Here is a 72,089-nt window from a genome sequence, read left to right as displayed (position 1 = left end):
AGGTGTGCGGTCAGGAGGTTGAAACCACTCATCATCTATTCTTCACATGTGGTTATAGAAATGAAGTGTGGAAGAAGGTTCTGGGTATATCAACTGTCAACCTAAGACTGATGCAAAGGAGGAGTTTGAAATATCTATGAAGAAAGCTAGAAGTAAAAAAAGTAAGGATAAGCTGTTTCTGATGCTCTACACTGAGAGTCTGTATTCAGTTTGGATTTAAAGGAATAGTATGGTCTTTAAGCATTCAATAATGAAACCTAACAATTTTGATAAGGATATCATTTTAAGAGTGTTTTGTAGGTGTAGTAATCAAGAAAGGGCTAAGCTGATTATATGATCTGTTTGTAAGGTTCAGGTCCTGGATGTGGGATGTTGATGTTCTGTATCAGGCAGCCTGTTGCCTTGGTTGTGGTGTCTGTATTTGTTTTTTTGGTTTATTAATAAATACTTTGAATTGCCAAAAAAAGAGTTTAAATGAATCGATCCCTAAAATCACGTTTTGTAATTTAGGAATGATTGAGATTTATTTAATCAACTTGCACATGATTTAAGCATAATATTTAATTGTATTTATATTTTAAAGATTCTAATTGATTGATATAAGCATGATTTGATATTCGACTTTTTGCCCGAAAATAGCTGATTTCGTGGGGGATTTGGAAGCAATCCCACATGGCTTTTATTTTTCTTGCAATCCTACATGGCATCTCATTAAGCTCTACAATTTAGGCTAGAAATCTTATGTGGCACATTCTCATTAGCCAAGAATTTTATATATTATAATAGATAATAAATAGATTCTATGATGGAACATAAAAAACTATAACATTGATTTAGGCTAGAAATCATGGAACACAAAAAACTATTAAATTGATTCAGCTTAAATTAGGCAATGATTTTTTTAGAGTAACCAATTTTGGTAATTGAATTGGATCAATTAAATATGAAATGCTTGATTGAAGTAATTAATTGCTATCTGTATTATTAACATAAACGATTTTTTGTAATTGATTTGCTTCCTTACATGTTAAATGCTTGATTGAAGCAATTGATTGATTTCTATATTATTAAAATAATCAATTTTTATAAATTGATTTGATTCCTGGAATGTTAAATGCCTGATTGAAGTAATTGATTGATTTCCATATATGACCAGTGCAGAATTGTACACGTAGACACCCTATGTGATAAATTTGATTTGGTTGTGTTTTACATTTGCTTGGTGAATATGAGCTTGTCACGTAGGATTTATGATTTTGCTTTAGATAATAATATAGATTTTACTCATGGATAATAATAATTTCCTAATATGTATGGAGAAAATTTGCCTAAAATCGTAAGAAATCATGATTTGCACAGTAATTAATTTAAGGGTTTTATAAATGAGCATTTGTTTTTTGTGATTAACTAGAGATTGCTCCTCGACAGAGCTTTGTGCACATGACACTTTAGCAAACCTTAAGAGAAAAGGACACGTGGCAATATCTACTTGCTATGAGACGTGGCAAAAAGCATGGTTGATCGATACATAAGCTAATTTTCTAGTTTTATTAGTATATATTGATATAAATTATGTATTTATAAAATATTGAAAAAAATTAATACTATTAAGACTGAATCAAATACGACCAACATCAATTGGTTAATAGCCTATAAAAACAGGCTTTAAAATTTAATAAGGCCCCATTTTTATTTATCTGACGGAAAAGCAAAGAACGGTTCTTAATTAATCTTTCCCACTGCCCCCCACTTTTTTTAATGAACCTGAAGCACAATTATGGAATTATTAACTGCATAGTTGATTTCTTTTCCCCAATTTTCTTTTAAGGAGAGAATTTTCGAGGATTACAGATCTGATTGTCAATATCTGCATTTAAAAATTTCACACAAATTTGACAACTTGCAGAAAGTAGTCATAAATTGATCGATGAATCGTGGAAGACAATATCAAAAGATTTTTGGAGGCAACTTATCGAGGAAAACTAGTTTTTTTTTACCCGGGCGATGTCCCGGGTCAGTTACAATAAATAAATATGTTATTATTTTTAAATTTCATAACTTTTTTTTTTTTGCTTATTTTCTTATTTTTTGTCCATTAATAAATTGAAAAATTCACGTCACGACGTGATGATTAAAAAAAATTAAAAGGTTTGAGTTTGAAAACAATACTTTAAAACGAATCGTGGTAAGAGAATATGACATCAATATTCTTTTGTAAGTTATCTAATAAGAGTGTTAGAGATATATATACATGTTTAAGTATTTTTAGTTAATTATAATTATTACAAGACTTCATCATATTTTATTTGAAACATTAGCCAACAAAGCCATAATGTATTGATGGTTAAACTATTACTTTTCATTTCAAAGGTCACGTGTTCGATACCTTGCACTTACACATATTTTTTAAGTAAGGAGTACACATTAACATAAAATATTTGTATTAGAAATTTGAGGAGAGTGGCACGTGGCACATAGACTTTCTTTCGCATGCGTTTTAATATATTTATATAGATGATAATTGAGCACTTGAATGGTCAAAAGTGTGTCTTGGAGACTGTTGCAGAAAGCAAATTAAAGCCTATTAAGAGATAGAGGGAGCACTTGAAAAGAAATGACATACAAAATCAAAACTAATTTGTTTCACCTTAAGAGAAAAAACTAACTTGTTTACGAACCAATAATTCCACAACATTAGTGTACAAATTTGCCAATGCTTTGTTTCTTTTTTAAAGTCAACATATCCAAAAATTAAAAAAAATACTCATCAATTTAGATAATGAAAAATTTCTCGAATCTCATCATCGTTATTGTAGCTTAGGCATCTTCTTCTCATTATTAGAGAGTTGTAAATTGTAATGAATACAAAAATCCGTACAAAAACAAGGATGATTTAACTAGAATAATACAAACTTTGGCCGCTTTTTCCGCAATAATACAAACTTTCGATTATTACTGAATATATCAAACTTTTTTAAAATTTTCATTGTGTCTTTACCAGTTCTTAACTTGTTGTAGGAGGTCAGTAGCTGATATGCTATTTACTAGAACACATGCTATTATTTCATTGGTTGTTTTTTACTTTATTTTTTATAATTTTTAAAAACAAAAAATACTTTTTCTTTTTTGTTTTTTGCCATGAAAAAAATACTTCTTCTCATTATTGACTAGAACACATGTTATTATTCCAACACCTCTAGTCGAAAACAAGGCAGAACACAACATATCGACAAGCAGAAACGTTGAATTGAAGCGGACATGGAGAGAGTAATGGCGAAAGTGAGTCGCATGGTTGGTCAAGGAGGGAGACCGAATAGGATTTGAGGTGGAGATGCGTCGGCAATGAAGAGAGAAAATGGAAGGGTAGAACTCTAGAAGCAAGTGAGAGAGTTGACTACATTGTTAAGGTGAGAGCATAGAGAGAAAGCGTAGTATAGATGGGGGAGGAGGAGAAGCAGCGGAGGTGGCATGCAAGGGGGTGGAGAGGCTGGAGGGGTGAGGGAGCATGGGAGAGGGAGCAAGGGGTGGGTCTATGGATAGGGTGGCACTGGTCAGGTGGTGGGTGCGTGGAGGACTGAGGGTGCGGGAGGACGATTAAAGAAAATGTTATTTCTTATTTTTTTTACATGTTTTATAAGTTTTAGGCCATATGACCTAATATAGGAATTTTGATATACAGTGATATGTATTCAATAATAATCGAAAGTTTGTGTTATTAAGGGTGAAACAGCCAAAGTTTGTTTATTCTAATTGAATAATCCTAAAAACAAAAGATATGAAATGCAAAACCACTAGAAAAGAAGATCTTCTAGTCGTCATATTCTAATTTTGAAGTCTACTAACGAGTACTCAACTAGCACCTTATTTTCCTGCAAAAGATTCATGCAATTCAAAGGACTACAAAACTATAAAGAAGCTATAAAACTAGTAGGAATTTAAAAAAGGACCTTTCCCAAAAGAATCATTATTTGATACTGAATTTAGAATCTAAACAAGTATATTGAAAGGAGTGCGAAAGAAAGTCTATGTGCCAAGTGGCACTCTCCTCAAATTTCTAATACAAGCAACAACTAATTTGTTTTGGGAACATGATTCATTTTGGGAACGGCTTCACGATATTGAAGAATCTAGTTCCTTAGCTTTCGGCATCACAATGCGAAGAGTTTAAAAAACCACCTTCAAAAGAAGAAATTAAGATTGTTGTTTTTCAAATGAACGGACTAAAAAGCTCAAGGAATGGAATCTCACCTACATTTTCCTTATTCCGGAAGTTGAGAGACCAGAAGAAGCAAGTCAATTTAGACCTATAAGTCTCTGCAACATTATCTATAAGATAATCTCAAAGCTCATCATGAATAGGTTAAAGGAGTTTTTGAGGAAGGTGGTTCCGCCTTACCAGAATGCATTTGTGCTTGGAAACTATTATGTGATAATTGCTAATAGCTCACAAAATGGTGACTATAATTAGATAAAGGACCAAAGGAAACCAACATTTAGTTTCCTAAAAAAATGGACGTTGTTTCTGTCTAGAAATTAAGGGTTCTGATTCCTTTGCTTAGGGAGTACCGGGTCAGATTCGAATGTCCTGAGTCCAAAGTCCGTACGCCGGAATCCTGCAAAAGTAACGGTTAGACTGCCCCGGGGGTTGTTCCGGGATCGCCTCTCCGACGCTCAAGTCAGTGATCAAGCTTAGAGAGATAAAGTCTAGAGAGAGATGCTCTGGTTTGTTAGGTAAGAATTCAATACCTTCTCATTGATGAGGGGGTTGAGTATTTATAGTGTTGGGGATTTCCCAACTGTAGGTTAGCCAGGGGGCATTGACAGCTGGAATGCACCATCACAGGTGGGGCCCACTGGAAGCTCTAAGGCAATTATTGGGCTGGATTATCCTTGGTAAGCTTACCCCAGGAAATAAGCCCAAACAATTAGCCCCACGCCAGGAATGGGAAATATCGAGGCCTTGCTGAAATATTTCCAGTTCGTGGCGGAACCTAGACAGTTTGGAACCCAGGTTGCCCTGCTTCTTAGGCAGGAAAGGAGGGCACGTGCCGACCCGATCCCCTCAAGGAGGAGGGGTGGCTAGAGTGCCGACCCGGTCTCCTCAAGGAGAGGGGTGGCCTCAGTGCCGACCCGGTTTCCCTTAGGAGAGGGGTGGCTTGAGTGCCGACCCGGTCTCCTCGAGGAGAGGGGTGGCTTGAGTGCCGACCCGGTCTCCTCGAGGAGAAGGGTGGCTTGAGTGCCGACCCAATCTCCTAAAGGAGAGGGATGGCCTCAGTGCCGACCCGGTCTCCCTTAGGAGGGGGGTGGCTTGAGTGCCGACCCGGTCTCCTCAAGGAGAGGGGTGGCTTGGGTGCCGACCCGGTCTCTCTTAGGAGAGGGGTGGCTTGAGTGCCGACCCGGTCTCCTCGAGGAAAAGGGTGGCTTGAGTGCCGACCCGGTCTTCCTTAGGAGAAGTGAGTTTAGGGAACGGCTCGGCCTAGGGACCAATGAGCCCCATGGTTGTCCGAGCCGGTGTCCTCGTTCGTTTAGTCAGTCAAGGAGGGCCTACCTAGACCGAGCCGGTTGGACGCGGCTCGGATGAGGGGCCAATGAGCCCCATGCTTGTCCGAGCCGGTGCCTGCTCTCGCTAAGTCAATCTGGGACTTAGGAGACTTACTCAACCAAGGAGGAGTGCCTCCAAGGGCTGAGCTAGGTGGACGCGGCTCGGATGAGGGGCCAATGAGCCCCATGCTTGTCCGAGGCGGTGCCTGCTCTCGCTAAGTCAATCTGGGACTTAGGAGACTTACTCAACCATGGAGGAGTGCCTCCAAGGGCTGAGCTAGGTGGACGCGGCTCGGATGAGGGGCCAATGAGCCCCATGCTTGTCCGAGGCGGTGCCTGCTCTCGCTAAGTCAATCTGGGACTTAGGAGACTTACTCAACCAAGGAGGAGTGCCTCCAAGGGCTGAGCTAGGTGGACGCGGCTCGGATGAGGGGCCAATGAGCCCCATGCTTGTCCGAGCGGTGCCTGCTCTCGCTAAGTCAATCTGGGACTTAGGAGACTTACTCAACCAAGGAGGAGTGCCTCCAAGGGCTGAGCTAGGTGGACGCGGCTCGGATGAGGGGCCAATGAGCCCCATGCTTGTCCGGCGGTGCCTGCTCTCGCTAAGTCAATCTGGGACTTAGGAGACTTACTCAACCAAGGAGGAGTGCCTCCAAGGGCTGAGCTAGGTGGACGCGGCTCGGATGAGGGGCCAATGAGCCCCATGCTTGTCCGAGGCGGTGCCAAAGGTTTTGGACCACTGGCTGAGGTGACCGAGTGGGTAACCTTGAGCTGATGAACTGGCAATATTGAGCTGGTGAACTTAATAGTTTCTTGGGAACCCAAATGCCACGTGGCAACGGTGGATTATTGGGGTGCTTGAAAACATGGTGGCGATTCAACTTCTGGTTATTCATGACTTTTGTGACGATTGATATTCCGAGGGGTTGTGCCTTTTGAACAGTTTTGGGCAGTTGGGAGGCCCATTAAGGTGTTATAGACACAAGGCCCGGTCCAAGATGTGACGTGGCGCGCGGAGGTCGAGGATTCTGCCTATAAGTAGGAGAGAGGGGAGAGATTTTTGTCACTTTTACAATTCTCTCTCTCTCTCTCTAAATTTGAGTTTTCTGCTCTCTCTCTCTCTACTTTAGAGCGTTTTCTCTCTCTAAGTCCGAGCCCCATCTTCTTCGTCCGACCAGGTACGCACTTGTTTTGTTTTTTCGCTAAGTTTTCTTCTCTTTCTTTTAATAAAATCGGCCGACCCCTTCTGTTGATAAATAATGGGGAGCTCGTCCGAGTCAGTGCACCCCCTCCCTCACCTCCTTATAATTTGGCCGAGGAAGTGAGGGGTATGGGAATGGTTTTGGTGTCAACTTTAATAAGTTGCCCGGACCCCTCGGCTGTGCCTGAGGCGCTTTCCCTCCCAAGTACTCCTTCGCAAGTCGAGGAGGAGGAGGCCGAGGGTGCCATCCCCCTACCCTGGGAGGTGTCCCTGGCCTTTCCTTCTTCGAGGAGTTACTTAGACAAATATTTGTCTGGTGGTGTAGTTAGGGTAGCTATGCCGGGAGAAGAAGGCGAAGCTTCAACATCAGGTCGGCTCGCATATCCGGAGATCGACCCAAGAGGCGGTCCGGGAGCAAAGTTTCCCCTTCCTTCTCTAATAAAGGCCTTGAAGGAGGATGCTCGAGGCCAAGCAGCAAAGTTTCAAATAAAGGACCCCTACATATTAGTCCGACCCGATGCTAGCCATACCATTCTGAGTCCACCCCCTGGGTGCACCGCCTTTTATTACAAGGCCATGGAGATGGGCTTAAGATTCCCGCTGACCCAGTTTGAGAAGGACATATTGAATGCCTACAACCTATGCTTGGGTCAGCTGTCTCCTAATTCGTGGGGCGGAATCTTGGCAGCAAGTAATATGTTATCATTGGCGTCAGGCCGACCTCACACTCTGGCGCCATTTGTACAAGCTCTTGAGATGCCAGCCGGGGATCACGGACCTGGGTGGTGGTGTTTCCAAGCTCGCGAGGCTACCGAACCGTTCTTGACTTACCCACTTCTCAAAAGGGGTTTCGCCGGTGCTTTGCCTTCGTCTACTATGGGGGAGAATGGGCATCCCGACCGTGCCTCCATCTGACGACCCAAATCATTGCCTCAACTTCAAAGTGCCCGAGCTGTCAGAAGATGAAGCAGTGGCCGCTATTTACTTTCAGTTGGAGGCTAAGATAGTAGATGGCGGTGAAGTTTTTGTGGCGGGGAACTGGCTCCCGAGCTGCAAACTCTTTAAAGATGAGCACTTCCTAGCCGCGTTCGGTCTGAGCCCGGCTTTTCCCAAGGGTAATCCGGCAAAAGGGGGTCCGGTTGACTTGTTTTCGCTTTTACTTGTTATATTTTGCTAACTGTGTTTTTGTTCTTTTTGCAGAAGCTTCCTTAGCTTACATAAAGGAAACTGACCAAGAGATGGCCGAACGACTGACCTCCGCTGCACTGAAGGCGGCTCGGATTAGGGCCGAGATGAAGGCCAACAAGATTAACAAGCCTTCCAAGCCAAAAGTGAGAACCCTTTCTTCCGACCCGGTTTGGCTTTAGGTTTTTCAATTTCTCACCATCTTTTAATGTGTTTTGCAGGATCCTTCCAACCCTAAACCGAGGAAGCGCAAAGAGCGCACTGAAGAGAGGGTGGAGATGACGGAAAAGGCTTTGGCGAAGGCCCGAGCCGAGCAGGAGGCTTCTGCAAAGAAGGCTAGAAAGGAGCCTTCCGTCGAGGTGAATAGTCCTCGACCCGAATCTGAAGGCGGGGGGACCCATGTCTCAGTCCATCCCTCAGATTTCGAGCCTGTTCGGAGTCCGGGGTACGTACCGGAGGCCTCTCACCCTTCTCCGGTCGAGCGCTCTTTGTCCGAGGCGCCGGTCCCGTTCACCCAAATGTCCAAGACGGACAAGAAGAAGAGGATCTCCGACGCACTGGAGATCCTATGTACTCAAACTGACCGAGACCACATCAATGAGGTCAACCAGAGGAATGAGTCGAGTGAGCTCTTCCGCTCTTGGATGGACGTAAGTGAATTTTCCTACGCCCTTTTACTTGCCTTTTATTAGCCAACTCCTAACTGTTTATTGTTTCTGCAGTTTTCCATCCGAATGACTAAAGTGGCGGAAGACCGGCTCGCCCTGGTACAGGAGGTCTCGGACCTGAAGGAGGCGGCTCGGAAGCACTTCGACGAGGTCTACCAGGCCAAGGAAGCTAAGCGCCTGGCCGAGCTCCGCTTGGAGGAGGCCAACAAAAAGATCGAGAAGGGCGAGGCGACCTGGAAGCAAGAGAGGGAGGATTGGCAGGTCGAAAGGACCAACCTTACTCTTGCCAAGGAAACGCTGAGTCCGCCAAAGCTACGGCCGAGACCAAGCAGGCTCAGGCCGAGAAGGACTTGGAGGAGGTCCGGCTCAAACTCTCTTCGGCCGAGGCTCAACTGAAAGAAGCCCAAGCGGCCGTTTCTCGCTCTCAGGCTGGTTCAAGCTGGCAGAAGTCGGATGACTGTACCGATTTTGCGCCGACGTGGGCCAGTCTTCCCATAAGATGGGCGAGGACGAGGCGCTTGCTAGGCTTAAGGTGCCTTTGCTGATTCCTGTCCCGAGGCCGACTGGAATTCAGTCTGGTCTCGCTACCAGGAGTGGCCGATGCCGAGCAGCTGAGATCAAGGCCAGATGGCTGAAGAGATGAGCTCGGACAGCGATCTGCTCTGACTCTGATGATGAGAGGAAGATGCTGGTAGCACCGAGCCACCTCCACCAGAGCAACCTGCCACCGGTCCTTCTACTTAGCTTCCTTAGGATTTTTATTTTCTTAGCTTTGGCCTTGTCGGCCCTTTTAGCTTTTCTGCTTTCCGACCCCCTGCTTTTGTAAACTTTTGGTTGTATTTTACAACTTTTAATCAATTGGAATACAACTACTATTTTGCAACTCGTCATTTGTCGCATTTTTTCGTTATTTGCAATATTACAACATTCAATAGACAATAAACTGGTTAAGTTTTGCTTGCCTTTTTGTTCAAAATAATTAGACTGGTTAAGTCTCTTTCATTTCTGGGGTAAAAACCGACTTGTACATGGACTGGTTAAGTCCGAGTTACAATTTGATTTGCTTGCTAAACCGACCAGTAGTGCTGGCCTTACATCATGCCCCTAGTGCAAGTAACGAAAAAAAGTTATACATAGAATCTTTTGAGATTGTCTAGGTTCCAAGGCCGAGCCAGGGGACCCCTTCGGGAGATTCGAGTCGGAATGTCCCTGGCTTGATGATTTCTGTAACCTTGTAAGGGCCGTCCCAATTTGCCCCCAACTTCCCTTTGAGATGGGAAAGTCCAGTGGCTTCGACCTTTCGGACGACCCAGTCGCCTAGACTGATTGGCCGAGGCTTTACGCGGCGGTTAAAATGCCTTGTGATCCTTTGCTTGTACCGGATGGCTTGTAGCAAAGGCATTGCCTCGGGTTTCTGGCAATAGGTCTAAGTTGATGGCTTTTCTTCTTCATTTGGTCGAACTCATAGAATGTCATCCGAGGGGAAGGAATTCCCACCTCGACCGGAAGGACAGCCTCGCTTCCATAGACCAAGCCGAAAGGGGAGTGCCCCGTGGCTCTTTTACCGTTGTTCGAGCCGACCAGAGTACTCCAGGTAGGTCGTCACCCATGCCCCTTTAGCGGCATCAAGGGACTTCTTGATACCCTTCAGGACAATTTTATTAGCCGACTCGGCTTGCCCATTGGTCTGAGGGCGGGAGACCGCTGAAAACCTTGTTTGAATGCCGAACCGGGCACAATATTCTCGAGTCGGCCCACTGTTGAACTGCCGGCCATTGTCTGATTCCAAGGCTCTTGGAATTCCGAACCGGGTAATGATGTTCCTCCATATGAACAACTGAACCTGCTTGTCAGTAATTGACGCCAGTGGCTCGGCTTCGGTCCACTTGGTGAAATAATCAATTGCCACAATTAGGAACTTCCTTTGCCCAGAAGCCGGGGGAAAAGGTCCGAGCAGGTCCATGCCCCACTTGTCGAAAGGCAGGACTGCTTGAATGGTGGTGAGGGGAGTGGCCGGCGCCCTCGGTATGTCCGAGTGAATCTGGCAGGAGGGACACCGTCGGACTAAGTCCGAGGCATCAGCCTTTAAGGTAGGCCAATAGTACCCTGCTCTTAGCGCCTTTCCGGCTATAGTCCGACCCCCTTGATGGCTTCCCAGGCTCCTTGGTGTATTTCTCGGAGGACATAGTTTCCTTCCTCGGGAGTTATACATTTGAGGAGGGGATGAGTGAAAGACTTTTTATAGAGCTGCCTTTCATGCCAAAGGAACCAACCAGACTTATGCTTAATCCGGTCGGCTTCTTTAGGATCACTGGGTAAGGTCCCGTCTCGCAAGTACTCCACAATTTCACCCATCCAGTTTGAGGATCGATTGAGTACGAGCTGCTCTTTAGCATTTATGCTAGGTTCCTTCAACACTTCCCAAGTAATGGTTCTGGGGGCCGACCCCTCAGCAGAACTAGCCATCCGAGCCAGTGCATCAGCCTGCTGATTTTCCGAGCGAGGAATGTGGGTGATCCGGAATCCGGACAACCTTGCAATGACAGCTCGGGCTTTGGCCAAGTACATCCTCATGTTGTCCTCTTGGCCTCATAGTCTCCGGAAATCTGACCCACTATGAGTTGTGAGTCGGACTTGGCTATGATTGAGGTTGCCCAGCTAGGATGCATAGCTGTTTCCGAGGATGAGAGCCTCATACTCGGCTTCATTGTTAGATCCGAGAAATTCGAACTTAACAGCATATTCAATTTTTTCTCCGACCGGAGGTTTGATGACCAATCCGGCTCCACAACCACTCTTTGTGGATGACCCATCAACAAGCAATTCCCACTCCTCTTGCGATCCGACCGGGGGTCGAGTTGCGCATTCAGTGATGAAGTCAGCGAGTGCTTGGGCCTTGATGGCTCTTCGGGGCTCGAACTCGAGCCCAAAATCTGCTAACTGGTCTGCCCAATCACTCATCCGACTCGAATGATTTCTATTTTCAATAAGCTTCCGGAGCGGTTGTCCGGTTAGGACTTTGATGGGGTGTGCTTGAAAATAGGGCTTGAGCTTCCGGCTTGCCATTACCAAGGCAAAGACCATTTTCTCAACATCGCTGTACTCGCCTCGGCCCCCCTATAGGCGTGGCTGATGAAGTACACGGATGTTGCTTTCCTTCTCGCTCGGCTATCAGGACGGCGCTAAGAGCGTAGTCCGAGACAGCCAAGTAGATAAACAGGGGTTCCCCCGGCAAGGGGGAGATCAGTTTGGGCAAAGATGCCAAGTGATTCTTGAGGTCAGCGAAGGCTTGCTCGGCTTCGTCATCCCATGCGAACTCTTTTCGCTTCAGGGCCTTGAAGAACAACAAGCTTTTATCGGCCGACCGGGAGAGGAACCGACCGAGTGCCGCTAAGCAGCCGGTTAGGCGCTGTACTTCCCGAACATTCCGAGGCGATTTCATTTCTAAGACCGCTTTGATTTTGTCCGGGTTGGCCTCTATACCTCTCTCATCTACTAGAAATCCGAGGCACTTTCCCCCTTTAACTCCGAAGACGCATTTTTTAGGGTTGAGCATCATTCGGTATTTCCTTAGGGTGCTCAGCGTTTCTTTCAGATCTGCAGGGTGATCCGACTGGGCCTTGCTTTTGACTATCATATCGTCAACATATACCTCAATGTTCCGACCCAATTGGTCGCTGAAGATTTTGTTGACGGTTCGCTGATATGTCGCCCCGGCATTTTTGAGGCCGAATGGCATCATTTTGTAGCAGTAGACACCCTGAGGAGTGATGAACGAGTATGAACCCTATCCTTCTCGGCCATGGGAATTTGATGGTAGCCGGCATTTGCATCCATGAAGCTGAGAAGGGCGTGCCCGGCCGTTGAATCGACCAGCCTATCGATTTTTGGCAAAGGGTGATTGTCTTTTGGGCAGGCTTTGTTTAAGTCGGTGAAGTCGACACACATTCGCCATGCCCCACTCGGCTTTTTGACCAAAACCACATTGGCAGCCATTCCGAGTATTGACATCTTCTATGAAACCCGCCTCGAGCAGCTTCTTGACTTCTGCTGCTGCCGCGGCATTTCTTTCGGGACCTTGGTGCCTGAGCTTCTGCTTGATAGGTCTGAACCCCTCTTTGATGTTAAGCTCATGGCACATGATTTTCGGGTCGAGCCCCGGCATTTCTGTGGCTTCATAGGCAAAGACATCTTGGTACTCCGTGAGCACTTGGATGATATCTTGCCTTGTTTGCGGGTCCATGGCCTTGCCTACCCTGACAGTCCGACCGGGGTCCTGGCCGATCGCGACTTCTTCGTCCTCTTCGGCTGGTTGAGGACGTTCATATTTTGGGGTTTTCAGTTATATACACCCCGAGGCTCGTTGAGGGCTGACCCCCTTCATACTTTCTTTTTTTCGAGTCCTTTTGGACGTCGTTGTCCGAGTCCTTTTGGACGTCGGTATTTTTTAGGCTATTCACATAGCACTCTCTTGCGGCCTGTTGGTCGCCTTGAATTTTTCCTACCTTCCCGTCATCAGTCTCAAACTGCAAGAGGAGTTGGTAGGTGGAGATGGCGGCCTTGGCCTTGTTTAGCATGGGCCTCCCCATTATTATGTTGTAAGGCAAGAGGATGTCTACCACCAAGAAGTCGATCGGTAGGCTTCTCCCCTTACCCTTTTCACCCATCCGGGTGGGTAACTTTATTGATCCGACCGGGTGGACAGAGTTGCCCCCGAAGCCTATGAGCGGCTGAGCCATGGGGTAACATCCCGTTCGGTGTACTTCAGCTTTTTGAGGCAGTCAAGGGTGATTATGTCAGCGGATGAGCCGCTATCCACCAATACCCTCTTCACCTTTGTATTCGCTATCTTGAGCTCGATGACAAGGGGGTCGTCGTGCGGAACGCGCAACGTCCGACTAGGTTCCCCAAATGTCATGACGGGGCAGCTTGCTCGAGGGAGCTGAACATCAAGCACCTGATGTTTAAGGTTCTGGAGGTGAGCCTTGCGAGCTCGGCCGGTTAGGCCTCCCGACGCAAATCCTCCAGCGATGACACCAATGAAGCCTTCGGTGTCCCCACTGTTCGACTGACCCACCTTTTGCTTTCCCTTTTCCTCGTTCGAGCGCTTGAGGTAGTGGTCGAGCTTGCCCTGGTCGGCTAGACCGTTCAAGGATTTCTTGAGCTCCCGACAGTCATTGGTGGTGTGACCACATTCCTTGTGGTAGTCACACCACAAATTTTTGTCTCTCCGAGACGATGACGTCCGGATGGGCGTTGGCCTGGGAAGCCAATTTTTGTCCCGGATGCCAAAGTAGATTTCCTTCCGGTTTTTACTGAATCGGGGGTCGTTGCCATTATCAGTGAGCCGATCCCCTCGGCCCCCTGTTCTTTGATGCTTAGGCTGACCCGCGTGATTCCCTTCATCCTTCCTTTTCTTGCCAACCTCGTCCGAGTAACGGCAGATATCCGTTGCTTGGATGAATCTCTGAGCCCGAGCCATGGCTTCCGAGTAAGTTTTGACTTCATTCTCGGCTAATGACCATCTGAGCCGACCCGGTTGGAGGCCGGACATGAGGGCAGCGAAGGCTACAGCGTCCTGTAGGTCGGTTATTTTAAGAGACTCTTCGTTGAACCTCTTGATGTAGTCCGACAAGGATTCATTCTTGTCTTGCTTCACCCCCATGAGGTGAAGGCTGGTTTTTCTTTGCCTCTTTCCCGCTACGAACTGATGGATGAAGAGGTTTCCAATATGGCGAAGTCAGTGATGACCCCCGCCGGCAGTTCTTGGAACCAATTCAGAGCCAACCTCTAAGGTTGTAGGGAAGAAGCGGCACCAAGTGGCCTCGCAGCTTGTCTGCACGCTCATTTGAGCCTTGTAACTAGCCATATGATCATCTGGGTCGGTTAGGCCCGCAAATGGCTCGATCAGGGGGGTTTTAATTTTACCCGGAGGCTGAGTTCCTAGGATTTCCTGACTGAAGGGGATCAGGAACTTGAGCCCTCCTCCAGCTAGCTTAGGGGGCTGAGAATGAGCCGAGTCCCCTTGGCCCTCTCGGTCTTTGCCTTCTTCCTGAGGAACTCCCGAGCGTCATAGCCTTGGCTGAGGCGCTTCTTGTTGTTAAGGAATTCTCGGGCATCTTGGGGTTTCCGACCCGCACCCCCCCTTGGGGATTTAGATACATGGGTCTCCGCATGCTGACGGGCCGACCCTTGTCGCGCTGACTTTTCTCTTTCCCGGTGGCTAGGGTCTCTCGCATCGGACCGTGGCCGGCTAGGCTGCGGGTCCCGATTAGAACGAGAGTTGTCCCTCTGAGAGCGGACGACCGTGCGCTCCCTGGGCTCATGCTGATTGAGCGGGACAACTTGTTGTGGCTGCCTCTGCTGAAGCATGGCCATCATGTCCATCATGCTCTTTTGGAATGTCTCCTGGAGCTGAGCCGTGATAAGGGCCAGGTCAGACGCGAAGAGCGGCTGAGGCTCCACATGCTGGATATGCTGGGATACTGACCGAGGGTCCAAAGTTTGGACGGTAGGTGACCTCCGAGCCGGTGAGGGAGTTCGCTCGGCCTCTCGGTTATGCGCAGGCGAATGGCCTCGCTCCGGTCGAGGGATTGGGGGATCCCGATTATGCGCGGGCGAGTGGCCTCTCTCTGGCCGAGAGACCTGCTCGGAGGCCGGCTTGCCGCGAGTATTTTTGGTTGGTGCCATGGTCAATTGGCGTTCTGAGCTGAGTAGCTGAATGAACAAATCTGAGTGAGTGGTGGCGAAGTAACTTTTTGTACTATCCCCACAGACGGCGCCAAACTGTTTCTGTCTAGAAATTAAGGGTTCTGATTCCTTTGCTTAGGGAGTACCGGGTCAGATTCGAATGTCCTGAGTCCAAAGTCCGTACGCCGGAATCCTGCAAAAGTAACGGTTAGACTGCCCCGGGGGTTGTTCCGGGATCGCCTCTCCGACGCTCAAGTCAGTGATCAAGCTTAGAGAGATAAAGTCTAGAGAGAGATGCTCTGGTTTGTTAGGTAAGAATTCAATACCTTCTCATTGATGAGGGGGTTGAGTATTTATAGTGTTGGGGATTTCCCAACTGTAGGTTAGCCAGGGGGCATTGACAGCTGGAATGCACCATCACAGGTGGGGCCCACTGGAAGCTCTAAGGCAATTATTGGGCTGGATTATCCTTGGTAAGCTTACCCCAGGAAATAAGCCCAAACAGACATGTTCTAGGTCTATGATAAGGTTAACTAGGACTTTCTTGCCTGACTTCTTGATAAAATGAGTTTTCCTCCAAGATGCAGAGAGTGGATTCTACAGTGCGTTACAACGGTCACGTCTGCAGTAATTGTCAATGGCGAACCATCGGAAAAATTCAATCCCACCTACGGTTTGAGGCAAGGGGACTCTCGCTCTTCCTATCTTTTCATCCTTGTTATGGAAATTCTTTCGCGTATGATCAACAGATCCAACAAACAGGAGATTTCCAAGGTATTCCTGTATCACAGACAGGTCCGTCTATTTCTCATCTGCTTTTTTTGTAGATGATTCTCTATTCTTTTTCAAAGCCACTCCTAAGTTCTGCAGCGTAATAAAAGATCTATTAGCTAAGTTCAGCAAATTCTCAAGAGAATTGATGAACATCAACAAATCACTTATTACTTTTAGTCCAAACATTACGAACACACTTAAGAGCACCTGCACAACATCATGGGTACCTCTTCAGTAGATTCTATTAGGGAAATATTTAAGTTACAATGTTGAAGTAGATGGGAGGAGCTCTAACAAATTTAATCCCATTACCGAGAACGTTCAATGAAAAGTAAGTAGTTGGCAAAATTTGGTTCTTTCGCATGCGGGAAGACTTCTCTTGATTAATAGTGTCCTGGTGGTCTGTACAACATACTTTAGGTGCGCTCCTCATTCCAAAAATGACCACGGATAAACTTACCTCGTGTTTTCCTAGGTTTCTTTAGGGATGGTCTAAAGAGTCAATACCTATTTTTTTTGGAGAAGAAAAGAGATTATTGAACTCTCAAAAGGAGGAGGCTTGGGAGTGAGAAAAATCCATCTTTTTAACAAAGTTCTACTCTCGAAATAAGTTGTGAGAATTCATAAGAATAAAGATTTGTTTGTTATTAGAGTTCTCTACTCAAAGTACAAAATCTCACCAGTAGACTTAGTAATGCAAAACAAAAAGTTGGGAAAAGTTTGTTAGGGATTTCGAGGCCTTTAAAGGCCAGTTCAGGATTGTCGCTCAGGCTTTCGAAGGAAAATTAGAAATAGCTCTCTAACTAAAATCTTTTTAAGATAAATAGGTGGCAGGCGAACCTTTATCATTTAAGCAAGGAGTGCTTTCTATACATCACCCCCTCGAGAAGGTTCAAGATCTAATGGAAAATGATGAAAAATGTTGGAACTCTCCCATCATATGGAAATTTTTTAAGGAGTCAACTTCTTGAACTCTTGCGACTCATATTTGTTTGGAGGAGGATAACGATAATTATGTTTGGAGTATTTCTAGAATGGGAGAGGTTAGGATAAAAGAAGTCTATGCTTTCCTCCAGAAGCAAAACGGAAAATTGCAAAATTCAGTTGAAGAAATGAGATTTTGGCATAAATTTCCGGCCTTCGAGATTGGCCCAAAGTGGAAATTCTTCATTGAAGGCTTCTAAATCAAGCTTTAGCCCTTAATCTTAATCTAAGAAAAAGAAACATTGTGGTGTCGTTTAATTGTAATCTGTGTAACCTAAGTGGAGAGTCTGAGCATCATTTCTTTAGAGACTACCAAGTTTCAGCAAGAGTTTGGAGTAGTCCCAATCTGGGAATTAGAGTCCAGCACTGATAGTCATACTCCTTTTAATGAAAGGGTGTCAAATTATCTAGAGTTTTTCTAGGACGAAGATGGAAGCAAGTCTGTGATAGGTAAGGAGTTCATTGCCACTCTATGATCAATTTGGCTCCATAGAAATAACGTAGTGTTCCAAAGAGTTGATCCTAATACACTAGGGATCTTAAGTGCCAAGCAAAAATATATGGAGGAAGAAGATGGGATCAAACAAGATATTTCAACATCAGAACATATAACATTCGAAGACTTTCATTTTAATAAACTATCCATTAAAGGTGGCATATGTTCGGGAACAGTTTGGGAAGTGATGGTCGACGGTGCTTGGAAAAGGAATAAGAAATACAAGCAAACATCAGGTATAGGATGGCTGGATGGTCGTAAAATTTTTGAAGGTTGCAACATTGTCTTTGCTACGTCCACGCTACAAGCCGAAGCCCATGATGTTTTAACTTTTAAGAGGTATTACAAAAGTAAGTGATTTGGGGTTCAACTCTTTCAAGATCGCTACGAATTCGACAAAACTTTTTCAATCTCTTATGAGAGCTGAGGCCCAACTCCATTTGTCATTTCCAGCATAGTCTAGAACATCAAATCATAGTGTAAGGAGTTCTAATTTTTGAGATAAATAAGATAGTTAGGAATGATGTGAATCAAGTCCATCACTTAGCCATTAAGGCAAGGAAGGGTGAGTTGGTCCCCAATTAGGTTTTCTTTCTTTTCCCTTTTGTCTATGTGTTCTTGTTGCCAAAAAAGCCAAAAAAAGTCCAATAGCAACAACAACAATAATAATAACAATAACAATAGTAGTAATATTTTTTATAAATACACACCAAAGTTCTAATCATCTGATGCATAGTTGTGTATGCAACATAGTATGGCATGCCGATGCCATTTATTAATAGTAATGAAGTAAGGCAAGAAATTAATTGCCCGAGTATTGCATGCATATCAAATGCAATCAAGCACTGCAAAGACAAGCATCGACATCTTTTGCAGTGCCAAGCAGGAAGTCGATGTACATATTTGGTTCGGGAACATTTTCATTCATTTTCTCATAATCAAACCTCCACTTCACAATACAACCCTCTTCCTTTGGAACTACTTGGAACTTTGACTTAAAAGTCTTGTAGTAGTTTTTCAGAATCAATCCATCGTGATAGCTGTACTTGAAATATCTCTTTTCTTCATTGGACTCCTCAATTCTTGTCTTCACAAATGCGTGTTCACCGATATCTTCTACAATGGCGCATTCATAAATAATTTCAGGATCAATTCATTCCTTCAAATATACTTCTTTCATTCTTTTATAATGACAACATATCCTTTTCACATATTTTAAAGCAAACTCTGACCATTAGTATTGTAAGTATGTATAAGTAAAAATAATAAAAAACTATCTTTTGTATGGCAGTGGCTTGCCATACGGTTAATAATCATGCGGCCGCATGCAAAAGAGAAAAACTACGTATAAACAAGACATAAAAGCCCCTATTATATTGACCAGTAACTCCTAAACTAAGTCAACCTAATAGATGACATAAGTAACCCCAACAATTATCAAACCCATAATATAGTAGTAGGTAACCCCAAGAGTTATAAGTAATTTGTAATATATTAATCAGTAAGTTGGAAATACAATAATTAACCTTATATGTGGCCTTAACTATAGGTGTGGCAAGATACAAATAAGACTTTTAGTAATCCAAAAATCTGGTTTAAGCTTACATCCATATTACTATACTACTTGGTGGTAAAGGAAATAATCCTTGAAATCATTAGATTGTGAATCCTACATGGTACAATGAAGTCTCTCTCAACCAATCAAATAAAATATCTATTAAAAGTTCCTTTTACATTTTTATTGATTCCGCATCTCCCCTATATTTTTCTGCAAGTTATTAGAGGATCGTATTGGCATATGACGTGACAAATATATGAAAAATATTTCAATATATGGAAAGAGTTATCTAGCATATACACATACACACAAAAACACACAAAAACAACACACGCACATACAAGGGGACCCAAAATTTCAAATATGAAGGGGCCTCAAATTGCAAAAAAAAAAAAAAAAAAAAAATTCATATCTTATACTATTAATATAATATGCACCTCTATTGCCATTTAACAAATACAACACTTATGACTTTCACCTCCCAATACACAATTTTATTTCATCAATATTAATCACCTATAACTAAAAGGATTTTTTAACAAAAATAATACAAACTTTTTCCCATTCTCTCGCAATAATACAAATTTTTAATTATTTTTTAATAATACAAACTTTTGATCAAAATTCCTCCAGTAGCGCAATACCAGTTATTAACTTGTTGTAGGAGGTAACAAGTTGAAGTGGTTCAGGTGGGTGGGGGGTTGGGGGAGGAGGGAGAAAGAAGAAAAATCATTTGTAATTTTTGTTGACCTGTTTTACAGGTTACAAGTCAACTTGACCTACTGAAGGAATTTTGATGTAAAGTTTGTGTTATTAAAAAACAATCAAAAGTTTGTATTATTGCGAGAGAACGGACAAAAGTTTGTATTATTATAGTTAAAAAATCCTAACTAAAACTACAAGAAGCTAATTAATGTATATGTAGGGTTACACATTGAGACCAAATCAGACAATATTTTATATTATAACATGTATTTGAATATAAAAGTTAAAAGATCCAATCAAACTTAATTCCTCCTTTATTATTTTTATTTGAAGCCTATAGGTTCAACACACATTTTATGGAAGACATTAGAGAATATAAATGGGCTATTAATAAGATAATTCAAATCTTAATAATCCAACTATCTAATAATACATCTGTTTTTTTAGTAGACTTGTTTCCTCTAGGCACACTTGTCAATATACCATTTTGAACCTTTATATTTTAAATTATCAAGAGGCAAAAATTATACAAGTTGATCTTTGGAAAATATATATTGAGATGAATCTAACAAGATCCCACATGGATATATTTTCCTTAAGTACAAATCACAAAAGATAGTCAAAATTACAAATGAAAATAGTGTCAAAAGTCAAAATAGGTCATCTAAAAAAGGGAGGAAGTAGTTGTTTAAGTTATTTTATGGAAAAATTATTTTAAATAAGTCAAGCTTTGCGCGGTCTTCCCATTTTAAGTCTACCTTTTATCCTTGATTGAGTTATTCTTGTATGTATATTTTCTTCTATTGAGTTTTAACCTGTTTGTGACTTGTTTAGTACGTTACTTATGATACATGTTACAATTTTCCTTCTTCTAAAACAGGCGAGGGTGGGGTGGGATATTGTAACACGTATCATAAGTAACCTACTAAACAAGTCACAAACAGCTTAAAACTCAGTAGAAGAAAACATACATACAAGCCTGACTCAATCACGGAAAATCAAAAGGTAGACTTAAAATGAGAAGACCGCGCAAAGCTTAACTTATTTAAAAAAAAATTTCCAATTTTTATTTAATTATGTTATCCAGCTTCTCTAGTATATTCCTAAAACCACTTCCTCATAGAAGATGACACAAAAATTTAAAAATGGAATGATTAGAGTATAAAATCAAATTGTCCCAATTATTTGAAAATCAAGGGAGTCGCTGTTAAAATTGGGTTTTGAAAATATGTAATTGACGATTGCAATGGAATTGGACATGAAATTGAAAGTGATGGAAACTGTATCAGTGCGTTTTGGGTATAATATATTACACCATAACTTATTGGGTAATATGTACAATAACATAAGCTTCAACAAAGATGACATGGACTATACAAATAATGAAATGAATCTCATGTCATTAATTGGGTTTTTTTTTTTTAAAAAAAAGGCGTCGGCGAGTGAGAGATCAGAGAGAGTGAGAGATAAAGAGGAGTGCACCGGCAAGTGTGAGAGGAAAAGGAGGCATAGATTCGCCGGAGAAAGACGGTGGCAGCCGGGGTGGGAGTGAATCGGATTCGCCATTCGCAAGAGAGAGAGAGTGAGAAAGAGATTGGGTGTAATTTTGGCTAGGACCTAATGCTAGAAAAAATAACTGGGCCGTCGAGGATCTGCGTCAGATGGGCCTCGGGGTCCGACCCAAATCCTCGTATCCAAATGATCTGCGTCGAATGTTCTTGGGGCTTGATGCGCATGACAATATCCTAATGCTTTATCACCTGCATTGCACGGGTCATGACACCGACGGACATGACCTTATCCAAAACCAAACATGCAACTGCGTCGGATTAGGGGTCGGGTCCGATGCACATGACCCTTATGCCAAAATCCAAATGTTTTTTTCATCTACGTCGATGGTGTCCAACACACATATTGCATCCAAGCATCTGCGTCTAATGGTCGTTGGGTTCCAACGCACATCATCGAATCCAAAAACCCAACTGCTTTATACATGTGCATGGGCTTTCTATAAATATGTGATGCAAAAATCCTCTTCCCAATCATTTGCTTAGGGTATTTTCATCGGACTTTGATTACAATCCGATGCTAATCCTCTGTTGCTGACCATTTGTGTCATTTCTTCAAGCATCCGACGTTAATAAGCAGACGCAAATTGTTAATTCTGTACTGTGATTGGCTGGAAGGGTTTCTTATATCTGTTATATATATATATATGTATATGTATATGTATATATATATATATATGTATATGTATATATATATATATGTATATGTATATATATATATATGTATATGTATATATATATATATGTATATGTATATATATATATATATATATATATATATATATATATATATATATAAATAAAATTTAAAAATAAAAAAAAAAAATATATTACTTTTGGTGGATCCATGGATAGGGTATGTATATTTGAGAAGAGGACCCTTATCCTATAGTATCAAGACTCATACCCAACCTTACGAATAGGGTCCAAAAAACTAATACCATACCCTTAAATTAGGATAGGTATGGGAGGGTACTGGACCCATTACACCCAGGTTTCTATGTAAAATTGTCCTTTTTTTTTAAAGAGTTCTAATTTATTGTGTTTTATGCGGACTCCAATGTATTAAGTTAGCCATTAATATCTTTTATTTTATAATATATAAATTATAAAAATATACATTATCACGAATCCAACAACACATATACACACACGCGCGCAACACACATACACAATCATTTCAATCTTTAGAAGGCTCGAGAGACCTCGGGCGTAATATACGCTACCCCAGACTATCATGGTACCCTCGACTTTAGCCACATCTTCACCCGTCGATGGAAAACCTTTGCCGGAACGTCAACCGCAAACGAAGGATGGCCAGGCCCCGGTTCCCAGGGTTAGAGTATTCCCTATTATGAGCCTACTCAGATCAGAACTATCTACCCAGAACCCATATATTAGACCAAAACTATAACTTATTACTTGAAAAAATATAACTAATAAAAATTAAATTAATAATAATTTAATAGTTATAACTATTAACCTCGAAACTAATACTAAAAACCAAAAAACCTTAACTTTTCACCCAAAACCATATATTTCAACAGTTCTATAACAAATTATCTGAAAATCGTAACTATTAACCCAATAATTATAATTGTTCACCCCAATATCATAACTAATTAAGTAAAGCATTACATAATTAACAACTCAAAACTGTAACTATAAAATTAAAGATCACAACTATTAGTTCACGAACCAAAACTATTGACCTAAAAGCCAACACTAGCAATAATCTTAAATTCCTTAATCAATTTGAAGACTTAGTAGGAGATGCATCACAAACTTAATTCCAGAGTTTAGTTTCATAGGAACAGAGATTTCTAGGTTAAAGGTGTTGTATCGTCTCATTCAAGTGACGTTTGATATTCGCTCAACTTAACAGATTTTCGTGCTGGGCTTGATTATAAACCAGTGTTTAGGTCTGAGCTATGCTCCTAGTAATTATAATATTCATTTATTAATATTTTACTTTATAAATGTAACACCAAGCATTCTTTGTTTGATGGGTAAGACTTGAGATCATGGGATCAAATCTTATAAGATTCATTTTCTATTTTTTTATTGTATGCGTGCTTACATAAAATAAACAGTCTAAGGGATAGTGCCATGTGGCGTAGTTCTTAATTTAAGAACACCTTTTAATAAATTAGTATGGATGTATTGGGATCTTTCTAACAGCTAATTAATTGTTCACAAAGTCTTATACAAGAATTTGTCATATATATATATATATATATATATATATATATATAATGTTGAGTTTCTATTTGAACAATCATTATATGAGAACATGAGAACACGCACTTTGTTATAATCCTTTTTAACAGAGCCGTCTCATAAAATTAGGGGCCTTATGCTAAATTAAATTATAAAAATTAATTTTTTTTTGGTGAATAGGAAGAGATGGGAGAGTTATTAATGACCTTTTTTTGGAGATTAGGAGGAGAAGAAACACCAAATAGAATTTTTTTAAAATTTGCAACCAACATTACACTCTATAAAATTGGAAAGGAATAGTCTGTAGTTAGAGTTAGGTTTTTTTCTCCTTTAGGAAGACAACTAATAGAATTATGCCCCTTATATATATTTGGGGGCCCTGTGCAGTTGTTCACCCTACACATGGCCTTAGCCGCATATGCTTTTTAACCAATATATAATTCAGCTTGGCTAAATTATAACTATTTTTCCTTGCCAGCCAATTTTCCAAAAGAATTTTATTTTCAAGGAAAAGGATTGTGATGTAATATTAAAAACGATTATATTTTCACTAAAATAGATTATAATATCACTGTTCTCACGTTTTCATATTAGAAATATTTTCATGTGAATTATATATATTATTATATGATACAAAATTAGAATAGAATAGATTAGATCAAAATAGAGAAAAAATACATCAAATAAAGTGGAGTAGATATTGCCATAATAACCAATAATCAAGGACCTTTAAGACTTAAGTAAATGATGTAATACTTACTGCAATGATAAGTCCAAGTACAAACAGCACCAACCTTACCCCATTGCCCCTCATTCAGCTCAACTTTGGGAAATTTATCAGGGCACAGGGTGGATAGAAGGTGTAGTTTGTGAGACCAAACATCAAAGAACTTGTCTGCGTTAGACTTCAGATCTGCTTGACCTTTTACCCGTTGAAGCTGAGCCATTTTTCCTTTCTATTAGATTTAAATTTAGCTAGTGAGTTTTTTTTTTTTTTTTTTGTTTTTTCTGATCACTCACTTAGCAAGAAAGTGCATTATATAGAACTACTGGGGAATTCCATTCTTTAGAATAGCATTCCATGGTATCTATCCATCATGATGGACCATTCCTTTAATTTGGAATTCCGGCGCCATTACGTATACTGAAGTTTTATTCTGTATTAATTCCCACTTGTTTTTGTTATTTGAAGGAGTCGACAGATTTTTCAATACACAACTTCTTGAAAATCATACCAAGTTGATACTTTTTGCTTACATACAAATAATAGAGAAGGCAAAGTGAAATATGCAGAAATCCACAAAAGTCAGTGATTCAATTAAAAAATCTAAGATAAGCACAATAAAACATGCACCAGCGTTCTCCACTTGTAGACACACGGGACCAAAATATTCCACCTTCTTGCCTGGTGTTGTGAATTGTGATAAAATATTCCAATCATGTGTTTGTAATCGATCTAGGGAACTTTATTTCAATTGCTCGATAAACAAAAAGAAAACAATAAAACTTACATATGCCCGCATTATCTCACTTCAGATTATGATATTTTTTTTTAAAAAAAATGACGTAGGAAGGTTAGCGGATAAGTTCTATAATGAAGTTCGACAAAAAAGCCTGAATTGATTTCTACTAATCGGGCTTACGGAGTCCGATTGCTTATTGTGATACCTTTCTGGAAGCGGAACGGGCCAACGAGTTAAAATCACCGATGCGTTGTGACCTATCGTCTTTTTAAGCCATCCGAGTTCGTTTAAGACCCGAAATCAGCATTTTAATTATTTTCGGATTTTATTATTTCCTTAATTTCGTATTAGGGTTTTGTGTTAAGTATTTAAACATTATTAGGTCATTATTGGGAGGCATTTTTTGACTTTTAATAATATCACAGAGTTCATACTCTTTTCTGGTGGATTCCGGAGTTTTTATAAATTTATCGCTTGTAAATCTGTTCGTTCTTGATCGAGATTAGTGCTTGCTTTCTCCATATTTTCCGACTGCGTCAAAAAACGAGATTATAATACCAACTCTAAGGAGATCTCTCCTCTAAAACTCTCACTAAACCACTCTGTAGCTAGATATTAGATATTGTTTAAATAGTATTCTATGTACAACAAGCGAAGGTTTGGTAGTGTGTGGAAGGCTGGAAAACCTAAAGTGCTATCAATAAGTTGTATTCCAGTTACTTGCATTTGGGTCGTTTGGTTCAAGATATAAAAATGAAAGGAAATAGATACAAATAGAGGAGAATAGTAACAAAAAGGATACCTTTAAAATGTTTGATTCAAGCCAAGAAATGTAAATTAATGGGAACCATTACCTTCAAGTAATGAATTTTATTATTTGAGGGGGAGGGGAAGGTTACAAATTTGGGGAATCCATTACCATCAAGTAATGGTAAATGGATTGATGAGGGGGTTGAACCAAACGAGAAGAAATAAAATCGATAATTGATTCGTTTCTTAAAACCTGAAAATAGTGAACCAAACAACCTCTTAATCATCCATTTCGACACTTTCTTTTTTTCGAGAAGAGGGTAATTTATAGCAAACTAAATAACTATTAAATCCGTAGGGGTTTTAAGCTCCTTATGGTTCATGTTGTTTGTCCCTGGAATTTGTTCTTTGTCATGCAAATTATTTATTACAATACTGGGGAGGGAGTACAGAAATACACATGGTTTGCTAGTTGAGCATCCTTTCTTGCCATTTCGACAAGTTTTCATGTTACATCTATACACCACAATAGGATTTGTTTTATTTAGAGTACCGCAGCCAAATTATGGATCTTTCAGACAAAGATTGATGTTAAAGAATCAGGGTGAACCTTGTCTTCCTCCCATCCTCTGAGTTAAAAGCATCTGACTTCTCACAAATGGACTCTTTTTGAGCTCCCTTTTAGTTTCATGAGCCTGAAAATCAAAAGTAAACGCAGTTAAAAAAAATGTTTTATAGAGATGGTAGCTAGCTTCTATGGATGTAGAAGAGGAACAAATTTTCCTGGAAACAAATTAATGTGAAAGTGCCTCTTGAAAGTAGGAAAACAGACTTTGGAAGTTGTTATTCTCTTGCCTATTGCAAGCAGCTAAAGACGACTTCCTTCTTAGAAAGGATGAATCATTCCATTCTAATTGATGTTAGAGTCCAACTACATTGCATCGCCATAATTTAGGCTGTATATTTGCAAATGATAAATCACCTTTGCTTCTGTCATCGTTGTACCTCCTTTTCTTACAATTTTCAGCCTCAACAATAGCATCACCAGTTTTTGTAGAAGAACAGAAGATGATAAACGTGCAACTTCATGAGGTTTACGCGTTCTGAACTCTCACCAGGCCCCTTCGAAAGAGTGAAGGAGATGGGGCTAAAGCAAAGGTGAGAGCCATCAAATCGAGAAACAAATACTTACTAAGGACTCAGGCTCGACTTGAGGGTGCGCATCATATCCTCTTTTAGCCTGATTTATCCTATCCGCTTGCCACTGAACAATGAAGAAGAGTGTAGGAATTATGCCTTAAATCTGGTCGAAGTTGGTTGAAGAAGCGTGATCATTGGCTCGCCCGATCCACTGGGCAAGTTTCACCTGACCAGGCTGGGTCACCCGCTCGAGAGGTTTGGCTCGGGAGACCGGGAGAGTAACTGGGCAGAGTTGCATCAAAGTATCTTACGCGCCCGACCGGGGAAGACGGTGTTTTCGACGCGGATGGGGTATTTTGTATCGAGTTATATATATACCTAACCTAATTCATTTAAATTTGTCATTAGCGTATTATACACATTTGTAATATGGAATTCCTAAAGGTCAATAAAACGATTCTCTCTCTCTCTCTTTCTGTGGACGTAGCTAAGAAATCGTTGGTGAACCACGTAAATCTATGTGTTCTTTATTTGTTTTTTGCATTCAATATTTGTTCTTTCTTACATCCGTTGTAACAAATTAGTATCAAGAGCTTTGATTTTCAATTTGAGTGACAAAGATGTCTGGGATGAATGTGAAAAGCGATAAATTTACTAGGTGAAACAGTTTCAGTTTGTGGCTAATCAAGATGCGGCCTTTACTGAAGAAACAAGGGTTGTGGGCAGCGTTGGCAAAGAAGTCATCGCATTCAGTTACCTCTAAGATGGTCGTTTCAGGAGGAGAAGGCACATTCACGATCATGTTGTGTCTTGCTGACGACATCATCACTGAAGTCGCGGAGGAGGAAACCGCATCTGGTCTGTGGTTGAAATTGGAGACTTTGTATATGACAAAATATCTAACCAACAAGTTGCTACGTCTATTTGATCTGCGCATGAATGAAGGTACACCTCTTAGAGATCACCTTGATTAATTAAATACGATTTTGCTAGAATTGCTTAATATTGATGTTAAGGTGGAGGATGAGGATGCTACTTTAATTCTGCTTGTTTCTTTACCATTGTCATATGAGAATCTTGCGCAATCTTTTATTGTTGGTAAATATTATCTTGGATAAAGGGTTCCCTCGGACAAAGACATCCATTTTGAAAATTTGTAATATATAACGAGTTAAAGTGGCTGGTCAGAGTTAGGGATGGGACCTCTTAGCATAATGCACGCTGGAATTGCATTAGAAAAGGTTAGATAATCTATCCATACTAGGGAATTCCGCAATCAGACATCTGGTAGTACAGGTACAGATAACCAAACTTCTAGATAAGTGGCCAGAAGTAGTAAGGGACATGGAAATTCCGGGAAAAAGAATTTCAGGAAATTCGGAAATTCCAAAGGGAATCCTTAACCTAATGATATCTATAATTATTGTAAGGATAAAGGGTATTGGAATAAGGAATGCCCTAACAAGAAGCATCAGGAAAATAGATATGGGTCTGCATTTGCTGGTGTTGCAGCAGATTATTCGAATTCTAAGAATGATCTTGATTTATATATTTTGTATATTTTGTAAGGTTCTACTCTCTCAGGTTCAGCTGTTGTTGCTTCATCTGAAATTCAGAAGGAGGATATGACCAAGCTATGGCACATGTGATTTGGGCATATGAGTGAGAGAGGAAAGTAAATCCTCTCCAAGGAAGATCTTCTGTGGCCACAAGGTCACAAACCATAAGTTTTGTGAGCATCGTGTCTTTGGAAAACTACATCGTAACAAGTTTCTTAAGGGAATTAATAGAACAAAAGGTACTTTGAATTATATCCACTTCGATTGTTGGGGTCCTTCACGTGTGGAATCTTCGGGAGGTCACAGGTATTTTATATCCTTCAATGATGATTTTTCAAGAATGACTTGGTTGATTATTATGAAGCCAAAAGGTGAAACTTTCAAGAATTTCAAGCAATGGAAGACATTGGTGGAAAATCAAACTGGGAAGAAGATCAAATGGCTACGAACTGATAATGTTTTCGAATTTTGTTTGTCTGAGTTCGATGAGTTTTGTAAGAATGAAGGGATTGCTAGGCATCATACTGTTAGGGATACCCACAGCAGAATGTCGTAGCTGTACGAATGAATTAATCACTTATGAAGAGAGCTCGGTGCATGCCATCTAATGCTAGAATGACTATAAGGTTTTTGGGAGAAGCAGTTAGTACAACATGCTATCTGATCAACCGTGGGCCTCACTCTAGAATCAACCTTAAAATACCATATGAGGTGTGGTCAGGTACGCCTGCAGATTAATCTAATATGAGACCTTTTGGTTGTAGTGTTTATTATGATCATGTAAATGAGGGTAAGTTGGAGCCGATAGCCAAAAAGGGGTTTTTTGTAGGATATAGAGATGGGGTGAAAGGTTACAAAATTTGATCACTGTTAGAGAGTAGGGCTATACTTAGTAGAAATGTAGTCTTAGATTAAAATTCTAAGGTTAATCCTACAATGAATTCTAGTGTTGCACCAAATATTATTACTGTTGAAGTGTAGCTGGAGCAGCAAGTCACTCATGATGAGAATGATGAAACACATGATAAGAATCAACACATAAATTCTGAAGCTTCAAATTCTTCAATACCAAGTCAAGAGGCATCTAGCCTTACTCAGGAGCGTCCTATGAGGATAAATTTTGAGAGACCCTTAAACAAGTATGGCATTGAAGATATAATGGCTTATGCACTGCAGGTTGCTGAGGAAGTGGATGTCTATGAGCCATCTACGTACATGGAGGCAGTTACATGTATGGAGTCTAACCATTGGCTTGCTGCAATGAGAAATGAGGTGGAGTCACTTCACAAGAACGAAATTTGGGAACTTGTGCCTAAGCCTCTAGGGAGGAAAATTGTTACATGTAAATGGGTTTTTAAAAAGGAGGGGATGACATTTGCAGAGGGGGTCAAGTTAAGGCTTTACTGGTTGTAAGAGGGTTCACACAAAGGGAGAGAGTAGACTACAATGAGATTTTTTAACTTGTAGTCAGACACACTTCTATCAGGGTGTTATTAGCAATAGTTGCACATCAGGATTTTGAGCTCGAACAACTAAATGTTAAAACAAATTTTCTACATGGAGAGTTGGAAGAGGAGATATACATGGGTCGGCTAGATGGCTTCTAGGTTTCGGGGAAAGATAATTGTGTTTGTAAGTTGAAGAAGTCCTTATATGGGCTAAAGCAGTCTCCGAGCCAATGGTACAAGAGGTTTGATAGCTACATGATGGAGCTAGACTACAATAGGACTTCATTTGATTGTTGTATTTATCACAACAAGCTGACAGATGGATCTTTCATTTAATTAGTTCGGTATGTAAATGATATGTTGATAGTAGTAACGAACAAGTCGGAGGTTCAGAAGTTGAAGGAGCTTCTCAGTGCTGAGTTTGAGATGAAGGATTTGGGTGCGACTCGAAATTTTTAGGCATGGAGATTTTATAGGGATAGGGCTTAAAATTAAAGAAGATTTTCTTTTAACATAAAGGCAACATTGAGAAGATATTGTCAAGGTTTGGCATGTCAATTGCAAAACCTATAGATACTCCAACTGCAACCAATAATCATGTGTCGGTTGCTTTCGCGCCTAAGTTTGCTAAGGAGAAGGACTACATTACTTGGGTTCCTTATGCTAGTGCAGTAGGAAGCTTGACGTATGCCATGGTTTGCACTAGGCCGAATTTTGCACATGTCGTCATTGTTGTTAATAGGTTCATGGGTGATCTTGGTAAGTAGCATTGGCAGGTAGTCAAGAGGATCTTTTAGTATCTTAGAGGTACATAAGATATTGATCTTATTCATGGAGGCGGTTTTTTCACCATATACCCCAAATAATTTTTTTTTCACCACATACCGTTTTAACTTTCCAAATTCACCATATCTTCTCCACTTCGAAAAAAATACACCCACTTGCCCTTAATGACTAACGATGTTAACATCCGTTAGTCATTAACTCCTAATTCTCCCTCTAACCCTAACTAATTAACCTAAACATAAGCCAAACCCTAACCCTAACCCTAAGCCATCCTCCTACCACCCATTCCCACGTAGCACCCCCTCTCCCTTCCCCTGCAGCTCCTCCCCCACCCCTCCCCCTCCCCACCCCTTCGTAGCCTCCAAATTGAATTTCGCTCCCCTTACCCCATCCCCGTCAAATTACGCTTCCCTCCCCCTATCCCCCATTGAATTTCGCTCCCCTCTCCCTATCCCCCATTGAATTTCGCTCCCCTCCCCCCACCCTCGTCGATTTTCGATTTTCTGGGCTCGAATTGGCATTTCCACTAGGCGGTTGCGAGGAGTGAGGGGGAATGGGAGCGAAGATGTGATGGATGTGCTGGAGGTGATGTGACGAGGGGGGAGAGGCGTGGTATGGCGCTGCTTAGATCATGAGGGGATCGCGAGGGAGGTAGTGGGTGGGGGCAGGGCTGCGAGGGAAGGGGGCGGAGCTGCGGAGGAGGAGGCGACTGTGGGGGTGGGGTTGCCGGGGAGGGGGTTGCAGGTGTGGTGGGGGAAGGGTGTGGTGTGGTGGTGGGTGGGTGGTTAGGGTTTAGTGCACAGTTTAGGGTTAGGGTTAGTTAGGGTTTAGGGGGATTAATGTAGGGTTTAGGGTTAATTAGACTAGAGGGGGTTAGGGTTTTGGTTAGTTAATTAGGACTAGGAGAAAATTAGGGGGTCAAGGACTAACAGATGTTAACACCATTAGTTATTAAAGGATAAGTTGGTTTATTTTTTGAAATGTGGAGAGTATATGGTGAATTTGAAAAGTTGAAAGGGTATATGTTGTAAAAAAAAATTTGTCAATGGTATATGGTGGAAAAACCGTTATGAAGGTGATTTGGCATGTTTAGTTAGAGGTTTCTCTGATTCTGATTATGGTGGGAATGTGGACTGTATGAGATTTATGACTGGTTATGTGTTCATTCTTGGTGGTTCCGTTATGAGTTGGAAAGCTACTTTGCAGCCTATGATAACTTTGTCTGCTAGTGAAGCAGAATGTATAGCCTTGAGAGAAGCAGCCAAGGAGGAAATCTAGTTAAGGGGCAAGCCATTGGTTTGGGTCTACATCATGATAAGGCAATAGTGTATTTTGACAGCTTGAGTGCGATATGATGTGACAAGGATCAAGTTCATCATGAGACGACTAAACGTATTGATGTCAGATATCATTTTCTAATAATTGAGACAATAATTAAGGTGAAGAAGGTAGGTACAGCTGATAATCCATTGATATGTTCACCAAGCCAGTTTCGTAGAATAAGTTTCAACATTGTTTGGACTTACTCAATATTCGAGGTTGTTAATTCCTCTTTATAGGGCAAGTCAGGGGTCCTTAGGGGATAATATGGTGTCCTTAAGGGACAAATCTGGTCTGATTGTCTTTCAAGGCAAATCTGGCTGCAAGGAGAATCTAGGCGTTGTGATCAATGCATCTAGTTATCAGATTCGTTGTGAGAGTCTTCAGGTCAAGGTAGAGATATGTAGGAATTATGCTTTGAATCTTGTCGAAGTTGGTCGAAAGAACGTGTTCGTTGGCTCGCTGGTCCACTGGACAATTTTTGCCCTTGCAGACGGTTCGGCCCGGGCGACCGGGCTGAGTTAAATGAAATTAGCTTGTGCGCTCGACCAGGTGGTTAGGCCCGGGCAACTGGGTGGTGATGTTTTCGACACGTGACGGGTGATTTTGTATGGGGTTATATATATACTTAACCTAATTTGCTTAAAGTCATTAGTGTATTACAAACATCTGTAATCTGGAATTACTCAATATCAATAAAACTAATATCTCTCTCTCTGTCCGTGGATGTAGCCAACACATCATTGGTGAATCAGGTAAATATGTGTGTTCTTTATTTGGTTTTTGAATTCAATATTGGATTTTTTAACTAGAGTAATACAATTTTTTACCCGTTCTCTCGCAAAAATACAAGCTTTTGATTATTTTTAAATAATACAAACTTTTGCCCATAATTCCTTCAGTAGGGCAAAACCGGTTGTTAACTTGTTGTAGGAGGTAAATAAGCTGACGTGGCACTCACTACGACACGTGTCTTTATTTGATTGGCTGATTTTTTTAATTTTATTTAACTTTTAAAAAAAACACAATATTCCTTTTTTTTCTTCTTTCTTTTCCAACTCCCCCCTCCATTCTCATTCTCACTCCCCCACTCCACACCCACCCCACCCCAACCACACAGCCCACCCCTGGCACGAGCCTGCCTGATTGACTTGTTTCTCTCTCTTCCTCCTCCCCCACCCGGAAACCACTTCAGCCAACCCCGAAACCACTCCGCACCCTCCCCCACTACGAAACCACCTGTCCAGCCCCTCTCCCACCACGAAACCACTTTCAGCTCATGATTTTCGCGATTCAACTCCTTGCCTTCGTTTAGCGCAAAGAAAAGGACACCCAACATGGCGGTTGAGCTCGAAAGCTCACTTAGCAATGTATTCCGTCGCCTTGAGGTATGACGGTGATGCGTGTTTCTTTCTCCTCAGTGACTCGATCTCGCTCTCGTGGTCGACGATTTTCGCCTCCGATTGCGATTTTTATCTTGCCAAAGTCTCGACCTCATTTTAAGGTCGTCATCATCAGTAATGGATGATGAGGATTGCTCTTTTGTGGAGGTTTTATGGTTATGTGGTAGAGGAAATCCAAGATTTTGTGGTTTGGGGTGGTTAGGGCAGAAAATTAGGAGGAGAGAGAAAGAGGAGTGGGGGTTATTGTTGGTGAGAATTTGGCCGGTGGGGGTACTGGTGGTCACTGATGGTCGTGCGGTGGGGGGTGGTTTTGCTGGTGGTCGTGTGTTGGGTGAGGGTCTCTGAGGTGGTTCAGGTAGGGGGGTGGGAGAGGAGGGAGAAAGAATGAAGTTGATTGTTTTTACCTGTTATTCAAGTTGCAAGTCATCTTGTCATACTGGAGAAATTTTGGGCAAAAATTTGTATTATTTAAAAATAAGCAAAAGTTTGTATTATTACCAGAGATCAATTGGCGAAAGTTTGTATTATTCTAGTTAAAAAGTCCTTCAATATCTGATCTTTATCACATCAGTTATAACAAAGAGCATGTAAGAACCTATAAACACTGAATTACATACTTCCCACTTGAAACATTCTCGAATGTATAGCAGTATAATAGCACAACACCTTGAATCATATACACCAAACATTATCTCACTTCAGACTAGTTAAGTTTAGACTATGCGGATAATTAATTCAGCGTCGATGGCATAGATATTGAACAACATTATCAATCACTCGACCACATTAAACCAACCTAACATTTACTCGAAGGAACGTCCAACTAACCTGGTGACTGGTGTATAAAATAAAAAAAATCTTGAATGTGAGTACAATTGCAAATAAAAAAAATCCTGATAGAGATAAGATTGTGAACATTAATCAAACAAGATATTCGCCTTTTGCCCCGATCAAATGCTGAAGACGGAACAAAGATCGAAAAACACAGCGAGATTTTACCTTCATTGCTCTAACTTTTGGAGCTCAGATTCTAAAACCAAAACGACATTATACAAAGAGAGTTTATTACAGAGAGTTGTTACAAAATTTTGTGTCTAAAGTGTAAATGAAATAAAATAACATAATGATTAATTTTATAGTCTAAGCTATTACATCATAAAAATCTGTTTGGATGATCTGTTTATGAACTTGCATCCCATTGGCTGAGAGAGAAGATAGTATGTTATAGCTTATAACAAAATACTACCTCGATCCCATAATATAATTTTCTATTCTTTTTTGGTTTCCCAAAATGTTCTTCTTATTTCCTTTATTGATTCCACATTTATTCTTGATTTGCCTTGAAAATTGTACCACAATCATTTAATTGTGCCTTGGAACTAGTTTCTTTTTCTTTGTGTATGCAAACACAAAGTTGAGTTGTTACTTGTTCATATTCACTTAATGCTCTTCGAGTCAAATACTCTCCATTTTCTCTCCTATTTGTTTCCCTGTAACATTAATTGTTTATTATTTTATCTTCCAATTAACTTAATTCCTGTACAAAATAAGAAACGAGAACTATATTATGGGATGGAGGTAGTAAAAATTTATATCGAGATGCATCCAACAAAGTCATACACGACTTCGATAGTATCATATTGTTAAAAGTCAAAATGGTATAATGAAAATAAAAGTTGGAAGTATATGGTACTGCTGGATAAGATTGGTAAGTGTAACAGATTAGAGAATTATTTGTTGTAGTCAAGCAATAAAGTGGGTTTCCATGACTTTCCAACCAAAAAAGGGAAAATGAAGTCCAGCTTTCCAATTTGTTTCCAGCACTTGTTTTTCTTGATCAAAGAACGGGCTAAAAACACACATTAGATTAGCTCGGATAAAGGGTGGAAGTGTAACAAATTCCTAACTATTATAACTTATTAGTAAGGGATTAGGGAGGCTTGGAATTAGTGTAAGAAATATAGCGTGCTTGTGTAGTTGTGTTGATGGTAGGAGGCTAGGAGCATGCTTTCATTTATAAACATACCACGTCGCTAAATGTCATTTTGTTTTTTTCTACAAATGCCTTGTATTTTTTGTATAAAAATATAAGGGTTTTTCCAATTTTCCTTCGCTTTCCCCTCCGATCCATTCCCCATTTCCTTTCCATCCCCTCTCCATTCCCTCTCACCTCTTCCGTTCCCTCTCATCTTTAACTCTCTCTCCCATCCCTTTCAATTCCTTCATTGAAGGATTATGAGATTTAAAAAAATTTCGACAAGTTAACATTTTCCAACGACTTCCAATTTTTTTTTACCATCTCGTTATATTAAGAGGAAATGCTAATGTAATTTAAAAAATTTCGAATAAAACTGGTAGAATGTCTTAAACATTGCGCTTCGAAAAACTTAGCACGGGGGTCTTGAAAAAATGGGGTTTAGTGTAGTCATTTTTTTTGTTTCAGTCTCTATTTTGACCGATTCTATTTAGCTTTATTAGGACATCTCAGAGTAGAGTAAAATTTACCAGAAATTGACTTGATAATGCCGAAAAAGTATCTAGGCACATCTTTTAGATGCCCAGCATAGGAACAGGCGCCTAAAATAGGCGCCTGACCACTTTTTCCGGCATTTTCATTTTTCAGCATTTTCAATTTTCGGAACAGTTGCACATATTGTAAACGGAAAGGTTCCATAGAAGTTGTTGGAGGAGTGGCGGCGTGATGATGCCATGCAACCTCCTTCAATATGTGATGAGAGACAGTGATCGGAAAATTGGCTCGAAAAGTGGTCAGAGAAATTCTTGGATGATGAGATAGTGTGAGGAAGTATGAGAGTGGAATAGTGAAAGAGAGTGAGGATGTATGAAAGTGGGAGAGTCAGAGAGAGTGAGGAAAAGTACATGACCGTTTCATAAAATTTAGGGGCCCTATATTATTGTGAATTATGAGGCCCCAAAAAAGTAAAAAAAAAAAAGCAGTCGTAATATAAATGTCAAAAGTAAATTTCGTACAACTAATAAAATTTGTTTTATGTCCAAGCGAAATTCAACATATACTACATATTCAAAAATTAAGAAGACCAAAAAAATTGCAAAAATGAATATCTGTACCGAAGAATAACGAAGACGTTCATTGTTAACAACTTGATTCACAAGCCAAAGTATTGTTGGTTGCTTTAAAACAGATCGCAAACTAATTTTGGAAAAGAATAAATTAGATCGAAAAGATTTGATTGAAACTCAAGAGAAAAAGTCAAAGAATGATGAAGTTGAAAGGAATGTTGGTGGATGAATGTAGAGTAGTAGTTGATGCTAGTATGCTACTGAAACCACTTAAATTCGAAAAAATGAAGGATGAAAAAAAGTGGAAAAGAAAAGTCACGTTGGAATTGTATACTAGTAGTTTGGAAACTAGGAAATGACGGAGGATTAATGATATTATCATTAATGGGGTTTTGGAACAAAGCGGAAGGAATGTACCAGAAGCGTGAAAGCAATGAAACATTTATTAGATTCAATTTTTTTTCTTTTACTTTGAACAAACAACATATATAATTGGACCCTTATATTTTAGGGGTCCTGTGCGGTTGGTCACTTGCATAGTACCTTAGCCCGACCTGAAAATATATGAGTATAATTGTATAAATACATAAGAAATATATATACAAGATGTTAGTGGGAAAAAATAAGGCCGCATTTAACCTAAACCAAAAAATTATGAAGTGTAATAACGAGGAAGGTCCCTTTGAACTCTGAAGACGTTTGTATGACATTATCTGCATCAGATAATATAACATTCAAACAAGTTTTATAGGAATAAATATTTTCAGAGAAAGGTTCAACAAACTGACCGTTGACTTCATGACCTGACTTGTTGAACTCCAAAGAGTCAAACTTTCCACCTTCCAGGAAACCTCCCCTTTAGCTTTCACTACATTCAATCCATTACCAAAATCCCACCCTCCTCAGAAGTTCATAAGCCCAAAATCTCACAAAAATAATTCAATCATTTCCACAATCCACACATACACTGATACACACACACACTCTCTTCCTCTTTCCTTCAATGGATCAGCTATTTCAAACCTTCATTGCTGGAATAATTTTCTTCGTCGTCATTTCTCTTATCTTCGCCCTCCTTATCTTCCTATGCAGCAAAAGCAAACCCAAACCCTGCCTTCAACCCCCACTCCCTGTCACGCGCTCTCTGGAATCATGCGACAACAGTTCTCCCTTTTTTTCGACATCGTTCGACCCGTCTTTCAGGCAAGTTTCGATGTGTGAGCTCATCAAGGCTACCAATGGCTTCGATCCCAAGCTCATCATTGGCGATGGCAGTTTTGGCCTTGTTTATAAGGCCAAGCTTTCTTCAGGTGTCACTGTTGCTGTTAAGAAACTCAGCCCGGATGCCTTTCAGGGGCTACGTGAGTTTCGGGCTGAGATGGAGACCTTGTGGAAGCTAGGCCACCCAAATATCATTAAGATCTTGGGGTATTGCGTGTCAGGTTCAGATCGAGTTCTTATTTATGAATTTTTTGAGAAAGGCAGCTTGGACCAATGGTTACAAGACACGTCATCTTCGTTTCGTTCATGGTGGGTCCCTTTATCTTGGGATGTGAGATTTAAGATTATTAAAGGGGTGGCCAATGGGCTGGCTTTTTTGCATGGGTCAAAAACTGCGATTGTGCATAGGGATATTAAAGCTAGTAATGTTTTGTTGGATAATGAGTTTGAGGCTCACATCGCTGATTTTGGGCTGGCACGAACGATCGAAGGGTCTAATTCCCATGTCTCCACCCAAGCCGCTGGGACGATGGGATACATGCCCCCGGAGTATCTTGGTGGGTATACTGTCGCTACTGTAAAGGGCGATGTGTATAGCTTTGGGGTTTTGATGTTTGAGGTGGCTACCGGGAAGCGACCCAACTGGCCCGTTCGGGAGGATGGCCGTGAGATTTGGATGTTAGAATGGGCTAAAAAAAGAATTGATGAAAATAAACATATTGAAATTATAGACACTAGTGTGTCTAGAAATGATTTAAAAATAGAGCAGGTTTTTGAGTATTTTAAGATTGCCAACTTATGCACCAATCAAAAGCACTATGAAAGGCCTTCTATGTGTGATATTGTGAAGATGTTGGATCGTATTAGTATTGTTTCTCAAACAACATAAGAGTAGTGAGAAATGAAGTCTTATGTAAGTAATTTGAGTTGATCAAAGGATCGAACATATAACTATGGTCCATTTAGTATTACTCTCTATCCTTTTTGTATAAGGCTTTGTAATTAATAAATTGCTAATATAGTTTAGATGTAATACATAATTCATAGAATACAAGAATTCTATTTTATTATAAAACATTATTCTCGTTGACTTTTTATGTATGACGACTAATTATGAGAAGGCATAATATTTTAATTTGTAGATGTCCAATTGGTTGGTTTTTGTGAGTAAGAATGTGGTAGTGTAAATTATTAAGACTTGGACTATCTCGTGATAAAAAAATTAGTCTCAAAATTCTTAGATTGTTTGAAATGGATTATGGTTGAATAATTAACTCATTTAAAACTATACGCAAATTAAAGTCAAACTCAAGATAAGGTGTGTTATTGTACTTTAATTTGTATGACAACCAATTTTGCAAACTTTATTTGTTCTTGGATCATCTTAGATTTCAAGGACTTTGGGAGGCCAAAATAATATCTCTCTAAGAATTAAGGCAAATGCGTCTAACGAAAATGGTAAACAAGTCTCATCCCATTTTTAAACCACTAGATACGTTAGAATTCCAAATGTCCCAACTATTCAATTCTAAAACTGTAATCCAAGAGTTGATTTGGTAAGTATGAAACTCTAACTCCAAGAGAAAGATATATTATAATTAGTGAAGTGTTATTATATTGTAACTCGTAGGCACTAAGTAAGAAATATCACTAGTAGAATTAATGCTTATTGCTGCGGTCAAGAAGTGGCCTATTGCTGCGGTTTTGGGCGCCCAACAATTAAGGGGGCAGCAATAGATAATAATTATATTGCTGCTGTTTTAAACCGCAACAATATCTGCAAATAGCGGTTTTTAGGCCAAACCACAACAATATTCCTTTTTTCTGTTATTTACTTAGGAATATTGTTGCGGTTTTGGGCCAAAACTGCAGCAATATTCCTTATTAAAAAATATTATAAGGCATATTGCTGCGGTTTTGGCCTAGAAACAACAGCAATATGCCTTCTTCTTTTTTTTATTGCATTTAATATTGATTGGGAATCTATATATGCAACCTTAAGGAAGCTATGCAGTATTATGCTATTAAATTTTCTGCATAAATTTCGGCAGAGCTCCGTTTGTAAATTGGATAAAACCCATAATTGGAAATTAACCTGTACAACAACCAATAACATCTCCGAGATCCACCATCCAAGCAAATTCAAAATTTCATCAAACAACCACCATCTCCAACATCCATCATCCAATATTCAACCCAACAACCAACATCATAAATACAATTCAATAATCCAACAAAAATATTTCGCGAATCCAATGTGTGTGTGTGTGTATATATATATATATCATGAAATCCAGATCACTACAATGTTGGTTGGTACAAGTTGCAATAATGTATGTGTTCGTCTAAAGTTAGAAAAACAAAGAAAATTAACATAAACTAACTAACCTATGCAATGCACTCATCAATAAAGTATCTTGCCCACTTATTCTTCACCTCATTGATTTGATCCTCCGTATAAGGATCTTTCGTAAAGGTTTGAGCAACCTGAAAATAATTTACCAAAGTTACCATCAAATAGTTAAATATATTAAATATGAAATGAATAATTATATGAACTTACTTTGTCCAAATCCTCCGAACCAAAATATGAAGCGAGTACGTAAAAAATGTATCGCATCACAAAATAACCGCACTTCGTGCCTCCTTGTTGTTGCGGGCACTTTATCAAAAGTTTTAACAAAATGAGAAAATTTACCGAATAATGAGAATAAAGTAAGCTTTTAATTGAATCAAGCAATTCTATTATATATACCTCAACATTTTTCCACAAAAGCTTCTCCCGACGAACTTTGTAGCCGCTCATCCGAAACCTCATAAAAGCACTAGATAACACAACATCAAATGATTTAGTCTTTAATTGTTGTAAGTTATAATCTCAATTCATTTAAAGTATATCAAACGTATATCCACTTATGCTATCATATTTAAGCTTTAACTTCCGCGGTTTGTGAAAGCTGGCAGAATCGAAGGTATAAATTATCCCGAGCAAGGGACATATGACAAGGAGCATCTAATGATTGCTATTGCAAGATTGAATAACAATAATTATTTAAAAAATTACATATCATGCAACAATCAATATTTGTAGATAATAAGATAGAATATTACTCTTAAAAGATTGGCGCGAACATGATAGTAGCACCTACATCTATAGATCCCATCATAGCATGCACAATGTACTTCGTTACCTCCTCCGATGCATGCACCTCCGCAGCGGTACTTTGCGGACACATCCAACAAACACGTCCAATAGCATCCACCAAATCCATCCAAGTCAGACAGTGTAGCCTTAAAAATTGGCAAAAGTAAATTATATGTGAAAAATACAACTACCTTATAATTAAATGTAAAAAAATACTAACTTTGATTATTGTTATCTCATGTACACTTGGATAAAAGAAATATTAATCATTTCTCCTTTCAAAAACTGACCAATATCCTCCTTGGTCAGAAAAGCAGTGCCATCATCTTTTGAATAATGGAACAAGGATATCGGCAAGGTAACACAAATAGCATCATCGTCTGCGACGGCAAGGGCAAGCGTATCTGCTAACTCCCTGTAGTCTTCAGTGAGGAAGTCCAAGAACGATCGATGATCGATAACTGGACTAAAATGAGAAGCCGAATCGGCTGAATGCAGCTGGCTAGAAGATCTAACACCCTCCCCCGAAATCCCTTTTTGTTTTTTAGGTGTCGATGTGACCTAATAATTATTTTTCAAAATGCGCATAAGATTATGAAAATTTTAAATTAAATGCTATTATTTTTACAAAAATGGAGGCTTATGTACAATTACCTCATCACTTAACATTTGTGCTAATTTTTTTGGCCATTGCACCCAAGTACCCAAAGCACTAGCTGTAGTGTCGATCTCATATGCAGGGACGGGAACAGGTAGTGGCAAATGACCATATTTCTCTATAATTCGATGAATTTTCACTTTCAGGTGATCATTCATCATTCTAGACCCATGAACTGTAGTGGTCTCATCAAAAGGCATAAGAATATGCATCTGCCACTAGACAAGTCTCTCCACTAGTTAGATCTATCAAATACAATCGACATGGAACCTCGTCCTAACAGCAACGTAAAGTTCATGTATATAAGATATTATTTGAAATTATTTGAATAAAACACACATGTATATGATAATTATTTGTATAAACGACATGTATATAAGATAATTTTTTGTATAAAGCACATATATATAATAATTATATGTACCTTCAGCTGAGGAGAATGAGTGTCGGAAAATCCAAATAGTGGAGTACGTAGCTAAGTGGGCTGTGAAGCAGCTACCTTAGGAGATGGCCCAGCAGATGGTGAAGCAGATGGTGGAACAAATGATGGATCAGGTGGCTGAGTCGACTGTGTAGGAGATGGCATAGGAAATGGTGGAACAAATGACGGAATAGGTGGCTGAGTGGGCTGTGTAGGAGATGGCACAACAAATGGTGAAGGAAAAAAATGATATAGCCCAACAGGTGACTGAGTAGGTGGCTGAGTAGGTGTCTGTACATGTGAAGGAGATGGCCCAGTAGATGGTGAAGGATATGGCCCGGTAGGAGGATGTGTAGGTGGTTGAGTGGGCTGTGAAATCATCACATTCTGCATATATGTGGCGATGTCCTCCCTCCACCTTTCACTCATTTTCCGCATGAGTGCCTCCTCTTGTTCCTGACTCGATCTCCTATAGTGCATACGAGGTACGTACCCGAAAGCCTTTGTATAACCAACATTCAGGCCCCCAAAACCATAACAGCAACCCGAATTATCTGGCTTCTCTTCAAGAGCCATAAAAAGGGCGTCTCTGTTACGAACCGTAATGAACTCACTCTTGGCTTGCTTCTCCTTATACTCCAACTGCCCAAAAAGCAAGTAAACAGTAATAATGTAGTTAATAAATGAAAAAAATATTAAACTAAAAGTAAATTATAATGATATACATACGTATTTGTCAGCTGCAATCTTTGTTTTCTCATCTGAAATAAATCGTTGTTTAGTAACAGGATCTTTCTTATGCATCGCGCACCACCAATCATCACTCCAGTTAAAAGTGGAGGAGACTGAGGACGATGGTGTACTAGACGACGGTCCAGAATCAAAACTAGGTGGACCGAATTTCTCCTGCCTCCACAACTCTCTAGCATCCCCATAGCTTCTTTGATCTAAGTGGTGATGATGTGTGTTCTTTTTTGCGCTCTCGAGCGGCTTTTCTAGCTTTTTCTTCAAAAAAAATAAAATAATATTATGTTAGTATAATATTATTTACATTAATGAAACCAAGTTAATAATTACATTATAAAATTACTATAGCATCATCTGACGTCATCTTTTCTTTGAAGGTGGCCCAATCCTCCTTCTTGATGTGCTTGTATACATCTGGCGGACTATCACCTAACTTCTCTTTCTTTGATCTAACTCTCGTCATTGTTATCCAACCAGATACCAATTTTCTCTTAAAATCCCTCCATCTAGTGTTCACAGCAGACAAGTACTGCTTCTTGTATGGAACCAAGTCGGGAATGTGAAACATATTCTATTTTTCAAAATAGGCTAAAATAGCTTATTTTGGTTCCAACTTGTCTATATGTTGTATTACCAATCAAAACTACCATTAAATACATGAAACTAAGTATATATGATATGTTTGAGGTGTTTACAATTTAAACTAGCATGAAACTATTCATATTCATTCATTTGGAAGGAAAATGGCCCGAAATGGCCTAAAATAGCTTATTTTGATTCCAACTTATCTATATGTTGTATTACCAATCAAATATACCATTAAACACATAAAAAAAAGTATATATGATATGTTAGAGGTGTTTATAACTTAAACTAGCATGAAACTTTTCATATTCATTCATTTCGAAGGAAAATGGCCCGAAATGGCCTAAAATGGCTTATTTTGGTTCCAACTTGTCTATATTGTGTATTACCAATCAAAACTACCATTAAACACATGAAACTAAGTATATATATGATATGTTAGAGGTGTTTAGAACTTAAACTAGCATGAAACTATTCATATTCATTCATTTGGAAGGAAAATGGCACGAAATGGGCTAAAATGGCTTATTTTGGTTCCAACTTGTCTATATGTTGTATTACCAATCAAAACTACCAATAAACACATGAAACTAACTATATATGATATGTTGGAGGTGTTTACAACTTAAACTAGCATGAAACTATTCATATTCATTAATTTGGAAGGAAAATGGACCGAAATGGCCTAAAATGGCTTATTTTGGTTCCAACTTGTCTATATGTTGTATTACCAATCAAAACTACCATTAAACACATGAAACAAAGTATATATGATATGTTAGAGGTGTTTACAACTTAAACTAGCATGAAACTATTCATATTTATTCATTTAGAAGGAAATGGACCGGAATGGCCTAAAATGGCTTATTTTGGTTCCAACTTGTCTATATGTTGTATTACCAATCAAAACTACCATTAAACACATGAAAAGAAGTATATATGATATGTTAGAGGTGTTTACAACATAAACTAGCATGAAACTATTCATATTCATTCATTTGGAAGGAAAATGGCCCGAAATGTCCTAAAATGGCTTATTTTGGTTCCAACTTATCTATATGTTGTATTACCAATCAAATCTACCATTAAACACATGAAACCAAGTATATATGATATGTTAGAGATGTTTACAACTTAAACTAGCATGAAACTATTTATATTCATTCATTTGGAAGGAAAATGGCCCAAAATGGTCTAAAATGGCTTATTTTACAACTTAAGTATATATGATATGTTAGAGGTGTTTGCCATAGTGTCTGTCCACATCAAATCCAACATGGTAGGAGAAATGTGTCTCCAAGACTGGCGAGGCCTAAGTCGTATCGGCTAACGCGCAAATAAATCAATACTACCCTACACAAACGTAGTATAAGGAAGTAAGGTTCGAATCCACGGAGAAGGTAGGTTTGGTTTGACTAAACGTGTGCTAAGTAACAATGGGGGGGGGGAAAAAAAAAAAAAAAAAAAAAACAATAAAGCATAAACAAGGAAAATCAAATAATAAACGAAAACTTGGCAATCAATCTTCACAACCAATTCAACCCTTGATCATTGAACAATTCAACACCTAAGTTACTTGAACGCCCTATTGTGAATCAACAGATTCAATCTCCCCTAACGTAGTGGTAAGACTAAGCGAGCGCTCTAATCTTACCCTTAATGGCATAACAACCTAGCCCGAGCGTTCTAGGTTTAATTAAGCAATTAGATAACAACTAGGGAGATTCCAATAGGGTAATCTAGCATTCACACAAGCGGTCGAATGCGAAATTATATGATGATTCTTCTTATACTCAATCATCCACGAGCGTGCGGTAATTGGGAATAAACTACAACCCTAGATAATCTCAAAGCAGACAATTATCTAGATAGTAGAGATTGCAATAAGCAAGAAGCTAATTGATCAAGTTAACTTAAGCACAAAAACAATCAAACATGAAGAACATGAAAAATCATCAACATTCAAGCAATTAAAAGGAAGAATTGAACTCACAAGTTGATTAAAATGGTTGATTCGATTGATACACCAAGAGAGAGATTAGCTCTCCATAATATAAAGGATTACATTTTTTTTTTTGAATTCCTCCCTAAACCAGATGAAAAACTCTGCTAAACACAAAAGACGAAATGTTCTTTTAATCCGCAAAACAGGGGAAGACGAAAAGCCGAAATCCTCGTTACAGGGCTCCGCGACCGCAGAGGAAAGCACCGCGACCGCGGAGGAGGTACGCGCCCGCGGTGAGGTCGCGGAGATGCTCACGGTAGTTTTCTGCCAAAATTCGTCGCGGCCGCATTGAATTCTCCCGCGACCGCGGAGGTTGCCCGTAGCTTCTCATCTCCCATGCTTAAAGGACTTACTCATACCAAAAATACTCATGAAGCACGCATTTCACTTCCTTGTTTCATTATGATAACTCTTCAAAGAGTTTCTTCGACATGCTAACTTTCCAACTTGAACTTTCTCCAACACAAATGAGCTCAAATGATTCAAAAGAGCAAATTACAACATAGTAGAGGAAAAGATCAATATCATTACAAAACTTATGTCAAATCCCATTAGTAAGTAGTGAAAAAGTGTCAAGAATGCCATATAAACATGGCATATCAATGACCAATTGATGTTAAGCTTCCGTATAGAAAGACCAGGTCAAATACCATACTTGGCTCGCCATTAACCTAATAAAGCAAACAATTAGAAATCCAAACATGAAATTGTAATAAGCATGATAAATTATAACTATTTACCTGTTGTTTTTCCCAAATCATCAAACTCTCATACCATATCTCCTGCGTTGTGGAGATTCATTGTGGGACCTCTTTTACTCTTTCTAGATGCCTTTGGATTCTCACATGACTTCTTCCCGCTCCCTTGTGCACCATAATATACACTAGTCTGATGTGGATCTAAGAATCGAAATAAACACGAACCTGAGGGGGATGGCTGCTGATCACCTGTCACCTCAATGTCAAGTAAAGCATTCCTATCATCATCTAGCTCAAATCTCTCCATCCAAGCATCAAAAGCATCTGCAGCACGTTCACTGTCCTCTTGCTGGTCAGCCTCCTTTTCTGGGAGAAAAGGTGCATCGGACTCCGATGATTGATCGCTCGAATCGTCACTAGCCATATCTGTAGCATATACATAGAAACAACAAAGAGTGTTAACGAAATTTTTAACAATATACATCATCACATTATTGTAACAAAATCCAAAACAAGCTAAGTCAAATTACTCATATAGAACATTTTTTACCTTTAATTTTGGTCAATAGGTTGCTCGATGACCGTTATACCTTCTTGGTGATCCATTCGCATGTAACTATTTTCAGTATTAGACACATTCATCATATCATCATTTGGGATAGAGAAAGGGGAGATATCATCAAACTTATCATATTCTTCTTCGCCGTCAACATCACCTATTCCTAAAATTCACCTTTTACCATTAACAACAATGCACCACTGAGTGCCTACAGGATCATTACATAGAACACTTGTTTTGCTTGCGATGCGAGGATAAAAGGTTCTTCAGTGTCACGCAGATGACTCATATCGACTAGAGTAAAACCGCACTCATCCCTTTGCAAACCACGTCTATTATCCGCCCACTTGCATTGAAAAATAGGCATAGTGAAGTCACAATAATCGAGCTCCTATATTTCTTGAATGATCCCATAATATGATTGTTTAGCATTAAACGGAGTATTATCCTTTGCACTCGCATACTCCCTAGATGATGCAACCATTGAAACCCCACAATTCTAGACCACCTTTGATTTCTTATCCTTACGTTCAATGTAAAAGGTATAACCATTGATATCATAACCTTCATACGAGCTAAAACTGTCACGTGGACCGTATGCCAACCACTTAATTTTATTAGGTACATGATGGTTGTTTGCAGACAATTCACTAGTTACTTTATTGTGAAACCAGTCAATGAACGACCTGTTATGCTCATTCATCAATGCCCTCTCCCCTTTTGACGGATTTTTGTGACGCAATTCATGCATAAGTCTTTTTAAGTATGGATTAACTTCAGTATCATGGTGCAACACGAAAATATGAGCTTTATGCAACTCACTCAATGAAGGTGAAATATGTCGCATTCCGACCCCACCTTCTAATCTACCCTCGTGTGTGGACTTTGGAAGACTATCGTCACTGCCTTAGCAAAATAAAAGAACAATATCCTCCAACCTCTTCGGCAATTGTTCCTTGAATAATACTCGCCTCTGGTCTTCATGCACTACTACAAAAATGGCCAAAGAGATTACCTATAGGAGACCGGTTGAGGTTACTAATCCATTTCTTAGATATAGGAAACCATTTATTATCTAAAACCAGTCTCTTAAGTTTAAGTATTTGACTAATAAAAAATATTGTTGTGAAATAAGAGACTGTTTCCATGTACAACCGGTTTCCTTGATATATTTTATTTTTTTTATTCAATTTTTTTTAAACATAATACACTATTATATGTATGTATTCTTATTGTGAAGATTTAGGAGACTACTTGTAACTTCAACCCGTTTCCTAAAAATAATAATTTTAAAATTTAATATCTTTTTAATTAATACTAATGCAGTATAAGTTTTATATAAAACTATTTACTTTTAAAATTATACAACCAATACAATAGAAAAAAAAAACTACTTCTCCTAATATTACTCTAGATTGTGATTAATACATGTAACCTGTCAAAACAAAAAAAAAAAAAAACTACGCCATTTCTTCTTGCGCCATAGCAACTTACGCCATAGCTTGAACAATCTCATAGCTTCAGTCGACTCGCACACCATCCCTACAACCACCACTCTCCATAATCCAAAAATTCTCCCCCATAATCCAAATTCTTCCATCAAAATTTCACCTTTGCTTTCGTAAAATTCATAATCAAGGCTCTCACATTGTTCAAGTTGTGATTCTCGTCAATTATTTTCGTCAATTCTTCTGGAATGTGTGATTCTTTTCGCTAATTTGTGATTCATTTGGGAAGAAAAGACATTTTCGAAAAAGTATAAAATTGGTGCACTTATAAAGGTAATTCGAGTAATTTTTTTTATCTGGCAAGCAAGCTTTTCAATGTTATATTCATCAATTTGTGATTCTCGTCAATTCTTTTCATCAATTCTTCTGGAATTTTTGATTCTTCTTCATAAAAAAGTAGTCAAATTTAAGTGCTTCCTCTTCTCTAGATTCTGCAATTTCTTCAGTAAAATTCTCGAATTTAACTATTTTTTTTTTCATTTGAATTGTTTGAGGAACTGGGTTGAATGTAATGGGAATTGGGTTTGATTTCAATTATTTGGTCTGTTGGAAACTCTGCTGGATTATGGAGTGAAAAGTAGAAACTAACTAAGATTATAACTGCATTTAAGTTATCAACGATGGAAAATCGAAAATATAGCTTGATTTTGATTGATAAAGGGCCTCCATTTTAGTAAGAACATTATAGGGAAACCTAACATCATGTTGTTACTGGAAATTTATGCAAGTAGTGTGAATGTGGCATGTTGGATAGTGTGTGTTTTAATTTGCAACTATTTGAGAATGGAGGAAAATGTGTGTTTATTGAGTGACAAGTTAAGAATCAGTATCTAATTTGGCTGTGATGATCAGTTGTGGGATCTTTCTTATGATAATGTTTGGCGATTTCGCTAAATTTGGATACACCTCTATGAATAAGAAGTTTCAGAGATGCTGATGAAAAGGTTGAAGAGGGCTGATTTTTGAGACATGGAGTCCGCAAAATTATTGCTCTGATTTTTTTTTCTTATTAATTCTCTTCATAATCTTCTTGCCTGCCTGAATATCTGTATGTTATTGATGTGATCTTAGTTACCAGTATAAACGTAGATAACAAACTGGAAGCAGGGTGCATGAAAGTTCTCCGATTGTTATTTCAATTGCAGAGAGATGACTGTGAAATGTGAACTATGATATGATCAACTTTCTTTCTAGCAAAGATCTTTCTTATTTATGATTCTATAAAAGCACACATGAGTGATCAGTAACAGTAAGAGGCGTATGAGGGATTAAAAAAAAGTAAAAAACTATTGCTTATCATACACACATCTATTTATTCTCAATGAGGGCAGAACCTGGTATATCCATGAGTCAAACTGTTGGTGTATTTCATCTACAAGTCCTCCGCGCACCACCACCATAGGCCCCTAACAGAGGAAGCACAGGAGCAAATCAAGCACATAGTTATCATTCACTCATTTTGCAGTTTATTACCTATATCTGAAATGTTAAGATGAGATTCGCTGAAACAAAGTGCGTACTGTGCGATTGATGATAGATGGATCACCCCTGCACTCCCCACCCCCTGCACTGCCCACCCCCTGCATATATACGAGAAATTTTGCTGGCACTTTTATTGAACTGTGAGTTTGCAACTCAATTTACTGGAGTCAGGAGCTCATCTTCCATTGCTAGTTATTGTAAGATGCCAATCTGCGCTGAAAAGCTCGAGCTCATCGTGGTGCCTGAACTCAAAGTCCATTAAGCAAAGATATTGAAAAGGTGTTGTGCTATACCCTATAGGAGCTCGTTTTTTATCTCGAGCTTTGCAAGATCTGTGTCTGAAGTGTGGTTATCATTTGGGAATGATTTCAGATGCATCCTTGGTTATCTACTTATCTTCATGAACCGTAATTGTTATTTATTGAGCACTTCTTTAGGTTTATAAACTCAATATATGCAACGAGTTTGATAAATGTACTATATAGGTGAATGGTATGTAGTCATAGACATGGTATATTTATTTGATAAATTTGAGTTTTATAAACATTTCTTTTAGCTTAATTGTTACTTCATTTATTAACACTAGCAACTCTTATGTGTCTTCAGCACCTAGCTTTTATGTACTGCATTCCCCACCCCCTGCACTGCCCACCCCCTGCACTTCCCACCCCATACACAGCCCACCCCCTGCACTGCCCCCATCACTGCACTCCCCACCTCCCTGTACTCCCCACCCCATGCACTGCCCACCCCCTGCACTTTCCCACCCCCTGCACAGCCCACCCCTGCACTCCTCCACCCCCTGCACAACCCACCCCCTACACTCCCCACCCCCTGCACTGCCCACCCCATACACAACCCACCCCCATACACTGCCCACCCCATACACTCCCCACCCTCTGCACTCCCCACCCCTGCACTCCCCACCTCCCTTCTCCTTTCTCTATAAGATTATACTTTTTATTGTTGTGATTGTGAAACGTGAACCTGGATGATGCCGGTTGCTTGTCTTTGGTTTAATTCCCCTTTTTTAGCTTTACAGCAGACTTGATCATCCTCTGAGGCTTAGCTGGATGGTGGAGACAGATAGTTGTCATTGACACATTTGAATTGAAATAGTTATGTCAGTTGTTGATTTATCTGAACTTTTTCATGACAGTGTCCTCGTCAAGCTCTAGGCTCCAAAGATTGTGGCTATTATGTTTGTCGTTACATGATTGAAACTATCGCAAGTAGACGACAATTAATTCTTGATAAGGTAACTTCGTCACTCATTAACATCTAATAATTTTTTGGGATTGAAAATATTTGTGAGGAACGAAGAGAATGTTATTGTTGCTCATACTAATAAAATACATATTTATACTAATTCTAATTATAATTATCTGAAATTATTTTGTAGTACTTTCCAGGGATTCCTAGCACTTATTCCCAAGAGATGATTGACGAGTTAAGAGATATGTGGGTGGATTATTTAAACAATCAAACACAAGACGATGGAGATTGAAGATGACGATCAAGTTTGAATTGTACATATTATTTAATTATTTTAGAATTTTAGTTCTAGTAGCTAGCATTAGATTATAGAAATTTTATTTTAAGACATTATTAGAAGAAATTGATGTTTTGAATAAAATTGATTTTGTATATAAATTAAATGTAGCAAATATTTTTTTCACATGATGAATAAAGCAAGCAAGTCGTTATATCTAATAATATTGTTGTGGCTATTTATAAATTGTTATACAAACCTGTCAAAAAAATAAAAAAAAAATAAATTGTTTTAATAGAAAAAAAAAAGCGTATATACGAAGAGCCACAAATACATGGTAATGTATGTATTCTAACATTTTACTAAACCTAAGAAACCGGTTATGGTCAATAAATGGTTTCAAAGGGTAAGGCAAGGAGACTGGTTTTTAATGTTAAATGGTCTCCTAACCTCTTTATATATTATATATATACTTATCTAAGAGACTGGTTTTACCTGTCAACTGGTCTCCTAAATAAACAAGAAAACCAGGCATTATAACCGGTCTCTTAGCCTAGGACACCTGTGAGATGGAGATGTATTATAATTCGGTTTCCTAGGCCATTTTCAACTGGTTTCCTAGGCCTTTTTGTAGTTGTGCTTGCTGGATTCTTCAGTTTCTTTTTCAAAGAACCCATATGTCTCTCAAAAGGGTATGCCCATCTTAAAAACACAGGACCACACAGTTTAATCTCCCTTACCAAATGAAGGACTAAGTGAACCATAATGTCAAAAAAAGGTGGAAAATACATCTCAAATTGACAAAGTGTGATCACCACCTCATTTTGCAAAGCATCCAACTTATCAGGATCAAGTACCTTGTTGCATATGGTATTGAAAAATGAACACAACCTCGTGATAGCAAGTCTGACATGTTTTGGAAGAATCCCGCTATTGCAATCGACAAAAACACTTGCATCATCGCATGCCAGTCATGGGATTCAACCCAATTAATTTCAGATCAGTCATAGAAACAAGTCTTCTCATGTTAGATGAGTATCCAGTGGGAACCTTAATACCGTATAAACACTCACAGAACAATCGTTTCTCTTTCCTAGACAATGTATAGCAAGCTGGAGGCAAATACGTTGTTGTTCCCTTTCCTTTCTTAGCTTTTTCCTTAACCTTTGGCCATAAATTAGGCCGAATCTTCAATTTCTCCATATCTCTACGAACCTTAAGACCATCCTTAGTCTTTCCTGGCATATTCAACAGAGTACCGATAATTGCATCACAAACATTTTTTTCAATATGCATTACGTCGAGACAATGTCTAACTGGTAAGTATTTCCAATAAGGAAGTCTCCAGAATATATAGACTTTTTTTTCCAAATGACACCATCGTCTTCCGAAGGTTTAACCCCCTTACCAAATATTCCCATCCCCTTAACACGATTATAAACTTCTTTTCCGGTTAACGGTCTAGGAGCTGGAGCATTTTCATCAAACCCCTTTAAATGGTGCTTTTTTCTTTCGATATGGATGAGAACTATGTAGGAATTGCCTATTAATGATATAGACATGTTTCCCACAATGTGGCAAATGTGTAGCCTCCATACCATTCTCACAAATGGGACATGCCTTTTTCCCTTTGACCTTATACCCCGATAAATTCCCATAAGCAGGATAATCATTTATAGTACAGAATAGCATAGCACGAAGCCTGAAATCTTCATTAGAATACGCATCAAACACCATAACACCTTCGTCCCACATCTTTTTGAGATCTTCGATGAGAGGTGCAAGATATATGTCTATATCATTTCCGGCTGCTTAGGCCCAAAATTAAAAGAGACAACATAATATATTCCGCTTCATGCACAACCATGGAGGAAGATTGTATATCACTAAAAGAACAGGCCAAGTACTATGTTGCTACTCAAAGTACCGTAAGGGTTCATTCCGTCCGCACACAATGCAAGTCTCAAGTTCCTAGCTTCCTGACCAAATTCTCTATATATTGGAATCGATAGCTTTCCATTGAAGAGAATCTGCTGGATGCCTAAGCATCCCATCTTTCTTTCTCCGATCAGCATGCCATCTTAGGTTTTGTGCATCTTCTTTGATAGAAAAGAGCCTCCTAAACCTTGGCACAACTGGAAGATACCACAACACTTTCGCAGAAGGACCAGTATTGCCCGGTCCGGACTCAACCCCATCCAGCAATTTGTAGCGGGACTTACCACACCTCGGGCATTCATAAAGGTCCGCATACTCATTTCTATACAACATGCAATCATTCGGACATGCATCGATCCGATCATATTCCAAACCCAAAGGACACATTAATTTTTTGGCATAGTAGGTAGATTTTGGTAACAAATTACCCTCAGGAAACATATCTTGTAAAGCTTCTAAGAGTTCTGTGAAGCCTACATCAGTCAAATTATGTTTCGCTTTTATGTTGAAAAGAGTTAAAACCCCACTCAATTGAGTGTATTTTGTACACCCTGGATAAAGGGGTTTCCCAGCAGCTTCAGACAAACTGTCAAACACTCGTGGCCGCTCATTAAAATGGTCACGAGCCCCTTCCAACATCTCACCTAACGATCACCAAACTCTTCATCCTTAGTGTCACTATTATCTCCGTTGTCATTTTCATCACCTACTACATCATCACCTTCAATCATAACTTCATTCTCAACCCCGACATTCGACATATCAGTCTCTAATGAATTACTAGTGCCAACATCAACATTAACCCTATCCTGAGTATATTTTCCTCTCACCATGCCATAACCAAATATAATACTCAGCCCTAAATCCACGACGAATAATATGATCCCTTATGGTCCTAATATCAGAAATCATATTCACATTGTAGCAATCAACACATGGACAATAAATCTCAGCCTCGCAAGTAAGTTGTTGATGTTCTACAACACGTTTACAAAACTCATTCACACCTTCTACGAACTCCAACGTATTCCCTTTCCATAATCCAACTTCGATCCATTTCTAAAAACCCCAACACATACATACAAATTATTATCAATTTAAAATTCACATAACTCCAACCACAACAAACTAATATTCAATGCATGCTTCCACTGGATCCTTATCACTTCAACCTAACCCATCCTTAAATGTCCAATCCTACTAGTACCTGAATGCATGTATCATCTTTGATTCTAAGTAAAATTCGGCAGCATTTCCTTCAGTTCTCCAAGTACACGATAAAGATAATTGTTTATCTTATATGTACCGGAGAACAAATTAGGGAAATGACTAACCGTATTTACTTAGAATCAAAGAATCAACACACATTCACCACCTAAGTGAGATGTGACGTTTAAGAAAGTCCCAAAACGGGGACTATTCAAGACTTACTCCTAATGAGTAAGTCTTGAACGGGTATCTAGGCAATATGATGTACATAAAAACAATCGCATCAAGCGATTCCAAGTAAGATTCACCAAACAATAATCGCATTCAAGCGATTTCAAATTATCATCAAACAACAAGTACTAAAAACATCACAATAACTTAAATTCTGTAGATTTCCTTTCCACTTCCATTGGTGAGTCTATCAATATAAAGGCATTGCATATCACTTTAAACAAAGAATTGCAAAAACGTCACAATAACTTAAGCATAACCAATCCCGTATAACATATTAGGGCATACAAAAACTAAAGCAAAAGCATCACAAAATCAGTTTTTAATACTCAAGTCTTATAACTAATCATATATATACTTCATACTAATCATTTTAAACTACAATTTTAGCCAAAATATTCATGAAAACGCTAATTAAGAAAAATTTACAAAAACTAACCTAATATGACAAACCCTCGCCGGTGGGAGGAGAAGCGTCGGAGGTTGGAGAAGAAGCACTGGTGAAAAAGTGGCGTTAGTGAAGGAGTGGCGTCAATGGAGAAGGAGGAGAAACGGTGGAGATTCTAAACCCAAAACGCGAATTGAGGATCCAGAACGCAAAAAGTAAAGAAACGACCGGAAAGTCGCCCACTCCGGTCGCCGGAAATGTCGTCAAACCCAGTCGCTGGAAATAACTCGCTGGTTTTTCGGTAAGAGTGTGAGAGGAGAGAGAGAGATACTAAGAGAATGTCGTATTACGCAAAGAACCACCCTATCTTTTTGGTGAGTAACAGCTAATATTAAAAAATATATTTTTTAATATATTGCTGCGGTCCTACGCATATACGTGGAAACCGCAGCAATATTAGCTGGCCAGCGCCCCACATTTTTTTCAAAATTTATCAGTTGAACAATATTGCTGCGGTTTTGGGCATGAACCGCAACAATATTATTATTTTCTATTTTTTTATTTCTTTTTGCGTGATATATTGCTGCGTATAGGTAAAACCGCAGCAATATCACCATAGCAATAAGCATTTATTCTACTAGTGTATAACATACTTACATCATTGAGTAGGAAGTAATGTCTTAATGAAGTTGCTATTATCTCCGAATTTTGAAGGTGCGAAGATTCAATCTCATACCTAATAAGAAAGATCTCCAAATGTTCTCCTAGTTGTAAGGAGTTTTGACTTATCTAAAAAAATATTTACCTTCGCCATGTCCAAGCAACTTATCTTTGGGATATTAGCTACCTTTGGACTATTAATATATGCACCACATATAAAAAATTTACCATATAACTGTTTTTTTGGTAAAGTAAGTATAGTGTATATTGATATCAATAAATTTAAGCAAGCTAAATCTTTTTGAGGGAGTGACAAACCTTTTAGGAAGGACCCCCTCCCCAACCTAGGAAGGACCCCCTCCCCAACCAAAAGATACAACACCATGACCAAAAATGCCAATACATGTACTTAATATAGCATAGAACAAAAAAGTTACAAAGTAAGGAACCAAACCTTGTCACTCTCTATTATTTTCCCGCATGTAAACCTTTGAGGGAGTGATAAACCTTCTAGGAAGGACCCCCCTCCCCAACTAAAAGATGCAACACCATGACCAAAAACGCCAATACATCTACTTAATATAACATGGAACAAAAATGTTACAAAGTAAGGAACCAAACACTGTCCCTCTCTATTATTTTCTCGCTCGTAAACCTTTGAACTCTACCTTTTATGATATATTGTATCTACTTAACTGTAATTTATCATATAATCTTAATGATAAAAAAGTATAAAGAATATTGTTAATTGAACTCTCGAGCAGTTGACCACAATGACAAAATTTGTTCATTGTTCATAAGTTCCATTTCATGTTAAGCGTATATGGTTGATCTCATAAAAAAATTTAGGATATCTGATGCATATTTCGAAGCATAAAATGTACCTCTTGCTTTAATTTATGTGAAAACCTTAATGGTTTTCGTGGAAAATGATCATATGGCTATTTGGATATGTTAATTTTTTTACTTCATCTTTCGACACGTTTCCATGGCTATTTGGACATCACCCTTCAATGATTACTAGGCAGGATCATACATGGCAAGTTCATAGGATTTCATTGTTTTTTTAAAATCATCTGAAAATAATAGGGTTCTATTTTATTTTATTATATAATTTTAAATGAGCAATGAGCTTTTATATGCGTGCTTTGCCTAAACCTTTCTTTTATTCAGGCAAAGCATATACAAGGGTTTAAAAACATGTTACATTGCAAAGTTAGTTATAGAAGTAATAATGTCAAGATTGCAACCTTCATGTTTGTTCTTTTTTCTTTGTACCAGTATTTTTTGGAATGTGCAAAATAGTTTATCCATTTTTGAAAAATTTATGCACTTCTTTTTCCACAAGAACAAAAAAGTAAGGGAGAAATGGAAAAGGTGGTTGGGGAATACGATAAAGGAAAAATTGACAAAAATAAGCGAACATTTGCCCCACCTACCACAATTAAGCAAACTCTTTGAAAATTCAGAGATAATACAAGCTTATCTTCATTTAAGCCAAATTTAGGTTAGTGATTTTAATTTACCTGCTAACACAGGTTGCAACAACAACCACAACCAAACCCACAACCACCATAACCGAACCCCACCACTAATCCAAATCCCCCACCACAACCAAACCCACCCGACCACTAACCACCAAACCAACCCCACCACCAACCCATTAACACCCTCTCTCTGCCACCCCGAAACCACTCAAAACCACTGGACCCCACCTCGAAACCATACCCAAATCCAAACCCAGAACCCACACCCAAATCAAAACCTAGAACCCACACCCAACCCCGAAACCATCCAAACAGACCCCACCCCGAAACCCAGCCGAAATCGACACCCAAAACCCCCCCGAAACCACCCAAACCTACCACATCCGGAAACCTAATCGAAATCCACACATGAACCCGAAGAAGATGGTAGACGAAGAAGATGGCACACGGTGGTGGTGGTGGTGTCGGTGAATGAAGGAAGTGGAAGGAGGAGATGGGAAGAGAAGAAAGATTAATTTAAGGAAAAGATCAGAATATTTGTGACCTACAGAACAAGTTACAGGTTATGTAACCTAATTTTGACTTAAATGATGATAAGGTTGTATTAACCCTGAATTATTAAAAGGTTTAATTTGCTTCAATGTGGCAGATGGGATAAATGTTGGCTTTTTTTTGACAATTTTTCCTAAGATAAAACAATTACAAAGGAAGGAAATGCATTAAAAGATATAAAGGTCACATTTCAAATTAGAAACAATTCGTGAAACGCGCAAAAAAAGGAAAGTGAGTAAATTTTTCTAAAGTGCAAGGAGTGTAGTAGCAATACTTAAATACCAAACTCATACATAAAATATGAATATATGATGGTTAGAAGTGCTATGGAAATATCATTTATTATAGGTATATTGTTGAATACTGCAAAACACAAAGAACACTCGCCTATAATGTATGCCTAATATGATGATGTTCAATTCACTTTGACTTGGAAGTTCTATAAAATACTTCATGCATTTCTAAACAAGTATAGTTTAAAGAAAAAGTTGGAGGAAAAGAAGGAGTGGAGGATAGAGAAGGAGAGGAGGAGGTGATAGTAGGAAAAATCTAGAGAAAGGTGGTACTGGTCGCTTGGTGGTTGTATCAGGGTGGTGGTGGTGTTGAGTTGGTGGTGTTGGGGGTGGTGTCTGCTTGGTGCTGGTGGTGTTGGGTTGGTGGGTTGAGTTAAGAATCGGGGGTTGGGTGAGTTGAGTTAAGAATAGAGGGTTGGGTGGGTTGAGTTAAGAATAGGGGGTTGGGTGGGTTGAGAGTGGGGTGGCTGTGATGAGAGGGGGGGTGGGTGCATTGATTAATTAGTTTTGTTTTGGTTGGTAGATTATAAATTAATTAAGTTATCGGGGAATTAATTAATGACATTTAAGTCCTCTCAAAAAAAAAAGTAATGACATTTCTGTAAATAAAAAAAGTTTTTTTTTTTTTCATTTTGAGCTATGTTGCACTTATTATGACATTTTTAAAAATGAAAAATGTTGCACTTATTTAAAAACGGAGATTAGTAATTGATACTGATATTTTATAAGTAAAATTAAATTTGCTACCTCAGAAAAAATATTTGGTTTTTATAAGTCCAACAATACATTTATAGTTCCATATATCATATGACATTTACTCATTTGTCCCATATTAATCGATACAATTTTATCAAAAAAAAGTTTTAAGAGTGTTTTTCACCTTTTTATTTTATTTTTGGTGGTAGGGTATTTTTAATTGTAGCTAGTGGATTATGGGATTTCAACTTTTTGAATTAAGAGTGTGATGTGATGTTTCTTTATTATTGTTAGGATTTCCATGAAAAGGGTTAAATAATATAAAACTTGTGGCACTATGTCATTTTAAAAAGTGTATAAATTAATATGGGACAAATGAAAATAGCTAGTGTAGCGAAAAGTAACAATAACTAAAGCTAGCCGTTAGGACCTAGGGTTTCTCTCTTTCTCCATTAGTAAGCTCGAGACTACGTATGGTGTAAGCTACAAATTTCTTGCTTATTATGGGCCGAAAGAAGAAGCAGCAAACTCCTAATCCTCTAATAACTCGTCAAGCACAAATGTTGGCATCAAAGCAAGGAACTTTGAAATGAAATAATGAGGTTCTCAGTGTTGCTGATGTTGTGAGTCTAGTAGTTTCTGCTGGCACTGAATCATTGGGAGTAAACAGTGTTATAGAGGTGATGAAATCAACCTTTGAGCAGAATAGATTAGCTCAAAGGCAAGCATCAATGGTGGAAAGGGTGAGTATGGCACGTTCAACAGGAAATACGAATGTGATTGTAGAGGCTGTAGAAAACCATGAAGTTACTAGTGAACCTGTTTATGGAATACAAACGAAGGAGAACCCACCATCGGATGTGACCCCTCCTCTGGAAACCTAGGCCACATTGACAGCGAAAAAACGACTTACTGCTAAAGGTATGTCACTCAAGTTTGTTTCCCCTACTATCAAGAATGGAAAATCCACTAGTAGAATAAATGCTCATTGCTACGGTCATAAAGTGCCATATTGCGGCGGTTTTGGCCGCGCAACAATTAAAGGGGCAGCAATAGGTAATTAATATATTGCTGTGGTTTAAAACTGCAGCAATATTTGAACATATTGCTGCGGTTTCTTGGGAAAACTGCAACAATATGTATTTTTTAATATAAAAAATATAGGTATATTGCTACGGTTTCTTCCCAAAACTGCAGCAATATACGCAGGGCAGGTAAAATTTTTTTTTTTCATTACTTAAGGCTTAAATCTGTGATAGTTATAATATTGCAGTACAATACCAACACAAAAGTAGTTAACTCAAACTGCTATATATTCAATAAAAATAATATTTTACAAACCCTAATTACAAAGTATAAAAAAATAAAAACAGACTAACAAGAAATTTTTTTTAAAAAAAAACGAAAAAAAAATACTGGAATGCTCGCATTATCTGGATCTTGAAACTCGAACGAGAACTTAGCGACGAACGATATCTGGACATAAGCTGCATTTCACTCTCAACCCCAAATCGCCACTTTTCACATATGCACAGCACCAAAGAACATGTTGTAAGATTCTAATCAAACACCGGTCCCAAAATTCAGATTTAAGATTATTTAACAACTCTTTCTTGTGTGAAAGTGAGATTATCTCAATTGGGAGAGGAAGTGGAAAAATTCTTCATGACCCTATATTTGACATATGAAAGATGTAGATCAATACTAGTTGAATATCTCATTCATACCTCCATTACATCATTTCTTTGACTCCCAAACCTCTATAACTCCTTACTTATATATAGAGTGTGAAAAGGACTGGTGAAGAGATGCGAACGAACAGTAAAAATCCCACGACGGAGTAGAGGAGCTAGTGACTTGCGGTCTTGAACGGACGAGAACTGAGCGACGAATGGAGCAGCGAAACACCGATGAACAAGAATCACAGCCGACGAACAGGGACTCGAGCGACGGAGGAGGAGTTTTTTATTTGGAGGAGGGTTGGCCGATGGAGGTTTTTGTTTGTTTGGAGAAGATGAGAAGTTAGGATAAGAGAGGAAGAGGAGAGTAAGGGAGAGGAACGGTCTATTGTTGAAAACGGCTGGGTGCTCAAAAAGATTAAATAAAACTCTAATTTTGGTCGTGCCTCTTCTTTTATAAAAAAAAAAGAGTCTATTGTTGCGGATTTTGAAAGGAACCACAACAATAGTCTTATGAAATTAATAAGGATATTGAAATATTATTTTTTAAATATTATTTTAATATATTGCTGCATTTTTAACCAGAAACCGCAGCAATATATCTGGTCAAAAAGTCAAAATTTTTTAAAAAATTTTCGTTGAAACTATATTGCTGCGATTTTTGGCCGAAACCGCAGCAATATCTTTATTTTATATTTTACCTTTTTTTTTACGTAATATATTGTTGCGTATTGGTAAAACCGCAGCAATATCACCGCAGCAATAATTGATTATTCTACTAGTGATCTGTTGCTCAAACATATAAACATGAAGTTGCTCATCTTTCTAAGGTTTGGGCGAATGTTGTTGTGTTATATGTTGTGGGTCAAACACCTACTCTTGGGGCCATTATAAGGTTTATTGCACTTAGAATGGAATAATGTCAGTAAACCTAAGGTCTTCTTGCATGAAGATGGGTACTTTATTGTTAAGTTTGAGAACATGGAGGATAGGAATGAAATCCTATATGCAGGACCTTATACCTTGAATAATAGGCCAATGATTGTTAAAGCCTGGACTCCTAACTTCAATTTCCATGAAGAAATCATGAGGGTGGTGCCTCTGTGGGTAAGATTCCCTAATTTGCCATTCAATTGTTGGGGCCCTAAAACTCTAAGTAGGATTAGTAATATGATAGGAGTACCCTTGTTTGCAGATGAATGCACTACTAAGCAGATGATAGTGTCCTTTGCAAGGGTACTTATTGAAGTTGATGTGACTAAGGAAGTGCCCATGTTGGTGTATATTGAAGATGTTAATGGCCACACTATAGAGCAGAAGGTTTACTATGACTGGATTCCACCTTTTGTATTTAAGCTTAGTTTTTCATATCTATAAGCTTGTTGAAGCTAATCTTTAGCATTTTATATATTCAGGGAAGCTGTAGGAGTAGTTAATCAATTGGATTAAGGAGTTTCGTGGCCTTAAGCATCCTTAGTGAAGGTACACACTTAGTTTGCTTTTAACCTAGAGATTTCCACACCTATAGTTAAGTGATTGTTTCTTTCTAGTGTAAAGCATGTTTATGAAATGAATTTACTTATGATGTGTATTTTATTATGTGTATATTGAGTATATAACATGGATATAACATGCTAAGGTTCATTAGATATGTTTTATTTGACCTAAACAACACTTATACACTAGGTCATTACGATTATGCTTCTAAATGGAATGTGTTTAGTACATGGACTTGTGTAGTATTGGATAACTAGTAATCTCTTGATAAATATATGTTTAAGTATTATTTAAGTGTCTAAGACGTAAATGGTTAAGTTCCATCAAAGCTATTATGTTAAAAACTAGTTTTGAGTTTGAAAACCCTAAACCTTCTCAACTATCAAAGTAAGGATAATTGAAAAGAGTTGATAAGAGTTTTGAGTATTCAGGATGAGTTGATAAGAATTTTGAGTATAGAGGATTAAATTATAAATCATTAAATATCATATATTATAAAAATGAAAGTAAGGCATGAACATGCACCCGAGTTAGGGCGGGTAGAGTCCCTAACTGTTGCCTTCCAAGAAGGGTGAATTCCTGGCGTGATAGGACATGTTCGGTTAAGTCTTGCAAGCAGAACAGTAAAAGGTGGGGTGACGACCCTCAATAGTTTGGAGACAGTTGGTACTACGTGGTACCCCTCTCCATTCGCGTTCATGCCAAACGATTGATTTTGTGAAACTATAGTAACTAAGTAAGGGTGATTATCTGTTATTATAACTATGTGTTAGTTTTCAAAATACACCTAAACTTGTATTTTCTATTATACAGTGTGTACTCAGCTTTGCTAATTGATTTGTGATTTCTGTGGCCTGTCACTCGGTCGGTGGCAGAGTCCAATTTTGATGCAGGTTGGTACGAGGATATATGATGAAGGTGTTTACTTTTGTAATAGACTTTTAATAATGTAAATTAAGTAATGAATTCTATATACATATATTTACATAGTTAAGCAAGTGATAGACTACTGAACTTTAGTCAGTTTTTGGTGTATGTAACCTAAGAGCCCTTATAAGAACAGCTTTGTATGCATTAAGTGATGAATAGGGTGTGTTTTGAGGTATTTCGATATTCTCTTCCTTACAAGTGGTATCCGCTAAATTAAGACATTAGAATGTATAAGTATGACTATTCTATGTTATCCTAAGGTGATTATTATGAAGTTTGAGTTAGACTAGTTGTTAAATGATGTTTATATGTTTTGATAAAGTAGATGAATCCAGGAAGTAAAGGGAATCCAATAGTGATTGAAACTTATGATTCCGAGGATACGTGGACAGAGAGTTTTGAAAGCATAGGTGAAGATATTCCGGGGGTTCATGAACCAGACCCTCTATTCTCTAGCTTGTGTTATACGGATGTCCCTGCTTGTGCAAGGCAAGTAATGAAGGCAATTGTGGAGTATAATCAAGCAATGGGCCGAGGAGAAGAAAATCCATATGCTCATCCGAAAGTTCAAGATTATACATTAGTAAATACTTTTCCTTTGAATGATCCATGGAGAGATCTTATGCAAGAATATTGGAAGATATTAGACTATTATATTCCAGATAGAGAATTGAGGGGGTCAGAAATTGACTATGTCACGATAGACAAGAAGCTTATACAATGGAATGTCACAGTTGAGGAAGTTTATAGGAGGATTCAAGAAGTGGATCGTAAGGGAAGAAAAGAAGGAGCTATCATAACATTTGAAGAGTATAAGACTAGGAAAATCAAGGAATTAGAAGCTCAATTGGAATGGGAAAATGCTAAAGTGGATGGTGGTAATAACAATAATGAAGTACCTCCTAAAAAGAGGAAATTTGAGGATGAAGCAGGTCCCAGCAGGTTATATTAACCGAAAGTAGGACTGAAGAAGTTAATCAGCCTGAGAAAGGTAATAAGGAAATCGAGTATATCAATATTAGTTCTGACAGTGAAGAAATTGAAGAGGAGGATCCCGAGATGGAAATAGAAGAGGCCGAGATAGGAAATTAGGGAATAGAAGCCCAGGATACGGAAGGAGATGAAGATATCAATAATGAAAGTAGTATCTCTTATCAAAGTAGCTCAAGTTATGATTCAGATTACAAGCCAGGAAAAATAGAATTGGTGAGTAGTAGTGATAGTGGTTATGTACGAGCTTGAATGTGTATGGTGTAACATTATTGCTGATATAGTATATGGTGACATCTTGAAGTGAAGATGATCTTTTTGGGGTAACATTATTGCTGATATAGTATATGGTGACATCTTTTTGGGTATATGATGTTAGGATGTATATAGGTGTACTAACTTTTGGGCCTATGAGCCATGTATATGTGTTAGAATATAGTAGTATTAACTAATGTAAATAGTATATATATATATATATATATATATATATATATATATATATATATATATATATATATATATATATATATATATATATATGTGTGTGTGTGTAACTAGTAGTATTGATTACTCGGATATGGTTGTATAAGCTGAAACTATATGCTTTTATATAAGAGCAAATTTTGGTGTGCATATGTGTTGTTCTTTACTTTATTTTTATGTTATGTGCTTAATGTATTAAGTGTGAAGGTAATAGTATTTCATTCTCTTTAATTAGGATGGTAGGAACTGGAGGTCGTGCTTCATCATCAGGATCCGGTGACTCAATTCACCTAATGGAGGCTAGAATTAACCAGTTAGAAAATATGAATACCCGATTGTTGAATCTTTTGGAGAATAACCATGCAAATAAGGATGCAGATGATGAATGAAAGTTTTATAAAAGCTTAGCATCACACAATCCTAGGACTTATGATGGGGAACCTGATCTAGTAAAGTTCGAGGATTGGATTGCTTAAATGGAAAAACTCCTGGATATGGTGAATTGTCCAACAAATTTAAGAGTGAAATTAGCATCATTCTATTTAGATGGACAAGCAGACATGTGGTGGATGACTGTGAAAAATATTGCTCAACGACCTGATTTTACTTGGGATAAGTTCCTTGAGAAATTATGGGAAAGGTTTTATCCTCCAGCACTTCAGACTAAGAAGGAGTGTGAATTCCTTACCTTACGTCAGGGTAAGATGTCGATGGTGGAATATACGGCGAAGTTTGTCGAACTATCCCAATTCGCACCTGACTTAGTGAAGTCAGAAAAGTTTAAGGTGACACGGTACTTCGAAGGATTGAATTTCACTTATATCAATTTTCAAGAATTATATGATAGAGCGTTGGAGCAAGAAAGAATTAGTGAGAAAGAAAAAGAAATAAGCAAAAGAAGGAATGTTGGGAGCGAGGAAGAAGAGAAAAGTAAGAAGCTTCGAGTTGTTCAACCGGTTGTACGTGCACCAAACTTTCAACAGCATACTCAACCTAAAAATCGAAGATGTTTTCAATTATGTGGAAGGATGTATGCCATGGGCACTGAAGGAGAGGCACAACCCGAGTTTGTCGGAAACGATAATTTGGATGCTAATGGAAACGAGGAAGCTGAACTTATTAAAGATGAAGGTAATGTAATCTCCAGAACTTTTCTTGTGAATTATGTACCTGCATATGTTCTTTTTTATTCTGGAGCATCCAACTCCTTTATACCCCCTTCGTTGTTTGTAGATTGAATCCAACCCCAAAACAGTCAAAAATAGACTTAATAATAGACCTTCCTGACGGTTTACGAGTCAAGTGTGAGAATTTATGTAAAGAATGTTGCATAAGTATAGCGAGTACTGAGTTCATGGTCGACTTAGTATAAGTTGATTTAGGGTATTATAATGTAATTTTGGGAATGGACTGGCTTAGTAAATATGAAGCTGTAATTGAATGTGAAGCACAGACGATCCAGTTAAAAACTCCACAAGGTGGTAAAATCGTGTATCAAGGAGTTGTGAAGAAATCGAGAGTGGAAATTGTTTCCATGATGAAGATTGCTAAGGAGGTAAGAAGAGGGAGAAATGCTTACTTGTGTCATATAAATGACACAACCATAAGTCCCTTAAAAGTAGAAGAAATTCCGATAGTGAGGGAATTCCCAGATGTATTTCCGGAAGAATTACCTGGATTACCCCCTAGACGTGTAGTGAACTTTCACATCGATCTAGTGCCAGGAGCTACGCCTATTTCCAGAAGTCCATATCGTATGACCCCTGCAGGGATGGTTGAATTAAAGAAACAATTAGAGGAGTTGTTACAAAAAGGATACATTAGACCAAGTGTATCTCCATGGGGATCCCCTGTGTTATTTGTTAGGAAGAAAGATGGAACAATGAGACTGTGTATAGATTACAGGGAGATTAATAAAATTACAGTGAAAAATAGGTATCCTCTTCTTAGAATAGATGATTTGTTTGACCATTTAAAAGGTGTTGAGGTTTTCTCCAAGATATATTTAAGATTAAGGTACCATCAAATGAGGATTGCTGATGAAGATATTCCTAAAACGGTGTTTAGAACAAGATATGGTCATTATGAGTTTGTGGTAATGCCTTTTGGGTTAACGAATTCCCCAGCCGCATTTATGGATTAATGCAGAGATATTTTAAGGCTTATTTAGATCAATCCGTAGTGGTCTTTATTGATGATATACTAGTGTATTCGAAGAATAAAGGAGACCACGAGGATCATTTACGGATAGTATTAATATTACTGCGAGAAAAGAAGTTATATGCTAAGTTGAGTAAGTGTAATTTTTGGTCATCCGAAGTGTCATTCTTAGGGCATGTAATTTCAAAAGAGGGAGTGATGGTTGATCCCGAGAAAATAAAGGCGATTATGGAATGGCCGGCACCAAGAAATGTTTCAGAATTACGGAGTTTTATGGGTTTAGCAGGGTATTATAGGAGGTTTGTGAATAACTTTTCAAGGATTTCCCTACCTATTACATCACTGATACGGAAAAATGTGAAATTTCAATGGTCAGAAAAATGTGAGAAGGCTTTTCAAGACTTGAAGCGAAAGCTAACTAGCGCACCAGTGTTAACCCTGCCGACTGATAAGGAGGAATACGAGATATATAGTGATGCATCAAATGAAGGATTGGGATGTGTATTGATGCAGAAAGGGAAAGTTATAGCTTATGCCTCTAGACAATTGAGACCTCATGAGGGAAATTACCCTATGCACGACTTGGAGTTAGCTGCTGTTGTATTTGCTTTAAAGTTGTGGAGACACTATCTATATGGTGTTCCATATAAAATCTTTACTGATCATAAAAGTTTAAAGTATATCTTCACACATAAGGAATTGAATATGCAACACCGAAGGTGGTTGGAATTCATCAAGGACTATGATATAGACATCCAATATCATCCAGGAAAAGCCACTCGAGTGGCTGATGCTCTAAGTCGAATACCTAAAAGAAAGGTGAATGGACTCATTTCTGTACCACAAGAAATTTATGAGGAGATGAGGAGATTAGACTTAGTCATTGTACAAAAAGGAGAGGCTCAAAGTATCCTTAATGCGATGACTATTGAACCAACTTTGTTCGATGAAATTATACAGAAACAACAACATGACCCATTCCTGAGTGACATAAACTATAAGATAGAAAATGGGGAATCTACTGATTTTCGCCTTCATGAAAATAGGGGTATTATGATTCATAATCGATGGTGTATTCCAGATGACCGTTAATTGAAGGATAAAATTTTAAGGGAATCCCACAATAGCACTTATTCCATTCACCCGGGAAGAGATAAACTTGCAAAAGACCTCAAAAAAACATTTTGGTGGAAGGGACTTAAACGAGATGCTTTGAGATTTGTTGCAAAGTGTTTGACATGTCAGAAGATTAAATTTGATCGAGGGAAGATGCCAGGGATGCTACAACTATTACCAATACCTAATTGGAAGTGGGGCTCTGTATCTATGGATTTCATCATAGGATTGTCTCGCTCAAGAATGTCAAAAGATTCTATATGGGTGATTGTGGACAGACTGACAAAGACAGGTAGATTTATTGCCATGAAGACTACTTGGACGATGAAGCAGATGGCAGATGCATATATTCGAGAGATCATGCGATTGCATGGTACCCCACAGACTATCATCTCCGATAGAGATACTCGTTTTCTATCCCGTTTTTGGGAGAAGTTACAAGAAGCATTTGGAACTCCAAGGATCATGGGAAGATCACAACATTTCATCCGTCTACTGATGGACAGAAATAACAATTCAAACACTAGCAGACATGCTACGAGCTTGTATAATGGAACTCCAAGGATCATGGGAAGATCATTTAGCACTAATTGAATTTTCATATAATAACAACCATCATTCAAGCATTGGAATGGCTCCTTATGAAGCATTATACGGACGGAGGTGTCGTATGCCGATATGTTGGGATAACTTAAATTGTCAAATACCAATTGGGCCTGAATTAATTCAAGAAACAATGAAGCATATTAAGATGATTCATGAAAAGATGAAAGCGACACAAGATCGTCAGAAGAAGTATGTTGTCTTAAGAAGGAGGAAGTTAGAATTTGAAGTTGGAGATAAAGTATTTCTCAAGATCTCACCTACAGGAGAGTGAAAAGATTTGGAGCAAAGGGGAAACTAAGTCTGAAGTATATCGGTCCATATGAGTTCCTGAGTAGAGTTGGAGAAGTAGCATACGAACTTGCTCTACCAGTGGAATTGTCCAAAGTACATAATGTGTTTCATGTGTCTCAATTGAGGAAGTATATTCATGACCCATCCCACGTGCTATCCTATGAACCACTGAGGATAAATGAGACATTAACACACAACAAGAATCCGCGTCTTTTGCGTCTGACCTTAGCGTCCGTCTAACAAAACAGACGGTATCCGCGAAAATAGCGTCCGAATTACAATCAGACGGTAAATAGCGTCCAATTTAGCATCCGTTTACGTGTCAGATGGCAATTAGCGTCCGTCCCTGGACTGTAGCCTCCGTTTTGGACGCAGACGCAAATTAGCGTCCGTTAAGCGGACGCTAAAGTCCCTTAGCGGACGCTATTTTAGCGGATATACCAAGAGTTCTTCGACCCCTCCCCACAATTTTTCGACCACATCTTCTTCCCCAATCCTACGCTAAAAACCTCTTCCCTCTCGCATTTTCGCCGGCGAATCTCTACCGCCGCCGGACACTCCTACAGCCGCCGGAAATCCTACAGCCGCCGCACACTCCTACCGCCGCACTCACCGCTTCTTTCTTCTCTCTCTTCGTGTGTCGTTCTTAACCTCACTCTCTCTCTTCACGTGGCGCCGCAGTTGCCGATCCGCCGCCGAGTCACCGCCGAGCCGCCGCCTCCTTTTCTCTCTCTTCTACAGTTGTTTAAGGTATGGATTTATACTTTAATTTTGTTGATTTTTTGCTTGAATTTCTTGTTGTTAATTAGGGTTTTTGGTATTTTTGATGTATAATTGTTGTTTATAGTTGTTGTTGTTGTGTGTGATGATAGTTGTTGTTATTGTGTGTGATGATTGTTGTTGTTTTTAATTGTATTGTTGTTGTTGTTTAGTGAATTTGTTGTTGTTGTTTTTAATTGTATTGTTGTTGTTATTTAGTGAATTTGTTGTTGTTTTTAATTGTATTGTTGTTGTTGTTTAGTGAATTTGTTGTTGTTGTTTTTAATTGTATTATTGTTGTTGTTTAGTGAATTTGTTGTTGTTAAGTGAATTTGTTGTTGTTAAGTGAATTTGTTGTTGATAATTGAACATGTTAAGTGTTGTTGTTGTTGATAATTAAATACATATCTTACGTACTCCTATTAACAAGTAGTGAATATAGTGAATTGATATTTTCTAGTTGTATGTAGAGTTTTAAATTATGAAAAGGAAGGAACGTAGCTGGATGTATAACAGACTTGATGGGCGTGCCCTTAGAATGAGTATGTGAAAGGAGTTGATAAGTTCATTGAGTTTTGTTTACAACATCCTCATTTAAATGACGGTGATAAGATAAAATGTCCATGCATGAGGTGTAATAACTTGCGTTATTTGGATGTGGACACGGTCAAAGTACATTTGTACAGTAAGGGTTTTAAACCGAATTACTTTGACTGGTTATGTCATGGTGAACGTGTACGGGTCCTCCTCATCTTCTGCTCAGTCAAATCCGTATATGGATATGGTTGTGGATGCTTTAGGGAATACTGAAGATCATGCCATGCTTACCGGTTCAAACTCAGTTGAAGAACAAATGGTGAAGCAAAGAAGTTTTTTGACCTTCTTAAGGCGGCCGAGAATCCCTTGTATGAAGGGAGCAAGATGTCCGTGCTGGAGATGGCTTCTAGAATCATAAGTTTAAAGTGTGAGTATAACCTACCACACAGGTGTTGATAGTTTTCTTAGTTTATTGAATGAGGTGATACCCCAGAACAACAACATGGGAAGAACTTTCTACGACACAAAGAAAGTTCTAAAGGGTTTGGAGCTTCCTCATGAGAGGATACATGCATGTCCTAAAGGTTGTATGTTGTTTTGGAAGGGCGATGCTCACTTAGATAAATGTAGTGTATGCGGTAGTGATCGGTACAAGAAAACTTCTAAGGGCAAACTTATTCCTGCAAAAGTGTTAATGTACTTTCCAATCACACCGAGGTTGCAGAGGTTTTTGCAACTAAGAATATCTCTGAGAAAATGACATGGCATGCCGACAATCCTCGAATGAAGGGTACCTTAGCACATCCAAGTGACAGTGAAGCATGGAAACACTTTGATAGAACCTTTCCCGATTTCGCCGCTGAGGCTCGAAATGTTAGACTCGGGCTGTGCACCGATGGATTTTCTCCATATGGTAAGTTTGGAGGGCAATATTCATGCTGGCCAGTTATCCTCACACCATACAATTTGCCTCCATCCATGTGCATGAAGAAACCATTCATGTTTCTTTCTTTGCTCGTTCCGGGACCTAAAAATCCCAAAGGAAACTTGGATGTGTTTATGCAGCCTCTAGTTGAAGAGTTGAAGCAGTTGTGGCATATTGGGGCTACGACCTATGATGTTTCAAGGAAGCAAAATTTCAACCTTCGAGCATCGCTGCTTTGGACAATTAGTGACTTTCCTGCGTATGGTATGTTGTCGGATGGTCTACTGCTGGAAAGAAGGCATGTCCTTATTGCATGGATAAAAGCAAGCATTCTGGCTTGAACATGGGGGTAAAGTGACATGGTTCGATTGTCATCGAATTTCTTCATTCTGACCACCCATTTCGAAGGAATAAGACTGCTTTTTGTAAGAATAAGGTTGAGAATGGCGTAGCTCCTCACATAATGTCTGGAGAGGAACTGTGGCAGTGCGTGAAAAACTTAGATGTCATGCATGTTGAGAAGGATAAAAAAGGTTGGTTGAAACAAAATATTTTGTGGGAGCTTCCATATTGGAAAGATTTGATTATCCGTCACAACTTAGATGTCATGCATGTTGAGAAGAATTTTTTCGACCAACTCATTAACACTGTGATGGATGTGAAGGGTCAAACTTCAGACACCCTTAGTGCAAGAAAGGATATGGCACGTGTTTGCAAACGCCGGGAACTGGAGCTTGTTGATGATGGTGTGGGAATTTGGCCAAGCCTAAAGCACCTTACACACTCGACAAGGCTCAGAAAAAGGTATTTTGTGAGTGGGTACGTGACTTGAAGTTTCCAGATGGCTTTGCATCGAACTTGAGTAGATGCGTGGATCTTAGTTGTAGTAAATTGCAAGGATTGAAGAGCCATGACTGTCATGTATTCATGGAGAGGTTGTTGCCGGTTGGTCTAAAAGAATTGCTTCCTTTGCATGTTTGGAAGGCGATAACCGAAATAAGTCAATTCTTTCGAGACTTGTGTGCGTCCACAATCAAAGTCAGTGAGATGAAGCGCTTAGAGAACAACATCGCTGAGATCTTATGCAAGTTGGAAAAAATCTTTCCTCCATCATTTTTTAATTCAATGGAGCACTTGCCGGTTCACTTGCCTTATGAAGCAAAAGTTGGTGGCCCCGTCCAGTATAGATGGATGTACCCTTTCGAAAGGTAATTGAATTTGTTTTAAGTGTCATACAATACTGAATTCATACATAAAATGCTAATCCTCACCTTACTGACAGGTTGCTTAACCACTTAAAACGTAAAGTGGGAAACAAAGCACGTGTTGAAGGTTCAATATGCAATGCCTACGTAACTGAGGAGATAGCGAACTTCTGCTCCAACTACTTTCAGCCCGGGGTTGACACAAAATCAAGGGACTTAGGAAGAAATGTCAATCCTGATGTCGCTAGCACACATGGTCTTGGTGTCCCCGAGTTGTTCAGGGAAGACTGCGGTCGACCGGGAACAGATGGACGTTTGCGATGGTTCAAGACAAGGAGTACGATCGAGCACATCTTTACGTACTTGCAAACAGTGGCATCTTAAGTGATTATGAAAGGTAATTTCGTGAGAAGTTGTAGACCCATTGTGTTACAT

The 72,089-nt window shown here is 38.9% G+C and overlaps 4 protein-coding genes and 1 long non-coding RNA gene across 5 annotated transcripts; 4 read left to right on the top strand and 1 right to left on the bottom strand.

The window, feature by feature from the left end:
* Positions 1–7,687: 7,687 nt before the first annotated feature.
* LOC104897439 (uncharacterized) lies at positions 7,688–8,991 on the top strand. The gene is made up of 3 exons (XM_057391833.1): positions 7,688–8,073; positions 8,149–8,577; positions 8,650–8,991. Exons 1-3 carry the CDS (start codon positions 7,981–7,983, stop codon positions 8,989–8,991), a joined length of 864 nt encoding a protein of 287 aa, XP_057247816.1. The 5' UTR covers positions 7,688–7,980.
* A 9,211-nt stretch (positions 8,992–18,202) lies between these two features.
* Positions 18,203–24,602, bottom strand: LOC104896161 (MLP-like protein 28). The gene is made up of 2 exons (XM_010682880.4): positions 24,351–24,602; positions 18,203–18,655 (listed from the first exon to the last, which is right to left on the bottom strand). Exons 1-2 carry the CDS (start codon positions 24,535–24,537, stop codon positions 18,378–18,380), a joined length of 465 nt encoding a protein of 154 aa, XP_010681182.1. The 5' UTR covers positions 24,538–24,602; the 3' UTR covers positions 18,203–18,377.
* Positions 24,603–37,093: 12,491 nt separating this feature from the next.
* On the top strand, positions 37,094–38,819 carry LOC104896165 (leucine-rich repeat receptor protein kinase EMS1). Its single transcript, XM_010682885.4, has one exon. It carries the CDS (start codon positions 37,505–37,507, stop codon positions 38,609–38,611), a length of 1,107 nt encoding a protein of 368 aa, XP_010681187.1. The 5' UTR covers positions 37,094–37,504; the 3' UTR covers positions 38,612–38,819.
* Positions 38,820–50,666: 11,847 nt separating this feature from the next.
* Positions 50,667–51,308, top strand: LOC130592165 (uncharacterized). Its single transcript, XR_008970375.1, has 2 exons — positions 50,667–50,788; positions 50,933–51,308. It is a non-coding gene; the product is annotated as an uncharacterized LOC130592165 (long non-coding RNA).
* A 13,223-nt stretch (positions 51,309–64,531) lies between these two features.
* LOC104897448 (uncharacterized) lies at positions 64,532–65,293 on the top strand. Its single transcript, XM_010684328.1, has one exon. The coding sequence runs from the start codon at positions 64,532–64,534 to the stop codon at positions 65,291–65,293; it is 762 nt and encodes a 253-aa protein (XP_010682630.1).
* The last annotated feature ends 6,796 nt before the right edge of the window (positions 65,294–72,089 follow it).

The sequence above is a fragment of the Beta vulgaris genome, chromosome 1, assembly GCF_026745355.1.
Source record: "Beta vulgaris subsp. vulgaris cultivar EL10 chromosome 1, EL10.2, whole genome shotgun sequence".
Taxonomy (NCBI): Eukaryota; Viridiplantae; Streptophyta; class Magnoliopsida; order Caryophyllales; family Amaranthaceae; genus Beta; species Beta vulgaris.
This window is presented reverse-complemented; position numbering and strand designations above follow the sequence as displayed.

Excerpts from the sequence above, each read along its gene's own strand:
- LOC104897439 (XM_057391833.1), top strand. The coding sequence starts at position 7,981 with ATGGCCGAACGACTGACCTCCGCTGCACTGAAGGCGGCTCGGATTAGG. Across the intron at positions 8,074-8,148 it reads ACAAGCCTTCCAAGCCAAAA|GATCCTTCCAACCCTAAACC; the intron begins GTGAGAACCCTT and ends TGTGTTTTGCAG. Across the intron at positions 8,578-8,649 it reads TCTTCCGCTCTTGGATGGAC|TTTTCCATCCGAATGACTAA; the intron begins GTAAGTGAATTT and ends TTGTTTCTGCAG.
- LOC104896165 (XM_010682885.4), top strand. The coding sequence starts at position 37,505 with ATGGATCAGCTATTTCAAACCTTCATTGCTGGAATAATTTTCTTCGTC.
- LOC104896161 (XM_010682880.4), bottom strand. The coding sequence starts at position 24,537 with ATGGCTCAGCTTCAACGGGTAAAAGGTCAAGCAGATCTGAAGTCTAAC. Across the intron at positions 18,656-24,350 it reads TACTTGGACTTATCATTGCA|AAGATATCGGTGAACACGCA; the intron begins GTAAGTATTACA and ends GCGCCATTGTAG.
- LOC104897448 (XM_010684328.1), top strand. The coding sequence starts at position 64,532 with ATGGAAAAACTCCTGGATATGGTGAATTGTCCAACAAATTTAAGAGTG.